Source organism: Anguilla rostrata, chromosome 6 (assembly GCF_018555375.3).
Source record: "Anguilla rostrata isolate EN2019 chromosome 6, ASM1855537v3, whole genome shotgun sequence".
Lineage (NCBI taxonomy): Eukaryota > Metazoa > Chordata > Actinopteri > Anguilliformes > Anguillidae > Anguilla > Anguilla rostrata.
The window spans coordinates 48,899,981-48,969,741 of NC_057938.1; the positions used below are offsets into that span (position 1 = coordinate 48,899,981).

The 69,761-nt window shown below is 44.9% G+C and overlaps 5 protein-coding genes across 8 annotated transcripts; 2 read left to right on the top strand and 3 right to left on the bottom strand.

The window, feature by feature from the left end:
• The first annotated feature begins 14,116 nt into the window (after positions 1-14,116).
• rpl7l1 (ribosomal protein L7-like 1) lies at positions 14,117-18,715 on the top strand. 2 transcript variants are annotated; one of them, XM_064340247.1, is made up of 7 exons: positions 14,117-14,255; positions 14,998-15,106; positions 15,297-15,460; positions 15,596-15,733; positions 16,223-16,332; positions 17,518-17,729; positions 18,001-18,715. In XM_064340247.1, exons 1-6 carry the CDS (start codon positions 14,212-14,214, stop codon positions 17,724-17,726), a joined length of 774 nt encoding a protein of 257 aa, XP_064196317.1. In that variant the 5' UTR covers positions 14,117-14,211; the 3' UTR covers positions 17,727-17,729; positions 18,001-18,715. The 2 variants fall into 2 exon arrangements, with proteins under 2 accessions (XP_064196317.1, XP_064196318.1); XM_064340248.1 differs by lacking the exon at positions 14,117-14,255 and adding an exon at positions 14,514-14,601.
• A 1,699-nt stretch (positions 18,716-20,414) lies between these two features.
• On the top strand, positions 20,415-39,402 carry slc5a6a (solute carrier family 5 member 6a). 3 transcript variants are annotated; one of them, XM_064340250.1, is made up of 17 exons: positions 20,415-20,904; positions 28,134-28,308; positions 29,474-29,951; positions 30,990-31,055; positions 31,567-31,618; positions 31,790-31,857; positions 32,035-32,189; positions 32,850-32,990; positions 33,641-33,770; positions 33,869-33,957; positions 34,415-34,527; positions 35,011-35,078; positions 35,417-35,503; positions 35,966-36,144; positions 37,086-37,189; positions 37,714-37,835; positions 38,257-39,402. In XM_064340250.1, exons 3-17 carry the CDS (start codon positions 29,604-29,606, stop codon positions 38,425-38,427), a joined length of 1,893 nt encoding a protein of 630 aa, XP_064196320.1. In that variant the 5' UTR covers positions 20,415-20,904; positions 28,134-28,308; positions 29,474-29,603; the 3' UTR covers positions 38,428-39,402. The 3 variants fall into 3 exon arrangements, with proteins under 3 accessions (XP_064196320.1, XP_064196321.1, XP_064196322.1); XM_064340251.1 differs by lacking the exon at positions 20,415-20,904 and adding an exon at positions 24,115-24,139; XM_064340252.1 differs by lacking the exons at positions 20,415-20,904; positions 28,134-28,308; positions 29,474-29,951 and adding an exon at positions 29,990-30,012.
• A 6,201-nt stretch (positions 39,403-45,603) lies between these two features.
• On the bottom strand, positions 45,604-48,682 carry LOC135257487 (transcription factor 24-like). Its single transcript, XM_064340253.1, has 3 exons — positions 48,364-48,682; positions 47,088-47,357; positions 45,604-46,402 (listed from the first exon to the last, which is right to left on the bottom strand). The coding sequence occupies exons 1-3, from the start codon at positions 48,490-48,492 to the stop codon at positions 46,250-46,252; spliced, it is 552 nt and encodes a 183-aa protein (XP_064196323.1). The 5' UTR covers positions 48,493-48,682; the 3' UTR covers positions 45,604-46,249.
• Positions 48,683-49,656: 974 nt separating this feature from the next.
• On the bottom strand, positions 49,657-57,165 carry ephx1 (epoxide hydrolase 1, microsomal (xenobiotic)). Its single transcript, XM_064340254.1, has 9 exons — positions 57,047-57,165; positions 55,228-55,421; positions 54,207-54,387; positions 53,789-54,007; positions 52,829-52,958; positions 52,090-52,304; positions 51,883-51,991; positions 51,185-51,307; positions 49,657-50,824 (listed from the first exon to the last, which is right to left on the bottom strand). The coding sequence occupies exons 2-9, from the start codon at positions 55,408-55,410 to the stop codon at positions 50,614-50,616; spliced, it is 1,371 nt and encodes a 456-aa protein (XP_064196324.1). The 5' UTR covers positions 55,411-55,421; positions 57,047-57,165; the 3' UTR covers positions 49,657-50,613.
• Positions 57,166-58,234: 1,069 nt separating this feature from the next.
• On the bottom strand, positions 58,235-60,257 carry srp9 (signal recognition particle 9). The gene is made up of 3 exons (XM_064340255.1): positions 60,080-60,257; positions 59,298-59,366; positions 58,235-58,869 (listed from the first exon to the last, which is right to left on the bottom strand). Exons 1-3 carry the CDS (start codon positions 60,149-60,151, stop codon positions 58,750-58,752), a joined length of 261 nt encoding a protein of 86 aa, XP_064196325.1. The 5' UTR covers positions 60,152-60,257; the 3' UTR covers positions 58,235-58,749.
• Positions 60,258-69,761: the final 9,504 nt, after the last annotated feature.

Below are 69,761 nucleotides of genomic sequence, written 5' to 3' on the forward strand. Positions count from 1 at the left end.
GAGGTACCAGTTACCAGAGGACATGCTACTGGTGAGGTACCAGTTACCAGAGGACATGGTACTGGTGAGGGACCAGTTACCAGAGGACATGCTACTGGTGAGGTACCAGTTACCAGAGGACATGCTACTGGTGAGGTACCAGTTACCAGAGGACATGGTACTGGTGAGGTACCAGTTACCAGAGGACATGCTACTGGTGAGGTACCAGTTACCAGAGGACATGCTACTGGTGAGGTACCAGTTACCAGAGGACATGCTACTGGTGAGGTACCAGTTACCAGAGGACATGCTACTGGTGAGGTACCAGTTACCAGACGACATGGTACTGGTCAGTTATAGGATACCAGAGGACATGGTTCTCATGAGTTACCAGAGGACATGGATCTGGTGAGTTACCAGTTACCAGACGACATGGTACTGGTCAGTTATAGGATACCAGAGGACATGGTTCTCGTGAGTTGCCGGTTACCAGAGGACATGGATCTGGTGAGTTACCAGTTACTAAAGGATATGGTACTGGTCAGTTACTGGTTACCAGAGGACATGGTTCTCATGAGTTACCAGAGGACATGGTACTGGTCAGTTATTGTATACCAGAGGACATGGTTCTCATGAGTTACCAGTTACCAGTGGACATGGTACTGGTCAGTTATTGTATACCACAGGACATGGTTCTCATGAGTTACCAGAGGACATGGTACTGGTCAGTTATTGTATACCACAGGACATGGTTCTCATGAGTTACCAGAGGACATGGTACTGGTCAGTTATTGTATACCACAGGACATGGTTCTCATGAGTTACCAGTTACTGGTTACCAGAGGACATGGTTCTCATGAGTTACCAGTTACCAGAGGACACGGATCTGGTGAGTTACCGGTTACCAGACCTGGGTCAAATACTTATTTGTTTTGGATTCAAATACTTTTCTACAGTTTACTGATCTTGTCTGGTGTATTGGAACCAATGAAATACTCTCAAAAAGTGCAAACCCCATATCATCTTGACAGACCCAGTTACACCAGGCAAGATCAACAGAGCACAGAAAAGTATATGAATCCAAAACAAATACATATTTGACCCAGGTCTGCTGGTTACCAGAGGACATGGTTCTGGTTGAGTTACCAGTTAACAGAGGACATGGCTCCAGCATCTAGCATCATCAGATTCCAAAACCAAAAGATTATTCACACATCCAATTAGCAGAGGTGCTCAACAGAAGGGTTCGCAAAAAAAGAAAAAAAAAAAGAAAACTCAGACACACCTTCACTGTGACAGCTTTCATTGTGACTGTTTTTTTTAACACGTTGTGTGTTGGAGCCTCTGGGTGTTTTGCAAGCTTCACTTCATGGTTTCCACAGTTACCAGAAGAGAAGAGGACTCTGACAGAGTCACTAGTGGAGGACGAGCCGCAGATTTGACAGCTGGACCAGAGTGACCAGAGGAGCACAGAGCTCTGATAGAGTTACTAGAGGAGGACATGGCTTTTGCCAGGAGTCATCAGAAGAAGATGACCGGGCTCTGTTAGAGTCCAGTGGCAGAAGGAGGAGGAGGAGGAGGAGGAGGAGGAGGCGAAGGAGGGACTCACTTGATTTAGGGCTCCTGGGAGGCGCTCATGTGGGGCTGGGGGCGTGTAGTCCTCTGGGTTGTGCTTCGGAGTGGGGTGGGGGGGGGGTGGGGGGGCGGGTTGCTACGGCGCAGTGTCCTCCCCTTCACTCAGCACCATCCTGCTGGGAGAGGGTGGAACGGGGGGGGCAGCCCTGGCCCTACGGACCACACACACACAGGGGAGGAATGGGTTAACCTGGCAGATCCACCCCCCTGCCCCCACCCCCCACAATCCCTCAGACAAAGGGGCCGCTTAATTAAGGAACAAATACGCATCTGCCATCCTGCTTCACAGTCTGATTAAGCATGACCCCCACCCCACCCACCCCGAGGAGCTGTACGCCACTGACCAAACGATCCGCACAAACATGGCGGCATGGTGCATCGTGGTCCAGTCCGCCTCATGCTTCTCCAGTTCGGAGATATCGCACGTGAAATTCAGTCATTCCTTTATTTCTTCTTAAATCACCCTGATCACATTGGTACGTTCTGGTATTTTGCTGTATGTTTCTTTTTTTTTTTTCCTGTTGTGCTGCAGTTCACACAATTTCACTGCCAATGATTTATATTCATTTGAAAATGTCTTTTTCTTTTTTTGTTACTTGCACAACGTCTGCTTATTTCAGTTAGGAGTATATGTTACGCAAGTTGTCAAAACAACAACTCTTACCTATAATTTGTTGATTGGATCGGCCTCTCCAAGCACACTAAAAATGATTTACTCAGTGGCAACTTGGTACCTTTGTTTTATTACACATTTTGCTTTCTTTGAGTACGGCACATATTTCTATTCCCATTTATTCCGCGCTGCTACACATCTATCTCCATATAAACAGGAAGATTATAACTTGCAGAAAAAAAAACCCCGGTACAAATTCTCTAAACATTCATCTCTGTAGCGAAGAGCAGCAGCAGCAGCATTGGAGATAGCAAACGAATTGTGGTACAGGGCTGGGGGTACAACTCTGATAGATCGCTATGAAATTTCTGTTTATTGCCCGTAGGTAATTTGTCAATTCCGCGTTACCTTTCCAGTGTCTATGTCAATTTCAATTGACCCGCTTTCCCATTGGGACAAAATGCACTCTATCCCACTGGCACGTAGAGGCCTAAATGATCAAATACTGGCTGAAGATGACCAAAAACAAAAATGTCATGATCGACAGTGTTGATTAGCCTTTAAATTTAATTGGTTCAGCACTTCAGCTAGAGCCGTACACAGAAAAACCGAAGTAATAACCCATTTTTATTTAAAAAACAAACATAAAAAAAACAGCGATGTTACAGTGATGAACAAACAGAAGTCGAATCAGCAAGTTGTTATGGGCGGCCCTGTGACTGGTGACTGACCTCTGTAACAGAGGGATGAACGGGGATGACTCGAAGGTGGTTTTCTGTGACACCGAAGAGGTGAGGTACGGAGAGAGAGAGAGAGAGAGAGAGAGAGACGCTGTACCTGCGATAATGGCCGTGGCTCAACCTCCATCAAACGACGCGCGGTACGGCTCTCTTACGGGCCTCCCGAAAAGCCGTCGGACCGCGGTTCAGATGAACTCCCGTTAAATCGCGATCGGCCGGGGCGGCAAGTGAAACCGATTCATCTCTCGCAATCGCCGGCGCGTTCTAAAGACCCCGCATTTACTGCTCACGCTCCAACCACGGGGCAGACAAACAAACAAACAAGCACCAAGCGAGCGTAAAAGAACTGGACCACTTTTCTTCAAAAACAACGACAACAACAAAAACTATCCGGACACATAAGGCACGTCCTTCCGTGTAATGCGGAACTACGGAATATCAAGCTGTATTGTTTTCACCAGGGGGGCCCAAACCCCTATTCTTTTTAAGAGGCTGAGAACCGTTAATGGGTGTCTCATGACAATCTATCGCCTGCGTTTCCTGCCTCGCGTTACATGTCAATACTGTGACCACTTCAAAGGGATTTCTGGTCAGGAGGAGGAAGTGCGTTGAAACCGCCCTTCTGCCAAGAGGATCTTGTTATTGTAACATGAGCGAACGAGGTGGCGTAAGGGGGGTGGGGGGGCTGAGGCAGATACGGGGAAAAAAATACGGCTCCTGCATTATCGGAGGCGGGTCGGACTCCGGCGCGCTTCGCCGTTGACGGCGTTACCGCGACGACGCAATCGCGCTGGTTTACCGGCTCTCCCCGAGGGAGCCCATCCCGTGGTCACCCTCCAGTCACAGGTGCTAATAGGTGACCCATTTACGTAATTAAGGGTTTTGATTGGGGGGGGGCTTGAGAGACGTAGGACCAGGAAGGGCCTTCTGATGTGATACGCTACGAATGGATGCAGTTCAAATTCGAACCCGATTCAAAGCAACAGCACTGCCGTTTTTTTTCCCAACTGCGCAGCTCGTACGCAGAACCGGAGGGTGGGAACCTGCTCCTAAAACCCTGCTTACACGCTGAAGTGCTGCTGCTTCCTCAGGTAGGTGGGGCGGGGGGGGCGGGCTCTGCAGTAAGAGGTGTGAAGGACTAAATAAACACGCTCGGTAAAGTCAACCGCTCCGAGCCTTCACGTACCTTTTAGTTGTTGACATAAGTAAGAACAGCTTTCAATAACGTTTTTTTATTGGTTTTTTTCCCCCCAAAGGGAAAGTTTAAAATGTCAGTTATCGACCCCTTGGGCTAACAAAATGGTACGGCAAGCCAAATAAAATCACAGAATTGCTAAATAAAATATTAATCTATTATTAACTGTCCAAAATACATGGATAACTAGAGAGAATGCACTCAGTAGTGTGCAGACCTCTGCCAAGGCACTACAGTCTCCCCCCTCACATGAATGTGCACAGAAAATGTCTTGGCAATCCAGTCGTAACTTTTTGAGATGTGTTATGGCTGATGGTGACGCTAGGGGGAAGGTCATGGGGTCACCAAAATCAATACGTTTCTTCCTCTTGGGAACACGAATGAGCGCAGCAAATTTCATGGCAATTCAGCAATTGCTTTGCCAGATACGTCAAACAAAATCTGTAAGTTTGGTCTGATGGTGGCGCTAGAGGAAAGGTTATGGGGTTACCAAAATCAATAGGTTTCTTCCTCTTGGGATCATAATTGTGCACAGTACATTTCATGGCAAAACAAAAAAAAATCACTTCTCCAGATAAGTTGGACAAACGAACAGATGGACAGACGTCATTACATAACCTCCTTGGCAAAGGTAATTACATCTAAAGGAAACTGCGAGTTTCGAGCAAGCACAGCTTGCGCGAAATTCCGCTAAGCCACAATTTCACCTCGAAAATTCCTTGACCGCGCAACAGTCAGTGAGTTGGCGGCGGACGCAAATCCGAGATTTATGGAGCATCATAAAATTCAACCGACAAACGCCGTCAAAATTCATTCATACTTTGTCGACGGGGGACCGAGCCCAAAACTGCATTAGCCGCTGGCAAAGTGAGCCCTAATGCAACGTGCTGGAATGCAAAGTGTCCGTTACGTAGCGCAGAACGAATGGACGGCGACCAAGATTCGCAGGCTCATCTGGGCCTGCAGCAACACCCGCGCGGGACGCAGTAAAAACCCAACGCTGGAACGCCGTCCCGGGTTCCGCGGATCCGCGCAAAAAAAAAAAAAAAGGAGCACGCATCGCCGGTTTTACTGCAATTTACGAGCTCGTTTACGAGCTCGAGGGGGCGCGGCGAGGGGGCGCGGCGAGGGGGCGCGGCTCGTGCGCTGGCGCGAGCGGAACCCGGCGTGCGGCTACCGGTGCGGCCGCGGTCTATTTCGGGTTACTTCGGGGACCGAACAAACGGAGGACTCTTTTTTTTTTTCTTTCAGAATCCACACTTGTTTTTTTCGGTTTATCCTCGTCCCCTTTCTCGTTGCCGGTGTTCCCCACACGTCGCTTATCTGGGGCCCTCGGAGGCCGTGACCATGGAGCTCCGTTCCAGGTGCAGGATTCTGAAGGTGAGAGGGCCATGAAGGCCGGCCGGGGCGGTGGTGGTGGTGGGGGGGGGGGGGGTGTCCCGCTAGCCACCCACTGGGCGTAGCCAAAGACCCTGCCCCCACTCCGCTGTGCCATGCCTCCCCCCTGAGTCACTTATCGGCGCTCAGGTAAAGCGCGGCGGTGAGCGCCAGGCCGCCATATTCCCGCCACTACAGCCGTGCCAACGCGATCTCTCCAGAGCTTCTCTGTGTTTTGGTTTTTTTTTTTTTTTTTTCCCACACCAAGGAAAACATCCAGACTGTATTTACAGGACCTTAAAATCAAAACCAAAAAAAAAAAAAAAAGAGAGAGAGAGGACCCAACCGACTGCACGGGCTTGAAAACAAACAAGAGGAGCCAGAGGGGAAAAAAGACGGGAGGAGTCACCGGACTCGGCCCCTCCAGCGAGGCCTCCGCGGCGGCGCGGCGCTAGCTGCAGCACCAGCTCCCGGGACATCGTGTACTGTATGGTCTATAAAGCAAACGGCCTCATCCCAGCGCCGCAGCTGCAGCGTCCGCGCAAAAAAAAAAAACTCTCCCAGCGTGCTCCTTTCAAAGGGATGTCTTTAACGAGCTGCACGCTCGCCCCACTGTCCACACCGAAAAAGCAGCTAATTCAGAACTAAGATGGCAAGCTTTAATGTGAAATCCCCTCTTGCGGCTTCTTCACAAGTCTGGCTCAAGGTAAACTTCAACAGAAACACAGAGGGCCTAGTTCACTATGACCTTCAGCAGCATGTGCAATACCTTTCGGCACAGGCAAGACTAATAGCACAACCAAATGACTGGTGCAAAACGAATAGCATCATCGGTCATGTTATTGGTCTTGCATGTGCTAAAACGTTTCACGTGTGCTAAAAGACTTAGTAAACCGGGCTCAGAATGTGCTGCAAAAGCGTCTCCCTCTCCTCAGCGCAGTAACACCTCAAAAGTGCACCGCTGTTGCACCCTGCACAGTGTTTCTGGCGGGTCCTTGGGTTGTGCATCAGGTTGAAGCGTTAGCATTAGCGCCTAGCGCAGCGATACACCGTCTCAGCCCAAGCAGTGTCTGTGCTGACTGGGGTTAAGGGTCAACGCACAGTTGGGCCCAGCTTCACCCAGGGAGGGAGGGGTTCGGTTGGCAGGTTCCATCCCCCCCTCCAAAATCTCACCGCACGTGTGACGTTGCTGTGGTCAAAATTCAATGAAAAACAGTTTTTAAATGTAATTAATAAACATTTCTTATTAATTAAAAAAAAATTTTTTTCAAGAGAATATTTGCACCAACTGTTTTTATTTCCTATTCTACATTGAGTAGAACCTCAACTCCAGATTAGTCATAGAAAACTTTGTTGCCTTGTACCATTTGTAAACTGTAAGATAACAAAATTACAGAGTTAATTTTTTTTGAAGTCCTCCATTTAAGACCTCACGTTGACCTCACAAAAAGGAACCAAACAGAAACAGTAACCAAATGTTTTCGCTTTAAACGAGCTAAATGACGCAACATCTTCATTCACTAAAAAGAGTGAGATTACTGAAACATCCTGAGAACAGCCTACACGTTGCTTTGGTTACTGTACGAAGACATTTTTCTCTGCTACATTGTCGAGGAGAGCAACCTTAAAATTTCCCTCATCTCCAGCCAGAACACTGCTTCTGCAGGCTGGTATTACTGTGATAATGTCAGTAAAGCGTATTGCAGATTATCTGCCAGATTAGAAATGATAGAACTGTATATTAAACTGTTTTATGCGGGTCCAGAAATGGAGATTTATTGTCAATATTAAATTTATGATATGTGCCTGCACATGGAAGCAATCCCAAAGCCAAAACCAATGTATCAAAAAGTTTATTTTCACGAGCACATAGAGCAAAAATTTATATTTCCCGATAGCTTCACTTCATCTTCTCAGCAGTACAGCCATCTAAGTGTAGTAAACTGAATCAGCACTTGCACAATCTTATTCAGTACAAGAACTTCATTGAATGTATACCGGAAATGGGTTGAACACTGTACTTTCCACCACCCACTTATTTCACAAGTTCATTTAATGTCAAAAGGAGATTTACTACAACCCAGCATGACACCAGCACAACGGTGACTAAATTAACACTGTGCCCAAAAGACCCACAACACTGGACCCCTATTTTTCCATTTTGTGACTTTCTGTTCGTAAACCTAGTGTGTGAACACGCACTGTTCGGCAAATAAGCTTACATGTGGCTAAGCTGTGGATTTTCCACATTTTCAACAGGTTGTGAAACGCGACTGAAAGGGTCCCGGCCATATTTGAGCCGTTAAATACCTGACCATGTTTTTTTTTTTTTTTTGTTTTTTTTAAAGTACTAAGTTTCTTATTTTTTTAGATTTCAAAATGCGCGTCACTCCGCGGCTAATGCGAGCGCGGACGCAGGAGAACATGCCCGAGCTCCGAGCTCCCTTTTGTTGCAGCACCGCAGCCTGAAACGTCACCCGTGGATAAGGAAGTTCAGGAAGTTCAAGATCTGAGGGAAGAGCTCGGGGGCTGGTGGGAGTAGCAGGCTTTAATGTGTTCAATAAGGCGACGGACCCCTCTAACCCCCCTCCCGCCCCCCCGCCCCCCCCGTCCCCCCGGCATCCACAGCAGAAAATGGCTGAAGGCTGAAACACCCAGCGCCTCGGTCCCCGCCCCCCCCCCCACCGCTTTCCACGCCGTTAACCTGTTCGGATTGCCTTAATGTAATCTGATTTCTGTGAATGCCGTGGTGACGGCTGTGAAAGGCAAGCGTGTCGCGGATCGCCCTCGCCGTGCTCATCGCCATGATCTAGTTTCAGTGAACGCTGCGATGGTTTAGCCGTGCGGACAGCCCAGCCGTGCCGCAGTTCGCCTTCGCGGTGCGTAAAGGTATCGGGGCACCCCCCCACCCCTCCCCCCCCGCCCCCCAACACACCCCCCCCACCCTTTGCTCCTCAGTCACTTTCAAGAACCCAAGATGCTCAGTGGGGTGGCATAGCTTCAGGTGCTAAACCAGATTTGCAGTATTAAAAAAAAAATTCCTGGAGCTCACGTGAGGTTTTTTTTTTTTTTTTTTAACGCGGAAACACGCGACGCGAGAAACTGGCAGCCAGCTACGGCCCCCGAGGAGAAGGCTTACTATGGTTTATTCGGCCGCTCGGTGACTTAAAACGGATCCGCCGCGATGGAGCGCACCGAAAAACCCGGCGGGGCGCGACGCCGCGGCCCTCCAGGGCGGGACGCGCGACGCGGCGTCATCGTCGCGCTCGCGTCCCCACCTCAAGCGAGGCCTGTCACACGCCACTCAAACTCCGCTTTGCCGGTCTGCAACGCCAGAACAGAAAAGTACAATTTGCTGATGATCCCTGATTAATTCCAAAACTTTTTATCGAGCCAATAACTACCCAAATGCTAGCACAAATGTTTCATTGCCACAACCAGGTAGCAACATTGCTGGGAACGTTTTGCGTTAGCTGGGTAACGATGTGCTCCTATTATGTAATGTAAAATAAATGTAATGTAATCCTCATATTATTTTCACCACTTTGCCTCACAACTTCTTCGTCACACTGGCCAGCTGCTGCATGCCCAGTGAGATAACCTGGTCCTGGGTCTGTTCAGCCTTCACCCACTAATCAAATTTTACCTGTGATAAAGTCATCATCATAAAGCTCTTCAGAGGCCAATCGACATTAAGGCAATGCAAAAATTACAGCTGACAAAACATGAAGGGGGAAGTGAAAGCAAGACTAAATTACAACTGACCAATGTTTTTTAACTTTGTAAAATAAATTATAGGTACAGTATGACTTACAAGTCTAAATAATATACTTATTAAAAAATAAAACGAAAAAAAAGATTAAAGATTTAAAAAACTCCTGCTATTAAACTTTATTTGTTAATCACCAAAGCTTGAAATTTTCCCTATGTCCCTCAATAGCAACCAAAGGAAAGCTTTAATTGCAAATCCAACCTACCTCTAAAGCTTTAAATACCCAGATTGCCAACAAGCTGTAACATTACACAAACACATGAGCCACTGGAAGGCCCGCAGAAAACTGCTGGTCTTTGAGCCAAAACTTTTGCAGCGGCAATGTGACCGTGTGCACTTTTGAACTTTCCTGCAAGACGTAAACACTTTTTCAACCTGCTCGAAATTACTCTAGGGGTGACTGTTAAAAGCACGCTATGGTTGAAAGCTCCTGCAAAAACCTAAGACTACAAAATAAAAATTAAGATTTGAGGGATAACGCACGGGATGGGGAAAAACACCTCAAACTCTCGCGCGCGAGGGGCTTCGAGTCCGTTTACTCCTTCGCTTGTCCCGATAAGAAATGGAGCGGGGGGCTCCGAGCTAGGGGTTAGCTCGCGCGCGCGCGCGCTTTCGTCGGCTCTTGCAGGCTCCCTCCCTCCCGCGCTCTCCCTGCCCCCACACATTCTCACAGTCTGCAGTACTGGCTTTTTTTCCAGGGAGAGGAGAATGTAGGTCAGCTCTCTGACGGCTGTATAGCGGCCCAGCAAAGCGCACTGCTACGAGCTGCGGAAGCACTGCTTCTCGCGCGGTCCCGCGCTACGCAGGCCAGGACAGCAGAGCTACGGCCGCGCTGCCCTGCTCTGCACATAGGAAAGCACATGCAAGCTATTCCCGTACACTCACTTGCATTGTTTTGAATTCATTTTTCATTTAAATCCCATTAAGTGCGCACAAAAAATGCACGGTCTGCTGTTCAGTTAGCGGAAAATACACTGTTGACGTGCAAAAGCAGGCCAACTGGCATAACCTCTTTTGACCTCAGGTGCACGCATAACACGACGTTATCAACGGGAAGTTCGTGATTGTGGCGGACTGGCACACAGCTTCAAGTGTGTATTTTTTTAAAAATGGAAAGTACTTTGTTCGTATAATAAGAAAACACTTATTTGCACATGAATGGAATTACAAACTTGGCACAGCAAGGAAAAATAAAAAAATATGCCATAAAATTACAGGGGTACACAGCACTGCTGTAATCATAGCCAGGCAATCAGAGAACCAAATACCACTCGCAACAGAAGTATGCACAAAAACCATAAATATATGACCTTGGGATTGAATAAAATGATAAAGATCTGTAAACACTGGGTCCCGACTAGAAATAAGGGACCTCCAGAAGCTCTATATTCTGTAACACTATAATATATTCTGTAATTCTGGAAACTGAAATAGATTCATATGTTTGTAGTTGAGTCACTGAAATTGGAACAGGCTGGTATGCCTTCATATGAAATTAGATTAAACAAAGTTTACAATGGGAGTGAACTGAAAGGAACTTCAAAATTGCATTTTTGAGAGGAGCAATCATTCATTCAAATTGAGAGGAAAAATATTTTTGATTTAAAAAATTACAGAACTGGACCTAACCCTCAAAAAACTAATGCTGTAGGCTATCACTTGTTAAGTTCTAAAACTGAGTACAGAGAAGGATGAATTGAGACGTATCAACATTTTAATGGTTTCATTACAAATTTTGGGCCAAGTGTTACCTGAGCCCCAAACCAGATGAAAAAACCAGTTCATCCTTCAACTGTAATACAAAACAATGCCCCAACTGCTGGACTAATACTCTCAAATTACTGCTCATAGAATTACCAAATGGTCACATAACCAAGCATTTTTACGTACAAATTGTGAAAACAAGTTGTTATGCTTTCAATTGCCACAATTCATTTAATTATTCTCTCACATAAATAATGTGCATAGGTACAAACTGCATTTAATTTGCTATAACATGTTATAACCCTACCATTTCTTACTCTTAATTTGTAAAGGAAAACAGTGCTATAGCAGTTGAATGCTTTTTATTTGATTTGAAAATGTAGCTCCCTTGTGTATCAGAAACACACCTTGCAAAAACATAAACATGAATCTGAGCTAACTGGAAGCAGCCATCTCCACAAAGCAAATTAACGCAATGATCTTAGAACTGCCACAATCCAACAACTTTCTCTGTGATTCAATTATTCTGAATCACAAATGAAAAAAATATATCCAACAAATTCATGATCACGACCCTGTGCTTGTTTGTACGTGTAGAGCCAACGCTACGCAGAACGAGCAAAACAAAGTTTTGAACAGAAATATTTACAGCGGGATTAGAAAAGTAGGCGTGCGTGCACCTTGTTGTTGGTAGAATGCATGGTGTTGCTAAGGTGTTGTGTGGCTAGCTGACAACCTCGCAAACGTGTTTGTATTAGCTAGACGGCATACCAAACACAAATATTACCACATACACTGCCCTTGTTATAATGACCTTTTCCATGTATGCATTCAAAATGGGGTGGCCGATCTAGGTAGTTCAGCTATTATTTTCCTTGTGTATTATGGATGACTAAGCGAAGACGTTCGTTAGCTCGCTAGTCTAGCTGAGTGGACTATCGTGATTTACTAGCTAGCTGCTTTGCTAGTGTATGAGGAAATGCTCTGATTTAACAACCTAAGTTAACCAGAAACAATTTGGAATGCAACTACCGCAGATGATTAGATAGTTAGCCAATAATACAGTGGCCTTGGATATTTCTAATAAATAGTTTAAACAGGTACAATCGTAACTTATTGTTATCTAGATATAAACCCGGACATAACTTCCACGTTCGCTCAAGATACGTTAGCAAAATAACGTATCTACCTAGCTAACGCAGCGTTAGCTAGCTGACCAACTGCAGTAACTTCACATATTGACATTAAAATGTTCGGCATAACTGTTAGACAATAGCGTAAAAAGTATTATCTTTCTAGATTAAAAAGGTAATTCAACTGATATGTAATAACACAAATAGTTGTGTGAGGCTTACCTGTTTTCGTGCTTCGCGTAGGATCCCTTTTTGACAATGTGCGAGACGATTATGCATGCATTCACATGCAAATATGTTTGACATGTAAGCCGTCTTGTTGGTATTCGATCAGTGGTTCTTGCAAATCTGTTGCCGGCTGTCACCCTAACTTACCTATCTACGCTTGCTGTATAAATAGACAGACAGTCAGCTAATTAGCGAAATCTTACGGTTATTTACGAGCTAGCTTTACAGACCAATTTACAGTGTTACGCTTCGCTAACTACATGTAGCTAGATAACACACTGTTACTGTTGTTAGCTCGCTCCCTCACTAGCTAGCAGTTAGCGAATTCAGAACCTGCTTCCCAAATTCCTTTTTGCTGCAGAGCTTCATTTGTCTCCATGCACTTTATCTCCTGCATAAAATAACGGTAGATACGGTATTGTTCATTTTCAATTTCCACGCTCTTTCATATTTGTCACTGGTGATACAGCTGTTGTTTATATATCTTTATTTCTCGCTCGGCTCTCTCCACTCCGCCATTTTCGTCCTCTGCACAAACAAACAGGGCAGCGCCGCGGCACCGCGCACGCACAGCGACGCTCGGCAGAGTGAAGGGGCGCGCTCGCCTCAGGAAGATGCGTGAATGACTGCAAACAAAACTTCAAACAAACGAGGCGAATATTTGTTAATATTTTCTGAAATAAAAAAAATGCACATATATAACGCAATATTAAAACAGTATTTGAAGAATAATTTAGTGTATTTGTTTAATATGCGCTGGACCGATATCTGATATTTCCCGTTTCTTAAATCTGCAGTAAATGTTAGTATGCAAAAAAAAAAAAAAAAAACACTGAGAAGCGTTTACTGTAATGCAAAAGACCGAATATCCCAACATTCTGGCTCGCAGTATTGTCTCAAAATAATTTTACAAAATAAGGTTAAGATGTTTTAAAAAAACAAATCACCGTTCTGGTGACACACATCAAGAGAGTATGTGTCTACTGGTATATGTGAATCGTCGGCTACAGTGTTTGCAGATTTGCATGCTGGAGTATAAAGTTGAAATAATTCCAGTGTAGTCTCTTAAATTGACTGGTACACGCTTGTGTTCTCGTTCTTCGCTGTGGTGGTTCAAAGTACTCACATTAAAGGGGTAACTCGTGGCTATGTTCTCAATTTCAGTAGTATTTATTACAATAGATGCCGTGTGAGACTTTCGTCATCCTGACATAGCCTTCTCAGAATATTCGTTTGAACAGAAATGCCCAACAAGGAGTTCAATAGCAGCAATACATTTACTGACCCATCAAGTATTGTTGATATCACATAATGACCAGCGCCAGAAAATATCTCATATCTGCCTTATTATTTTCTCTCTCTTGCCCACACATGGCTCTATCACGCTCCCTGGTGTTGTGCAAAATGATGTTCCGTTCGCTTTTTTGGAGATTACTGGTAGCTCTGAGGAACACACCGACGACCCTCAATAAATAAGAAGCATGAATATGTTACAAGATCTGTATATTAACGACCGCTTAAAATACGGTATATTATAATTCTCTGACCGGAATCTTCAGAAGAGTATCTTAGTCTAATGGGAAAATCTTGTATTACCAATGCAGATTTTAAAACGAATTATTAGGAGTAAATAACTCGTCTTCAATTTGTTCTCTTTTATTTTGGAAGTGCAGTTGCAAAATAAAGTGTAAAATATTTTAGTGCAAACCAATTTTGTTTACGCATACCCTGTCACATGCAGTGAAAACACGATCTACCACTGCATTTCACTTCGTACTCCAGCTCTGTAGATGGCAATGGGGTGCACATGAGAGCACCAAGATGACATCATTTTCATGCGACATAAACACGTCTCGAAGGTAAAGATGGCAGAGTCTGAGTAAGTGATCCATTTACTTTATGTTTCATCTCAATCCATCCCGTAGTTTAGAAGCGGTATATTTAACAAATCCAAGTTGTATATCATCGTTTGTCTGAATATAGTTTCTGAGGTACAATATTTTCTCAATTGCATCAAAGTATAGAATATAAGGAGCCCTGGTGTACAGAACTGTTTCACGTGTGGTAACTGCAACCTAGCCATCAGTTGGTATGCCTCAAAAAGCCGTTTTGTATACTGTACGTTGGGTCAAAGTAGTAATAACCGTAGACGTGCTCATTAAACGCGTTGTTTATAGCTGCGAGTAACTTTTCGTTGATCTAATATTGATGCAGGTCATCATCAGGTAACGTATAGGCTACTTTTAGCTAATGCAATAAGGTAGCGTACTTATTTACCCTGCGTCTAAGTGAAGCTAAATTATCTATTTTTTCGCACAGATTACTGGAAAATGGTCATTTCTGGAAATGATTTTGCATAGCTACTTAAGTATCCAGTTGCCGAACTTATTTAGCGAGCTAGCTAGCCAACCACGTAAGTGTTAACTTCATGCCAATAAATTGATGTATGCAAGTTAACGTTAGATGTCAAACTCTTTAAACTCCTTGTCGGAACAAACAAGTACACACCCATGTCGAATGTCAAGAGACATGGAACCCTGACACCCATCATTGGCATGTAGTTGGAATGGGTTGTATTGCACATACTACAGTTTTCACTTGAAGTTGTTTTGTACATTTAGGGCGAAGAAAGTGATCAAGCTGGTTCCAGAAAATCTCTTGAAGAAGAGGAAGGCGTATCAAGCTATCAAAGCCACACAGGCCAAGCTAGCTTTACTTGAAAAAAGAAAGGTAAGTCAGTCTGAAACAACATCATGCTACAGTATCAAATTTTCACTGTTTATAAATGAACCTGTAACTTAGAAAATGGCATTTCTGCTCACTGAAAACTCCTAGCAATAAATTGGCCTGAATTAAGTGGGTCTGTCTGACCATGGCAAATGCAGCTACCCTGAACACTGTGTGTGTGTGTGTTTTACAGGTACAGAAAGGCCGACCTTTGAAGTTCAAGCGTTTGGAAGAGTTCCTGAGAAACAGCAAGCGGAAACACCGCGATGAGACGCGCTTGAGGAGAAATGCCCACAGGCCACCGCCGGCACTGCCGCCCGCCAAGAACCGCCTGGCCTTCGCCGTCCGAATCCGGGAGTAAGAATCCGGGTCCCGGGCCTCGCGGCGCCCTCTTGGGGTGCTCGGGCCTAGTCTCGCTTGGGACGAGTTGACTGGTGTCCGTCGCGTGTGCGCCTGTTTTAAAGTGCTTATGTTGTCGTTCCTTTTGCGCAGGATCAAAGGCGTCAGCCTCAAGGTCATGAAGGTCATTCAGATGTTGCGACTGCGGAAGATCTTCAGCGGATCCTTCGTCAGGATCAACAAGTGCTCCATGGAAATGCTGAGGACTGTGGAGCCGTACGTGGCCTGGGGGTAAGTGGACCTGCTCCTTTTCTGCGACAGGTGGGCCTCTTCTTTCCGTAAGGAGCGCTTGACTCTGGGCTGCTGGGAGGCTCGTCCCGTTAAGACGCTTCTCCAGTGTCGTTCATGGTCAGGCACACCGTTTTCACGTAGATGCAGCGTGAAGCTGAGCGGAGAGCAGTCATCGTCTAGCGGAATTAATTTTATTGTAAAACTGGGCGCATTTTCAACATCGCCGCTTACATGAGAAGCTCCTCCTGCTTGTCCCTGGATGTTCCTGCTTTTCTACGCTTGTGGTACTGTCCTAGTAGGTAGTCTAATGGTGGGTTCCTGTCTGTTTCCTGCATACATACCCACGTGACTTTTTGCTGTGAAGGGAGCAGAACAGTGCGTCCATGATGTTTGATGAAAATCATTCTCCCAAAGATGAGAAGTTCAGTTTGCACAGTATTAATGTGCTGTCTGTTCTGATGTTTGACATTGTTTTTCTGTCCTCAACAGGTTCCCAAATCTAAAGTCAGTGCGTGAGCTGATCCTCAAGAGAGGACAGGCTAAGATTAACAAGCGAAAGGTTCCTCTAACTGACAACGCTGTCATTGAACAGCACTTGGGTAAGAACACATTCACTTGCATATAACACAGTCTTGCATATTGACGTCTGTAATGTAACAGTGACACCATTAAAATTTAAAATGTACACATAGAACTACTGTCATCAAAGGAAAAATGTATGCCAGTCTTATGTGGTGAGAAGTTTTGTGTCTGTTGATGATGAGCTGCGAAGCCAGGCTTGGGATATAATTACTTTCCCTTTTAATTGTCCTGCAGATTGTCACAACAGAGTGCAAACTGGCTGTATTTCAGACAGATTATAAAAGGCAGAAGACAGCAGTCCATGCAGACCGCTCAGTCTTGCCAGCCAGTCGACCATTTGTAATTTAAAGCATGTGTTGTTGTTCTGACTGCCAGGGTGCTATTGTCATAATGTCAACTGTCATTCTTGGAATTCATTCTTGATTTATTTTCGGACACCCGTGATAGTTAAGGGTTTTTATGGTAGCATGACATAGGATTTGAGATACTAAAAGAGTGGGTGCGGGCTCATATCCGAGCGAAGTTGATGACGGCAAATCGCAATATATAAATGTTTAATGTGAACTGCAACACAACTGTCAATCATACAACTTGTACTTCGGTTTGGTGGAGGACATGTCTAGCCAGAATGTCTTTGTACCAGTGATTTGCTGCTAAGTGGTTTTATTAACTGATGATAATTTCACACTGTTGGAATGGCAGCCTGTTGAGTGTGCAGTTAATGGAAACATTTAGGTAATGCAACAGACAAATTTATATATAATTCTGGAGGCAGTTTTGTCAAAAATTGTTATACCTTTCATTGTGTTTTAGGAAGAGGTTAATGGCTCTAGTTTTTAAAAAATGTGCATGTTCTCTGCTCTGGTTGGTAAAGGGCAATTATCACTTTCAGCTGCAAGACTGAAGGAAAAAACAGGTGGTGAACATGCAGTGGTGACATTTGGTGGGGTGTGCTGCAGAATATTTAGTTACTCATTACTATTATGGCAACACGTTCCTCAGTGGAACGGTTTTCTGAAGAGCTCATCTCCGTCTCATCGCGTTGAATATTTAACAACAGTAGCAGTTGAGACGGTTTAAACACTGAACGCCGTCACACTCTTGTATAACATACAGACGGGTGTGAGGAAGGAAGGCCGGATTAGTGGAAGGTGACGGCTAGAAAGTGTTGGGTTGAGTCGTGACTTAATCTGCCCTCCTAGGTAAGCACGGGATTATCTGCCTGGAAGACTTGATCCATGAAATCTACTCCGTCGGGAAGAACTTCCGCGTGGCCAACAACTTCCTGTGGCCATTCCCGCTGTCGGTGGCCCGGCACGCGTCGAGGGACAAGGCCGGGTTGCTACGGGAGATCGGCGAGCCTGGCGCCAGAGGTGCAGACATCAACAGAGTCGTCAGGCAGCTCAACTGATTGGTGAGTGTGGACGTTCTTTAGCCAATAAGGAGAGAGGGTACTTTGAGATCTTTAATCCTTTGAACAGTAGGTTTTTTGGAATGTATTTTTTATTGTCTAGAAAAATTCTAGAACTCCATTGCTTTAACTTACCAGAAGTGATTATTACATCAGCATTAGAATGTTCAGTTAGGAGCATTCTAATCACATATTGGTAAACCTCAAAGGGTTAACTGGTGATGGAAATGTGTTGTAATCAGATGGTGAAATATTTTTTTTCTCGTCATTCTAGAGCATTGCAAAGACTTGTCTCCACCTGATGTACAGCCGCACTCACCCACAGACATATTCCATGACTGAGGAGAAGAATCCTCAGATTTCAACGGGACCCTGTCTTGCCTTGTGGAACGGAAACGGGTTTTTTGTCATTCAAGAGCATCACAGGTTCCTGTCCACCTGATGTACAGACAATATTTAGCCACCGATTTATGCTGTGACCAGCTGAGCAGAATTTACTTCAGATTTCACCTGGTCTTGCTTTGTTGGAAGGAAAGGACATAATTTGTATAGCCGTCAAATCCACAAAGGAAAAAAATTCCACATGGACGAAGGCTGATTTTCCTCACCAATGTTTGAAAGCAGTGCATCCAAAATTCCCCCATGAAAGAGAAAACTTGAAGATTGGAACAATATTGGAGCTGGGCTTGCTGTAAAGGATTGCACCCTATCCCAATGGCAACTGAGCTAATTGAGATGTTGCACCACAGCATGTAAAGCTTGAAAACGAATGCATCAAATTAGCGTGTGCTTTACCCTGTCAGATGATGGTAAACGTGTCTTCATTCTTGTGCTGATTTGTGTTGCCATCTCAGTGACCAGTGTATGTGTATGTGCTTTTCAATAAGTGCATATCCAAAGCACTATCTTTTTCAGAAAGACTATGGAAACATTTGACACCTACACTGCCCTGTCTATTTGGATATTCAATAAACTTACCTTCTTGTTTATTTTGTTACCATTGTGGTTATATATTTATGATTGTATGTCTAGTACCAGTCAACTTTGACCGGTATACGTCTTCCTGTTTTTTGGGGTCTTTGTTAATTGTTCTTTTAATCTTTAATCTTTCAGCACAATGTTGCTTTAAGAAGCAACCACTGGTTTCATAAACAGCCTCGCTGAACAAGTAGGTCCTGTACGTACAGAGAAATTGTGGATTTGCCATAGTAACCGTAGGTTTAAATTCACCTCCTCCTGTTTAAGCCTTCTTGTAATTTTTTCATTAAGATGCTCTTGACTTTTGTCCGCAGCACATTTTTCAGATGTGTGACAAAATAAAAATCACACATTTAATCAAGATTCCTGTAAGATTAGTAGGAAATCCCATTATGCAGGGTGCAGAGGACTTGAGGTAATTTGTGATTGGTCAATACCCTGTCCAATCAGGCTCTTCTGTGTGAGACTCTTAAAGGGGGTGGGAGGAGCTTTCTATTTATGTAACATGTTAGCTATAATTCTTTTCTGCATGGTATGCCAGTGGCTGCTTTGTGTGTCACATTCATTTTAGTGAGGAGATGAGTCATACTGCCTAACTGAAGCCTTTTCAGTGAGGTATGATGCAGCTAAAAGCAACCACAACTGCTGCTTTGAGTGGAAGAAGCAAAATGATGAAACCGTCCTGAAGGTTTCCTCAGCCTTGAGCAATTTTGTGATGCGGTTTCCGCAGCACCACTGCAGAATTTGTCTTCACTGGAAATGTTTACCAGAATTTGCTTTATCTTGCAAGAACCCAGCATCATATGGCCCTGATTGACTGCATAGAGCGTTTATGCCTACGGCCAGGTCTGTGGCACAGATAGTGTTCACTTCAAATGACTGCTAATTGTATCGGAATGGAAAATACTAATTCCCGTTTTCTGTTTTCAAACACTGCAAAGGATTGTGACCTTAAGGATGGTCAGCCACCACAACTCAGTTGTTCTTCCAAAATGACTGGGCATTTAATTAACAGGAGTATGTGGCACTTCAGTGCTTAAGCTCACAGCTTATTTATAGTGTGTACTAAATAAGAAGTTCTATCGTTGATTAGTGTTTACAGAATGAAGTTCTATTGGTAGAGCACAACCTTCCTCTACCAGTTTTGTTATGGAACCAGCTCTTATACAAATTAATTCAGAAGGGGAAACACAAGTTTAGCCCTCGCAGGGAACTTGGCCAGCAAAATATGTTACTCCTGGCTGCGTAAACACTAATTTTGGACATAAAATTATACCCTATTTCAACAAATGTCATTATAGACATGGATGTCTACTCTTGAGGAAATAAGGATGACAACAAGGCAGGACAGCCTTTCTTGAATTGGACGTCTAGAAGGCCAAATGTGCTCTACAGGGTTGATGAGCAGCTTCCGTAACATTTGTGAACACGATAATTATCTGTAAGGCTACTGGAAGTGAATTATGGAAGCCTGTTTTTCTGGTCAAACAGTGGTGTCTGTTTGGACTCGCTGCAACTTTTGTGGTGCAAGACCTGTCAGTTATTTCAAAAGATAGCCCCCCCCCACCCCCACCCCCCTTAGTACACACTTCTACACAGTGCACACAATTACTCTTTGTCCAGTAGATATAGAGAACATGACACTTAGTAGACGGTCTTATCCAATGGCTCTCTTTTCAACTCTGGAGGAGTGGGCACGAACAGGATCATTTCTTGTTGGTTTTTTGGAGGAAACACTGACAGTACCACTCAGTATAGTGCAACACGATAATATTGACATTGCTCATATTCTTAAATCTTAGAAATAGCTGCCATTTTTTGTATTTGTAGGCCAAAATGAACATGGCATGTGACAGCTTTTGTATTCACCTATGATCAGGTCAGATACCTGGCGTCTGTATGCCGAATAATTCAAAGACCACTTCGACTGTCAATTAGACGACGGAAGGCACATTATACTTGCCCGTGCTCAAATCTTGAAGTCCGTTCACTTTAGGAGCATCATTAACATCATTAGCACTGAACCTGATCATAGCTAGAAGATGATGTAAATCCACTGCGACGGAACAGATTCAGCACATGTTTCTAGCCAAGCAGGCGCGCTGTCAAGGAGAAGGGGCGGTCTTTCCAGGCTACAGTAGCTTTTCTCTCTGTCTTTCCCGTATCCCAGATAGACGCAACATGAACTGCACAGTAGGAGGTAAGGTTATTAATTCGGCTGGTCGCCAGATACGGTTAAAATACAGCTAGTGTATTTGTAATAAATATTAACAGCACATCGAGCAATGTAGAGTAGACTTGTGGTTTGCTAGCTAGCTAACTGATTTTGAAGGCATTAGCTTGCGCTAGCGTGCTTGGTAACGTTAGGCAGCACCACTACCGTAGCAAGGTAGCCCATAATCGTCACGCGGTATGCCTTAACCATAAATCCGTGTCGTGGTGATGTGTGTTCTGGGATTTAGGCTGTTTGCCATAAAGCGACATTGACGGGAGCTAGACCCGTTCTGTAATCTCACGATCTAGACCGGTACTGGAAATCTTTGTGTTGTCATATATTTCCGACCTTGGTTGCTGTTGCTACCGGCTACAGGCAATTATGACTGCTAGCACGTGCTGAAATCTAACATTAGTGCATGATTTATTTTTTGTACTATTAAAGTTTGCTTACTGGAGAGGCACAGTAGCTTTTATAAATATTTAAATGTTTGAAGGCAAATAAGGACAAGTGATATGGTTTAGGCTACTTGCTTTGCATCTGTGCTTTTTTCCCCAACATTGGCAGTTTACCATGCCTTTTTGCCCAACACTGCCTGATTGACATTTTGGCGAATGAAATCATCGACAGTTACTTAATAATACAAATCTACCTGAGCTAGCATGCAATTTAGATACTACTTCATCATTTACATAGATTCTAGACATGCTCTCAAATGAGCCAGCCAGTTCAGTTAGGACTGAAGTCTTTCGCTAATTTATTACATGTAAGTCAGAATGCATAAATGCTTTTAATATATTTAAAGGAGTATATTTAATATTTAAAGGAGTAAATCTGGTCAGTGTTTTTAATCAAATTTCGGCCTGAGTGAAAAACATTTACTGTGGAGTGGCAAAACATTGCAGGACTACACTTATCTGAAAACAGTAATGAAAATAACTCATTGACTGTTTAGTACTGGCATGGTTACTAAAGTTCTAATCAAATGTTAAACATTAAACCGTCAAAACTTTCTGTCAATGTGCTGTTTTATTGGCTGAAGAACATGTTGCAAGTTTGTTAATAAAATGTCACAGTCAGCAATAATATAAAATTGTGGCTGCAAGTTTATAAGACTGTTCAGATTGAATTTGTAGCGTATAGGCTACTTGTATTTTGTATTGTGGATGACAAAATACCAAAACCTACCAAACAACACATTTTAAAGAGGGCTTAAGTATTTTTAACAAACATTGACCTTTGAAAGTGTGGGTCGATGCTTTCCTTGGGGTCACCCCCCCACCCCCACCCCCACCCCCACCCCACACACACACAAACACACACACAGTGTGTCTCAGTCCACTAGACTATTCAAGTCTGGAGATTGTAACTATTTAACACCATCATCCAAGTAAGTGTGACTTTATGCAAAGTAAGTACGGTAGTATACATTTATAATTGTATGTTCAGTTCTAAGAGTCTGGAATCCAAATGGAATATTTTGAAGGAAAATGTTTTAACACCCAACAACACCAATTCATATGTGAAAATAAAGAGCGGAGTATGTCATAATGGCTAAGGATCTGGTCTTGTAACCTAAAGGTCGCAGGTTCGATTCCCCGGTAGAACACTGCCATTGTACCCTTGAGCAAGGTACTTAACCTGCATTGCTCCAGTATATATCCAGCTGTATATTTGAATACAACGTAAGTCGCTCTAGATAAGAGCGTCTGCTAGATGCCTGTAATGTAAAGACTTAACTGAAGGACCAAATTATAGATTTGGTCCTGTTCAGCAGGGCACGGGTTTGGCTTAATGCTTTACATTGTGGAATTAGTTTGCTTTTTATAGATACTTATTTCTTTGCTATCTCTACCAGATGGTTAAGGTAAGGCTGGCATTAGAAGGTCACAAATTTGTCAGCACCCCCTGCTTTTTTTCCTGATAACATACAATTTTCTCAGTTGCTAGGCAACCACAGTCCTTCCACCATTTTCACATTTACATGTGAATGTAGGATTGATCCAGGAAATGGGTTTGTGTACCCACTTTTTTTTTGACAAATGAAATGCAAGGTTTTACCTTGCCTTGGGGGGTGGGCGGCGCTTGTTAGAAATTAAGGAAGGACATTCAATGTAAGGCGTTATCTGTTTAAAGAGATATAAAGTAATATGAAGCTGAACATAAATGGTAATGTTATTTAAGAGGTCTCCATATATTTTAGATGCCGCAAAGCCTGACATTACCCAGTAAGGGCCACATTCTTTCTCTCATATTTTTTGCATAGAATCATTTACCCTTAAGTAATACGAAAATGCACTTAATGACTAAGTAGGAGTATACAGCAGGTCCAGCCTATACGGAAAATTCATTTGAGTATGAATGGCGTTTTTATACCGCAGAAATGGAATTTTGTTTTACAGTGTAAAGAAGTCGGTGACTGTAGACAGCGTCACATTATGGTCACTGGAACCACACACTGTACAGAGGTGTTGACTCTCGCATTTCGAATAAATGCCAAAGCGACCTTTCCTCTTTTACTGTGTAAACCTTAAGCTGTGTGTTCAGAGATCCGTAGTGTGATCCGCTTGTGTGTGGAAAGGGATTTGATTATGATAGCCTATAATAATACGACGTAGGCTACATTTGATTGTTAATGCACTGTTAATGCAGAAACTGCACCATCTAGCCTAGAAATCACTACTTTGAGTGAGGGCTGTGTCATTAGCTGGTTGTGAGCAGCAACGCTCAGTGGGAGGGCAGCATTAAAAACGTTATTTATTTATTTATTTTTTTACTTACAGACCTCTGAACCTGTGTAAATTTTACCCGTGTATTAAAACTATTGAATATTTCGTAATACAATCTGAGGTAATTTTGTTGGGATGAGTTTGTACATCACGTTCCACTGATTGTTCCCCTCTGACAGTACATTTCGAGGCTTTGTTGTGTGTAGGTATGGATTATCAGCAGACGTGGCGTTGTTGGCCTCCTGTCGCCGCGCAGTTTGTTCAGACACGCCGGCCGGTATGATCGGCGCGGACGCACGCTGCGATGGCTTGCCTTGTGCTATGGCACTGTCGCGGTAGGATTTATAAAAAGGCGAGACACAAGAAATCCTTTCCAAATTAATCTGCAGCGACGGGGAGCACTGTGTGTTTACAACCTTTTGCGCCAGTTGGCACAGGACTCGAAGGACCTATGTAGCCACGGTTGCTGATGAAGCAAGTGTTTGTGGGAGGTTCGAGAAACATTCCTTAACTTGCGTTAAATTGGGTCTAGCTAGCTAACCTGTCATCCTCTGGCTAACACGAGATGCTCTCTGTGCTACGCAGGGTTTCTCATTCATAACGTGCTTGCGGAGATGGCCCACGTCTGATTAGCAGGGGGAGCTTAGTCAGTGTTTACATCTTAGCGTAAGCTAACAGATTGCTCGTTCGTACGCATTAGCTTTTTTCACTGACCAGATGATCGCCGTCCCTCCCTTGCCGTTCTGATTCGTGTGCATAGAGAGAGACTGTGTACTGTAGCACATCGCTGCCGGCTTTCAAGTCCAAGCGCTTATTGAATTTTGTGGACCGTGGGCTGGCTGGTGCTTCAGCTGGCGTGACTCATAATAAGTATGGTTTAATGGGCTGCATCTGAGCCTGTTCTCAGCTCCATCAGAAAGGCTTATGAAAATTAAAGCGACTTGCTGTCATGGCGTGCTTCCAGCGCTTGATCACCAGCAAACTTGTGATCGCAGACAAATTCGACGTCTCCGAATTAGAACGTTTGTGTCCGTGCCGTTTTCTCATCGTGAGAAAAAAATGGACAGTTATGGAGAAGTACTGTTGTATTTTCACCCTCTACACCTGGGGTCAGTTGAAATTTATCCAAGAGTGATTTGATCCCTGCATCAAATTATTCCATGTAAATGTAATACTTCCATGAATTTGTTTTTGAAAATGGTATGTCCCAGTGTCCTTAAGAAATATATCTAGTTCCTTTAGAGGATTGCTCTTCCAATGTACATAGTACTTGGTACACCTGTGCACTAGACCAATTGCTGGGTAATTGGCAGCACACTGAACACAAACAGAGGTGAACCACAGAAAATCAGCCAAACCTTGGAAACAGCCTTTCCTCTTCCTGTGACAGGTGACAGGGTTAGGGTTAGGTGACAGGTGACAGACCTTGCTCCTCACTAGTGACGTGTGCTAACTGGATAAATAATTTATAAGCACATCTGCAAACTGGGATGCTTTAAGGTGCCTGTAACCTTTTCAGTTTGTAAGTGCATGTGCCCCTTTGGGATAAAGTTCATGTAGAGCCGTGTGTGACCGTGAAGTGTTCCATCTCTGTGTACAGTAGGTTAGAGGCCTAGACACAGCTCCTAAGCAATCAGACAACACACTGGTGACCTTGTGCTACTCCTACATTCTTCTACAGATAAGAGTATTAACCGTGGAACGGCTCATCTGCACCAAAAACCCACTCAAGTTGTTTCAGGAGTTATTAATAGCTTTTTTTTACAATCCCTCCTCAAATATGCAACCCTCTGTGCCAATGACAATGGAGAGAAAATGGTCTCTCCCAAGGTCAGCTCTGATTAAGTCTGACATGAAGAATTCCACAGAGAATGTTTTAATGTGACCGTGTCATTGCTTGAATATCAGATGCGGACAGTTCTATAATTTCTAAATTAGATGAGGCCGAACAAAAAAAAATAAATGAGTCAAAAAGGGCATCTGATCGATTTAATTTGGTGAATTTGGAGGCGCTTTTGACTGTGAGTTGCTAAATAACCTGCTGGCTAAATCCCTGCTTCTGAGAGTGATGGGCTGTTATTGGATTGGTCTGCAGGATGCCGCGGCGCTAGGATAACAGCCGATTTAATGGGCCAATACTGTGACGCAACATGCATGCTCCAGAGGGGCGACACATTTCATGCACTACTGATGCTGTTAATGAAGTGACAAAATTAGCCTAATCATAGTCATCCACGCTACAGTTGAGCTTTTGAAGTCCCCTGATGGATTTGTCAATGAACCAGTGACCGCGGTGCGGGTCACGCAGCATACTACAGGAGAGCTAGCACCCTTTGGCGGAGATGCGCATCTCAGTGAGTGCAACTCGTAACCTGTAGGAACCTAGTGAGTAGACAGGGGGTGTTTTTCCAACAACAACAAGAAGCCTGGCCAACATGAACCTTAGTTCTGGGCTGCCTTACCCTGTTCCTAGTGATTCACCCTTCTGTAGGTTTTCATTTCAATTCTTATTGGACAGACTGAATTTAACTAATTAGCAGCTCAACAAGACCTCTAGCTGTTGAATGAGGTGTGCTTTGTTAGGGTTGCAGTGAAAAACAGCAGGACTCTAGATCTTCAGGTACAGGGTTGGGCAGCCCTACCATAGTTGATATATTTTGTAAGTTATGTAACATTTATGAAACTTATACTTGGTGACTAAGGATGATGCTTCCAAAGTGGGTGTAATGCTATAGTCAAATGCACATTCCCTCAGCTTTTGATGTGAACCAAGCTGTCTTTAAAAAGGCATAGCCCCTAATGTCTGGGTATTTGCAGTGTTAGGTTCAGTGATTTTAAAATGCAGGGGAAAAATTGTCAAATAAAAGGTTTTTTTTTTTTAAGATCATTTCGTAGTGTAGTGCATCCAACTTTTTTGTCTTTCTTCTTGGGCGCTGAAAGACATGCGACAGGTTGTAGATAAAGTCCCGCCCCACTCCCACCCCCCCCCCCCCCCCCCCCCCACCGTGGTGGTCATGGCCTGAGGGATGGGTCCTCCGGCCACTTCCTCTGATAACAGAAATGTGTCGTGCCTCCTGAATGAGTTTACACCTGTGTGAATGAGGCGTGTCCACAAGGTCACGCTTTTCTTCCGCATGAAACGAATTAGCATGGCGCTCCTTGAACTTTCCCCTGTTTTTAACTGATAGCGACCGGCCGCTCTGATAGGCCGCTAACGCGTTCGACACGTGCGGCTTGCAGCGGTTTGGGAAAGTCTCTGTCAGGTCTCTCGCGGTTGTTAACAGGAGCGTTTCGTCACATTTCGGTTATCTGAGTGCAGCGGGGGCAGTCTTGCTTCTTATTGTACGTGCTAAAAGCAGGCACGTATTCTGTTTAATTTTGCATGTCTCAACAGGTAAAGATGACGATTTGCAGTAAATGGAAATTTAAGGCAGTAGTGCTTGGTGAGACAGATGAGGTGGTCTCACGGAATTGCATTTGTTTGTCTTACTTCGTGTGTCAAGGTGTGTTTTTGTTTTACTGTGTACAGGCATTATGTCAGACAAAACATAAATGTGACGCCAGGCAGGGCATGCAGAGCAGTGATTGGTAGGGGTGTGTGTGTGTTTGAGAAAAAGAGAGAGACAGTATGATCCCTTGTAGTCCTTCTACCGTTTGATACTTTGGTTCACAATGTGAGAGGAACTGTCTTATTCCCTTCTCCCTGCACTTTTGTTTGATATGATTGAGTAGAAATAGCTGGTTTATTCCGGTTGAAGCCAGTTGACTTCAGTGGGCTTGAGTGTGGAAAGAGAATTTTTAAAATCTACTTATTTTAAAGTCTGGACTAAACGGGAGGTCTAAAATAAAGCACAAAGAACAACGCCTCCTCTCCCTCTCAGTCATTGCCTCCCTGACGCGCTCACAGAGTCCTGTGACCACTGGCTGCTGGAGGGGTAATTGAATAAGTGTCTGCACATTTCTCACAAGGCTGTCCCTCTGTAACCTTATGGGCCCTCGGTGGCCAATGAGGAGCCAGGAGATCCAGTGAAAATCAAGTTGATTGGCTCATTTTTGGAGAGTCGGTGATTTTCTGCTGAATAAGGCATTGTGGAGATTGTAGTCTTAAGTACAGAGGAGTAAAGAGTTGCTAAGCTTTAACTTTGTAGTTCACGAAGTTGACGAGGACCCGATTTAAAAAGAGCTTATTTTAATGACCGAGATACTATTTTACGACTACTTTACGATTGTAACTCCTAGTGACAAGTGGCGAGAATAATATTAGCCTAAGTAATATCAGTCATGCAGTGAAAAACTGCATTAAAAACTCAATGTGCATTTGATATAATTTATCCACTCATCTTTGCTCAAGCTGGTGATTGATTTTTTTTTTTCGCCCAATGGTAATTAAAATTTTAAGCTCATTGAAGTGAACAAGTCATTTTAAGTAATTTTTAAAAGATGTGCTTGAAAATAACTTTTATGAGAAACTTATTCTTTTTACAGCTTCTGCAGTGCCATTGGAGAAATAACCTTCTCATTGGTTCCTGGCTGGTTCCCCTCCCTCCACATGGCACCGATGATTGGTCTTTGAAAGGAAGCCACTCCCACGGGGATTATAAGATATCTCCGGTCGTCTGGGAGACAGCCTGCCCAGTCTGTCAGATCAAGACTTGAGAATGTAAGTACTTCTCTTTGGAAGGGGATTTCTCTTTCCTTCTGTCTGATGTCACAGTAGCCTTTTTAAAATTTTTAAATTAAAAAATGCCTGCAAAGTTAGGCAAAGTTGTGTTACATTAGCATAGTTCAAAACTGAATGTTATAAAGTGCTTCTAATTCAACCTGGCTCCTTCTTCTGAACTGAATGAATGGTAGTTTTTATTTAGCTGAAAGACAGACATTCACCATGCATTTTAAAGAGACACTTTGTCTTGGCTTGTTTTATTTTGGGGTGGGGTCTGGTTTTTTTTTATTTTTCATTGAATACGCTATGAGGAATTTGTGTATCAGATTTCTCACTGACTGGCTATTTATTGTGTAATTCAGGAGTTGACGGGGGGGAGGGGTGAAGGGGGTTACTTGGTCCTACCGCATACTGCAGTAATATGTTGGCAAGTCCCTCCGTGGCATTTGGAAAATGACTTCTTCACTACAGGCAGCGTCTGAAGATATAATACTCGTTTGATTAAGCTCGGTCTCTCACCCGCGCGGCCAATCCATCGTGTTTAAAGAGCCTGAGGACGGCTCTCTCCGGCGCGGGGTGTAACCTAGACGCTCGAGCGGTTTCGGGAACCCCCCCGGTGATTTATCGGGGCGTATGAGCAGGGTAATGGGATATCGCCGGAGTAACCACGGTAATGGCAAGCCAGCGAGTGCCAGGAGGACAGGTTTCACGAGCGGGGGTCCTCAGTCCTGCCCCTGAAGACCCCCAGGACCCAGCAGGGTGTGCTGGTTTTTGGTTTTATTTGCTCAGTTTTACCCTTGTTGTTGTTCTTCTTCTGTTTCTTCTTTATTTATTTATTTAATGTTTTGTGACACAAAATGAGGGTAGGGCCCTCATTTGCTATGGTGTCAAGGTGTAATAGAACCAAAAACGAATACGAAAATAAGAAATTAGAGGAGAAAGAGAAAACATAATAATAATTGTTCTTTGTATGACTTGGCGCTGATTTAATAACTAAACCCAGCAGGCCCTGTGGCCCCGTGGCCCTCTGGGATGGGAGTTGAGGAGTCCTGTTCTCATGCGGTAGTGGGAACATAAACACTGAGCTGTAGCACTGTGTAGCCTGAGACGCACTGCAGGGGGGACAGCGTGAGCAGGTCGTCTCTCCTCCTCTTCCTCGCAGAGCGAGCCGCACCTGCCCAGAGCGTGGAGGCGCAGCGGGTTTTTGGCGGGCGAGCACTGGCGGAGCGTTGCCCCGATCGTAGCGGTCGCCCCCTCGCCGCGGCGGCAGCGGCAGCGGCAGCAGCGCCGCCATGGCGGACGTGGTGCAGATGCACTTCACCACGGTGGACTACGTGATCTTCGTCATCCTGCTGGTGGCCTCGACGGGCATCGGGCTCTTCTACGCCTTCTCCGGCGGGCGCCAGCGCACCACGCGCGAGTTCCTGCTGGCCGACCGGAGCATGAGCTGCCTGCCCGTCTCCCTCTCGCTGCTCGCCACCTTCCAGTCGGCCGTGGCCATCCTGGGGGCGCCCTCGGAGATCTACGCCCACGGGACGCAGTACTGGTTCCTGGGCTGCTCCTACTTCCTGGGGCTGCTCATCCCCGCGCACATCTTCATTCCTGTTTTCTACCGGCTACAGCTGTCCAGCGCCTACCAGGTAAGTCCCGCCCCCGATCTGTCACCATAGAAACTGGTTACAGCTGTCCAGCGCCTACCAGGTAAACCCCACCCGTTAAGTTACCGTGAGAACTGGTTACAGCTCCAGTGCCTACCAGGTAAGCCCCACCCTGTTCTGTTACCCTAGAAAACTGGGTACAGCTTTCTACTTCTTACCCGATAGGCCCCACCCCCGTTCTGTTACCGTGGGAAACTGTTACAGCTCCAGGCCCTACCAGGTAAACCCCAATGCCATTCTGTTGCCATGGGAACTGATTACGGCTGTCTAGTGCCTACCAGGTATGCCCCTGCCCCATTATGTTACCGTGGGAAACCATTACAGATCACTATTACCAGCCAGATATGTCCACTGCCCTGTTCTGTTGCCATGGAAGTGGGCAGCAAATATGAAGTCATATAGATTTTTGGAGAGAGAAGGGGATGTGTTTTTTTTTTTTTGTTGTTTCTTGGTGAACACATTTTTTTGTTTAAAAAAATCTCATAAAACCTGTCCGCTTAAGATTTTTATGATAAATAACATATCTTGTTTTTCATCTAATGCAAAATGATTGGCCTACTTCACACGTTGCTGTGTATCACAGTTTAAGACCAGTTCCACTACATTTTCATTTTTAAATATGTTCACAAAGATTTCCCTGCTTGTTGATGTGCAGCCCTCTCGGAAAAAGTTCAGCAAATTTTCATAATAAGAACTGGCAACATTCTCTCCCCACCTCTTCCCTTCCCTCGTTCCCACGTTCTTTATAGTGAAGGACTTTATAGTGACCTTATGGTTGTCCAATGTTTGCTGTTATGCTTTTTTTATTTTATTTTATTTATTTTTTTAAATCCGTGTATACCTTTGCTGTGTCATTTGCAATGAGCATTGAGCTGGAGGAAAATTTCCATTTTATTTTATATTTAAAGGACAATAAAGTTTTCTGTTCTATTCTATTCCATTCCCACGTTCCCTCCTTTCTCATGTTCTTTTTGTTCCCTCTTTCTCTCTCTCTCTCTCTCTCTCTCTGTCTCTCTGCAGTATCTGGAGCTGCGCTTCAACAAGACCGTCCGCGTCTGCGGGACCGTGACCTTCATCTTTCAGATGGTGAGCGCTCTTCGCGTAACCGTCGTTGCGTCTGTTTGCGCGACGGTCGGCGAGAAGGGGTCTCTTTGCGAGCGGGGAAGAAACGCGGCACACGCGATATTTATTTTTTGTATTATTACTTGGCCCGGCGGTAATTAAATCTGCGCTGTCGGTGCCCGAGGAATCGTTGGCGTGAGCTCGTTACGTCTCTGTCATTTAGCGGGATGCTCTTGACTGCTGGACGTCAGCGCCACTCCCGGGAACACAGGAGTACGATATCACCGGGCGAGAAGGCCCGTTTATTAGCAATGAGCGTGAAGCTATCCGCACAAACCAGCGATTAGCTGAACAAGGGAAACATAATATGTCCCTTAAATACACACTGCGGAGGGTAGAGGGCGGTGCTGGGTTTTGGGAGGCGATGAATCTGTGCGGGTGTGTTGGGTGTGGTCTTTGCTGCTGGGACGGCCCGCTGTCTAACCTGTGAGCGTGACCCCCTCTGTGACCCCGCCCCCTCCCCCCCCCCCCACAGGTGATCTACATGGGCGTGGTCCTGTACGCTCCAGCCCTGGCCCTCAATGCAGGTAAGGGAAGCCCCCCCCCCGCCGAACCCGGGAGTGCTGTGGGCCCCCGATCCGACACGTCACATGCATTCTAATGGAGTCCAGTCAAAATGATGGCAGGCAGTCCTGTACATGAATGAAGGAGAGGTTTGGGAACCGCTATAATAGAGTTTTTTTTTGGTTTTCTTGTAGTTACAGGATTTGACCTCTGGGGGGCCGTGCTGGCCATGGGACTTGTGTGTACCCTCTATACAACACTGGTAAGCTGTTACTGTCGGTGTGTACTGCCTTTGCCTTGTGAGTTAGGAAGCGCAACAGCGGAACATTTCGTGTTCTCCGCTGCCGACTGCATTGATGCCGGAGTGATGCGGGGACAGGAGGAAACTCCGTCTCCCAGCATGCCGTGCGGCTGATGAGGAAATGTGCCCTGCCGACAGGGGGGGCTGAAGGCCGTGATCTGGACGGACGTCTTCCAGACGATAGTGATGTTCGCGGGACAGCTGGCTGTCATCGTGGTGGGGACGCACCAGGCGGGGGGCATCAGCGAGGTGTGGAGGAAGGCCCAGAACGGGAGCCGAATCGCGGGCTTGGAGTGAGTGCTCGACTGCTCTCTCGGGCCATGGAACCTCATTACGTTACATTAAATCACATCACATCTGAGAGGCTCTCTTATCCTGAGCTGCAGGAAGTACAAGCACAAAATTAAGTGTTCTCAGTAGAGCAACAGGAACTGTTGAGAAGGATATTTAACAGTTAGAGCAAGGGTGTAAAACTCCAGTCCTGAACCAGTGTCTGCTGGTTCTTGTGCTTTCCTATCAATCAGCAGCCAATGTTGGCCGTGGAAACAAGGTCTGTGGACCGTTTAGCCAATCAGTGACTTAAATGAAGCACTTAAGTGCTGAAGTGTTCCAGAAACCAACAGGCACACCAACCTCCAGGCCTGGATTCTTGACAGCACCCGTGAGTTGTAGCCAGTGACTGTGCAACAGGATGAACAGTAGAACTTAAAAGTGTTGATATAACCAACTGTCATGCCAGCTTGCCTGGAAATAAAGATAAGATATAAAGACAAGATAAGCCAGAGGAGGAAAGTGCGAAGGCTGATAAAGGTGGTTTGAGACCGGTCTGGCCAAGATAATGCTCCTGCTCTGTTATTTTACAGTAGGGTTTCTGGATGTATGTCAGGTTTAGGGAGGAGACTGGTGTGATCGTTCTGTTCCCCCCCCCGTCCCCCGTCCCCCCTCTACTGCAGCCTGAACCCTGACCCGCTGGAGAGGCACACCTTCTGGACGCTGGGCGTTGGGGGGGTGTTCCTGATGCTGGCCCTGTACGGGGTCAACCAGGCGCAGGTGCAGAGATACCTGAGCTCCCGAACGGAGAGGGAGGCCGTCATGTGCGTAAGCCCCGCCCCCCTCGCCCCCCCGGGCCTGTCCCATTCACACAGCCTGCGCTCAAATTTTAATCGGGCCACGTTGAGAGGAGCAGGTGCTCAAAGTGAGAAAAGGACACACCAGCCTAACCTAGAAGAACTGTTTCACTGCACCCAGCCATTACACAGAAAGAATATACTTTACCAAAATGAATAAAAATGAATGACAGCAGAAATAATAATACAAATATACTTAATCAAATCGAACGGGCGGATTGGGCACTTGGTGTAAAAGGGACAGGTGCACCCCCCCCCCCACACACACAGGCCTGAACTTCAATTTGGTTACAAGAGTTTAGAAATGAGCTTCACCAGAAGTGGCCGTTGTGTTGTGTTGTCATGGTTACCAGTAAATCAGGTTTTGCAGCCACTCCCACCTCCCCGCTCTAGGAATGCATTTGAACTTGCAGGGTGTGCGCACGTGTGCGTTTAGCTTTTTCAGTTTCCGTTGTCGTAGTCGACGGGACGGTATCCTGCTCGAGGAATCGCTGAGCCCATAGATTCTCTGTCCGTTTGTGTGAGAGCGGCCTCCTCCTGAGAGCACCTTCCTGGCAGTGTTTACGGCCCTGGTCCCCCCCCCCACCCCCCTGTCCCCCCCCCCCCTGGCGGTGCAGGTCCTGCTACGTGGTGTTCCCCTGCCAGCAGATCGTCCTCACCCTGGGGTGCCTGATGGGGCTGGTGATGTACGCGCGCTACGGCGAGGACAGTCCGCTGGACAAGGGCTACGTGACGGCCAACGACCAGGCGAGTGCGCGTTCCCTCCCGCGACGCAGTGCGACAGGGGGGCGGGTCCTCGCCCCTCAGCGCTCGGGTGGTGGCTAAGCCGGTGCCTGTCTCCGCAGATGGTGCTGTATTTCGTGATGGACGTCCTGCGGGACCTTCCCGGTCTGCCGGGGCTGTTCGTGGCGTGCCTGTTCAGCGGCGCTCTCAGGTACGGTGACACCCCCCCACCCCCGCCCCCGCCTACTCGCTCCCCCCCTCCCCTCAGTCCGTAAGAGTGAAACCATCCACTTATCAGGAGTCCGTCGTCGAAAGAGGAAAGCAACAATGCTACTGTCACAAAACCAGATGCACCACAGCTGTCTTAACAGTGATGAATGCGTAGCACTGGGGTGTCAAACTAAAGTGCTGGAGGCCCACAATTCCTGTGGGTTTTTTGTGGTTTCCTCACAGTCTGCAGCCAATTTAGGCCTCAGAAACTGTGTGTGTGTGTGTGTGTGTGTGTGAGTGTGTGTGTGTGTGTGTGTGGCCTGTTTAGCTCATCAGCGAATGAAAGTGAAGCGGCCACGTGATTGGCCTGCCTGGTTTAGAACGTGCCCGCCCAGGCGGAGAGACTTCGGGCAGCTGTAGGTGATAGAACCGCGCCGTGTTCCTCTGTCGTCCTGCAGCACCATCTCCTCGGCCTTCAACTCCCTGGCGACGGTAACCATGGAGGACCTGATTAAGCCCTACTTTCCTGCGATGACGGAGGCCAGGGCCACGCTCCTGTCTAAGGGCCTCGGTGAGTAGCGGGGCATCCAGGGGCCCCGCAGGGTCACATAGGGCTGCAGGCTTCAGCTCAATAGTCACAGGTTCATTCTCTCTCTCTGTCAGTTTACTCTCTCACTTTAAAATGTATTTTATTCCTAAGACCTATTTCTGTATTATCAAATTAAAAGCATTGATTATATAGCATTTGAACAGCGAAAAGAAAATGGTGAAAATTGCAAACAGACAGAAACGGCATTATTAATAATACAAAATCTCTCTGTCTCCCATCCCTCCTTCCCCCTCGCTTTCTCACACTCTCTTACACTCTCTCCCTCTCTCTCACTTGCTGTCTTGCATTCTCTCGCTTTCACTCTCTCTCTCCCTCTCTTGCTCTCTTACTCTCGCTCTCTCACTGGTGTTCTCCCTCCCACCTTCTCTATCTCCCTCTCGTTCTCACTCTCCCTCCTCTCTCACTCTCCCTCCCTCTCTCCCTCCCTCCCTCCCTCCCTCTCAGCGTTGGCCTATGGCCTTGTGTGTCTGGCTATGGCGTACCTTGCGTCTCTGATGGGGTCAGTGCTGCAGGTAAGGACACGGTTGGCAGCTTTGTCCCTTGCCTCCTCCTGGAGTGCTTCAGTGGAGGAATTTGCCTCTCATTACCCTTTTGGGCTCTTGACAATTCTCACTCTCCTCAGCCCATGATTTTCGACATTCAGTCCTTCACCGTTTATCATATTCAAACATGCAGTTCTCTTCAGTTTTCCATGGTCAAGATGTATGTGAAGACTACTGGAAATGTCCAGCTCATGTAGCGAGAGCTCTTGTTGGTGTGCACTGCAGTGTGTTTTATAGCAGTGATAAAGCCGGACGGAGCACTAACACTTTTACCCCCTCTCTCTGTCCTAATCCCCCCCCCCCCCCAGGCGGCACTCAGCATTTTCGGGATGGTGGGCGGTCCGCTTCTCGGCCTGTTCTGTCTCGGAATGTTCTTTCCGTGGGCCAACTCCATCGTAAGTGTCTGACCGTCCGTCCGCTCGTCCGTCCGTCCGTCCGTCTGTCTGTCTGTCTGTGCAACGGTCAGGGGTCAGTCAGTCTTCCACCTAACAATCTGAATGACATCAAATGTGTGTAGTGCAGCATAATTTTAATGCTCCCAGACAGTAATTTATTTAGGGAAATTTTTTTGGGGGGGGGGAGAAAATTTAATTTGAAGGAAACTGAGGAACAGACAGTGTAGGTGGTTTAAATGCACGTTTATCTGTAAAAAAAAAAAACAGCTCTGAGCGGTGAAACTGTGCAGGTACGTTATTTTTAGCCCTTTGATTGACGTGTCATTACCCTGCACCTGTGCGTATGTCTGGAGGCATGGAAGTTCTGCTCCTCCCACAAGGCTGGGTAATAGAGACAGCAGATGGGGGGGGGGGGCGGAGCTAGAGGCTGTCAGTCAGGGTTCTGTCACTCTGTTCCCCCAGGGTGCTCTGGTGGGATTGGCTGCCGGTCTGGTCATGGCCTTCTGGATCGGCATCGGGAGCTTCCTCACGCGCGTCGGCCCCCCCGCCCCCCGGCCCCCCTCGTTCAACGTAACCACGGGCAACATGACCACCGAGGTCATGACGACTCTCGTCAGTGCCGTCACCACCGGCAGGCCCAGGCAAGCAGGGAGTTTGTCCTTTTTTTTTTTTTAGGGGAAACGTTTTTGCCCTTGTAGCAGACGAAGGCATAATTAAAGCCACCCAATTATCGTGAGTTTGTCAGATTAGGGGGTCTGCAAGTCTGTTCCTGGAGAGCCACAGGGTTTTGTTTTCGCCTTAAAAGTCAGCAGGCATTTCAGACCCACGAAAACGAGTGAGATGAGTTACATTACATTACATTACATTACAGGCATTTGGCAGACGCTCTTATCCAGTGTGACATACAACAAAGTGTATACCCATAACCAGGAACAAGTGTGTTGAAAACCCCAGAGGGAAGTACAGTTCCAAGTGCAGGGAACGACTGTGTAGTTGAACTTGGACCCTGTAGGTAAATCTGATTAACACAACAAAAACAGCAACAAAGCAGTCTATGCAAATTAAAACAAGCAGTTAACTATTATCACTCAATGAGGATCCATCAGGTGCTGAGAGAATGAATACCCAGAGACTGTGAGGCTCTCCGGGACCAGGGTTACACATCGCTGAGTGAGATATTAGGATTTCATCCAAGCATCTTTATAAAAAAAAACAAAAACAAAAAAACACTCAAATTCGTCTCCTACGTGGTGTTGCTGTTGGTCTTGAGTATTGGCTTTCCAGTTGATATCTGGCCTTTGCTCTAAGTGGTGTCTGCAGTCGAGACGAGGCCCTGTCTCTAAGCAGTCTCTCTAGAGGCAGTGCAGTCTCTAAGCAGTCTCTCTAGAGGCAGTGCAGTCTCTAAGCAGTCTCTCTAGAGGCAGTGCAGTCTCTAAGCAGTCTCTCTAGAGGCAGTGCAGTCTCTAAGCAGTCTCTCTAGAGGCAGTGCAGTCTCTAAGCAGTCTCTCTAGAGGCAGTGCAGTCTCTAAGCAGTGTCTCTAGACGCAGTGCAGTCTCTAAGTGGTCTCTCTCCCTTCTGCAGGCCTACGGGGCTGCAGGCTCTCTACTCGCTGTCCTACATGTGGTACAGCGCTCACAACTCCACCACCGTGGTGGTGGTGGGACTGATCGTAAGCTTCCTGACAGGTAGGGGGCGCCACAACACCGACAACCTGCACACCCTCATTCAGAAATACAACTGGAACCGACCTGCTACACTCCACGCTCAACACCTTCAGCACATTCATACACAGTGGACACTGGGTGTGCTTCTGCTCAACCTCAGAGTGGGTCGGCTCTTAGTTTCAGTCATGAGTTTTACAAATAAGTGAATAATAATTATGTTGGGTATATTCTGTGGTCTAGTTGCCTTTAATTTGTCATTGACATTGGCGAACGAACCATTCTCTCTCTTTGAACTGTGAGGCTAAGCCACATTACAGCTGGGTTGACTTACTCTCTAGTGCCCCCAGTGGTTGTCCTGTTAGTGTGTAAAAACAGGGCCTGCTGGCCTGTGCCGGAACAGGGACCTCTGACACGGGCAAAGACGCCCGGTCTCCGTGGATCTCTCTGCCGCCTGTCATTTCATTTGACCTCGGCTCCGGTAACGGTTACCAGGCAAGGAGTGCTCAAAAGCTGCGTTCTGATTGGTGGTCTGGTGGCTTGCCCAGGTCCAATGAAGGAGAAGGATGTGACTCCGGGCACCGTGTACCCTGTGCTGGGGAAGCTGCTGTTCTTCCTGCCCGAGCGCTACAGGGAGAAGCTGTGCTGCGTCACCCCTCTGGGGCAAAAGGCAAGTAGCGCAGTCTCACTGCGCCGGGGGGGGGGGTGAGGGGAAGAGGTCTGTACAATCTAACCACACTGAGGGAAACATTTCTAATGCCTTAAAGCAGCGTTAGATTTTTTGAAGTTTGATTTTTCTACATTCTCAGCTCTTTGTGTTTAATTCCAGGCCTTATTGCAGGTTGCCTGATTCATGACGATCGGTAATTTGGTCACTTGTGCATTTTTGTTGATCCCTCTGGCTTTGCGGTCGGTGTGAAGATTCGAGCCCTCAGCCACACAAGGAGGTTGAGGGTGGATATTGATTTGTGTATGGTCAGGATTGTATGTGAGGAGGCCAGTGGTGTGATAATGGGTGTGTGTGTGTGTGCGTGTGTGTGTGTGTGTGTGTGTGTGTGTGTGTGTGCTCGCACGTGCGTATATCCGCGCAGGTCAAGACGCTGGACACGCAGCCGTATAAGATGGCGCAGAAGGAGAGCAACGGCTTGGCCCTCCCGAGAGAGGACAAGACTGAGGATGAGCAGGAGCTGGAGGAGGAAGGGGAGGTGACCCAGCCGCCGCCCTGTCGCTTATCCCACATGCTTCAGGAGACGGCGTTGTGATATCGCCACACACACACACACACACATGAACACACACACACATCATACACACACGCATATTCTCGGACTGAACCCGTCCGTTCCCCTCCAGGTGGTACTAAACCACAGACGGACACGTTTCCCTCACAGCAAAAAAGCCTGAGGCCTTTTGCTCTGACCACTTCGTCCAGAGTCTGTGTGCATGTGCGCTACCCGTGCACGGTGTGCTCGTGCATGACGAGTGGGGGTCATATGTGACCCCCCCCCCCTCCCCGTTTCCCCTCAAACCCACTCACAGCACTGGTCTGCGGTTTTGTGGCCGTTTGCACTGAAAGAAGTCGCACAAAATCTCGCAGTTCAGCCGGTGTGTGGTGAAGGAGGTGTGAGCTGCCAAAAAAATAAAAACTCTAGCAGTAGAGGTGGAACTTTGGTACGATAAACTTTACTGTAGAAGAAGCCATCATGTTTAGAGCCAAGGGCCTGCCGCCGGACAGATTTAGGACCCTGGACTTAATTAACTGAGCGCTTGTAGTCCTTTTGTTTGTTGCTCGGTGTCTTTGAACTTTCATCTGTCACTCTGACAATGGCGGCCATTTTGATTTGTTAGACGCACAACTCAGTGTTGGATCTCCACTGTGATCGAGTTCACAAGTTCCGTTTTTATATGTTGCAGCCAAGGGGCGATTCGGACCTTCGATGTAATTGTGTCTTTGTATTCTTTTTTTTTTTTCTTTGTAGAGAAGAAAGTTAAATGCGGTACACAGTTGTAGCAAAATGATAATCTGAAGACTGAGGTTCTGTGTGTTCTCTAGGAAACGTGGTTGAATGCACTGAGCGTCAGTTCAGTTAACAATGGTACGGTTGGTGTTTTGATTCCAAAGAATGTTCGTATTCATTTGCTTTACTTTAGACTGTGATGTCATTCTGTTCCAAGCTGCTATGAGTCACCCCGATGATGTGTCATACGCTGTGCCATGATGTACAAGAAAAAAACAACACTTTTCTGCCTGTCTGCCACAGAACACTGATAATGATTGACATTTCAGTCTAGTGTTCTAGTGATGTGACATACTTGTGATTTCTGTAGTTACCCCGTACGGTCAGTCAGGGGTATTATTTTTCCGTTATAATGAGGGAATGCCACTAAATGTCCCCCGTGGGATTGTGGGTGAGTTTTAACGGTCGTTCGTGAGTTTTGTGGATGAGCTTTGTGAAGGACCCTCTGCGATGCATCTCACCCCATCGTGTCAGAAAGTGCCTCCTCCTCATAATCCTGAATGTGTTTGTTTTCTCTCGAGCCTCTGGTTTCTGTTCTGGCAAGAAGGCGTTTCAGAATTTCCAGAATCTCCGTTTTTATGTTCAGTGCTTGTCTGCTTTTTAGCAATGGAGGGACATAGAAGATTATTCTGTATGTGGCAAAGATTTATGTCTTGTGTGGATTGAGGGCCCTCTTTTTGCTCTCCTCTTTATTTGAAAGTATTTTAGTGTAGAATGGCCTCTAGAGATGATGCCTTGTAAGATTATTTTTTTTAAACGATAATCTTAATCTGATAGTTTCATTCTTGCTCATTTGTAAAATAAATAGACGATGAACTATTAATAATATTCATGTTAGTATGACCATATTCCTTGTGAATTTTGGCTGGACAGCTTATTACAGACAGTGAGAGACAACCCACCATTAACAGGAACCAACAAGCTGGTGATGACCGTCCCCTTAAGTGCTACAGTGCATTTCCTCTGATCTGATCAAGAGTTCGAAAATTAGACCAGATCTATGAAAAGCATTTTATTTAGTTTGTGAAATTGAAGCACTGTATAATAAAAGAAAAGGACAGGACAGTAATTGTGTTTAGTCTCATGTAAGTGATTGTTTTTATTAGCTGTGTAATACAAAGTATTGCCTTATTGGTGATTTTTAAACATGATGGAGAACCGTCGTTAAATATATTGGTACATGTTGTTAGTTAGACCATGGATGAAAAGGACTCAAAATCAACGATGGAAATACTGTGTTATTGCCATGTGTTTTATGTTTTTGTTGTATTGAAAATGGCTGTACTTTTTTCTTTTTTTAAGCGATTATTATTTTCTGAAATATTAAGACTTGTCTTCGAGTGTAGAGGATATGTTGTGGGACACAGATTATTTTGTGTTTTTTTTTTTTTCAGAGTCCAGGTAAAGGTTTGTGTTCCTCATGTGCAAACCTCAGTTCAAACCATATGTCATGTTCATTTTGGATCACTGTGGACATTTCCTGGGTCAGCCTGCTGTTGTGTTATGTCTGTTGTGCTGTTGCTGAGTCCTTGCCAGGGGAATTGTGGGTGTATCTGTGGTGCAGTCTGGGTATTTGAGTTTCTGTGCCCTTTGCTCTTCGTGTCTTGCAGTGCTTTTTAAATGGGGTTGTTCTTGAAGTCTCAACGTCAGTGCTTCTGGCTTTATTTTGTGTCTTGTTGAAGACCAGGGAATATACACTGAATGGTCTTTATTCTCATCCCCAAAGAACATTTTTCCATCATCTCATTTTCTTCTTTAAAAAAGAAACAACAACTGAAAAATAACATTTATATGGACTAGCGCTGGTTAGCCTTTTTTATTATCTTGTGACAGAGTCATATATAAACTTTATATTTTCTTAAAGAAAGAGAAGTGCTTTTATGCTGGAAGATCGCACCGCTTCTTATTTTTTCTTCTCCAGCCTGAAATTACTTGAAGTGTGTAAGTGTAATACTGCCATTTTAAAATGAGTTCAGTCCCTTTGGCCATGACGTCGTTCTTTTCCGATGAGACGACGTCCGTGTAATACTCTAAGATGACAGGGCTGCCAGAACTCGACCCTGGAGATTTACAGTGCTTAGCTGGTTTCCATTCAAAACCACAAAAAGAGTTAAGGACCTGTCAATTGACCTCCAAGCAGGAATTGGCCTTTTTATGGCGAACTGCCCCGTAAGCACATGTTACGTGTATGCCTGTAGCATGTTAATTCAGACACTCGCAAATCTGTCAGGTCGGTTCTCAGGGAACTAATTTGATGTGGCCTGCGGTTGTTGTTCAGAAAGAGACCGCCGCATTCGCTCTGTTTCGATTTGACTTATTGACCGATTGACAGACAGAGACAACTATCACACTGGAGTCCTGGATGTTGAAAGCCGCGGACCACTGGATTCTGAAACCGCCGTCTGTTCGAGGGAAGGCAGTGAGCCAATTGTGCAGAGTCGCGAAAATGAGCGAAGGGGAAAATCACGGAGGGCAGATTTTTTTAAACGTGTTTGTTCCCGTCACCTTGATTTGATTGGGGAAAAGGGCTGGAAGAAAACCAGCGGCGGCAGTAGATCTCTGGAACTGAGCATGGCAGCCCTGCGACACACTGCATATTCCTGCGTGTGAAACGGAAGCACAAGTTAAATATTCTACATGGGCATTTTTTCGATATTCAGGTGAAAAACCGGGCTGAGGGTGGTGGTGCACGATCAGAAGGAAATTTTAAGACGAGACAAACGCGTCTGAATGTTAGATTTGAAAATGCAATAACTTTGGCTAGATGGTTCTATGTAAGGTTTTCAAGAGAAGGGGTAGAAATATGTGTTGGTATAAATAACAATGGGATTTTAAACTAAGAGACAATTTGGTCTACTGTGAGACAGAGATTAAGAATGAAAAGGAGAGAGAGACTTGCGTGTATACTGATCAAGCACACGATTGGGTTGTATTAATTGCCTGACCATCTCCTTGTATGCATTCCAAAATCCATGTTGGTTTGAGGGCTCTCGCCCGGAGAAGCCCCTCAAGCCGTGCCTTGGTGTCATCCCTTCTGTTTGGTATGTTCGCATGGACGTTTCTCAGCCGGTGTGACCCCGGATGTGCTGCTCTCACCTGTGCAGCACATCGCCGTGTATTGCTGTCCATTGACATCCCTCAAAGGTCTTGCACAAAAAAAACTGCATTCATTCACGGAAACCTGAATGCTATGTGAGTTTGTGAACACAAACAAATCCGGTGGAAGGGGCACATTTTTTGCCCTGCTTTGTGTGTGTGTGTGTGTGAGTTTTTTTATTTTGTATTTTTTAAATTTTTGTTTCCATTGAGAAAAAAAAAAAAAAAAAAAAAAAGCAATGACATTCATTCAACCTTTGAAAATAAATTGTAGATTGAAACCGTTGCTGAAATGTCAATTAATACAGTACTAGGTTCTGAACAATAAAGATGTTTGATTGTCTCTGATGTCCTGTTGTCCAGATTTTCTGGGTAGTTTTAAGTCACCTGTGTCATGTAAAGGAAGGAGGTGTTTGCAGAGGAAGCCCCATCTCACCTTGCTGTGAGCTCCTATCCCAGGGTGTGATTTTCCCTCTGGCCAGCAGAGGGCCACCATACATAAGCAGGATGCATTCCTGTCTCCCGGATTCAACCTTGACACTTCCTTGTTTCTGAACCACATGCGTTACTAACTACCTACTTTTGTCCCAGTTTGGAACATCCACTCAAATTTTGTGTGGGGGGTGTGCAGGCTGCGGGGTGGGGGGGCTTCGAATGTAGTATTTCTGATAAACGGTGAAGACCATGTATAGTAATGCCTTCGTGCTATTGGCTTCAGTCTTGGGAGAGGATGACGGTCATCTCCCCCTCATTCTGGTCCGTTGTTCCATCCCTGCCTCCTCCCTGCCTTCCATCCCTGTCTCCTCCCGGTGGAAGGGTGTTATCGTCGTGTTCCGGAAGCTTCCATCTGGAAGGTCACGCCGACTCCACGCCGCCGGGGTCGTCCGCCTTGGTGGCAAACCCCCCCCCGTTTAGAAAGCCGAAGCCAATCGCAAACTTCGCGAGCAATGCTAACCGAATTCTCTATGTCTTCAATGTGAAAGTCTGCCACAGCCCACTGATTGCAGGGATATGAGGGGGTGGCTCTTCTACCTGCTCCAGCCCAGCTTTCCCGCCATCGCCGAGCGTTTCTCTGTCTGTGTTAGGGGCCTATGCGGGTACAGCTGGCCACGTTGACTTTGTACTCTCCGCCCACTGCCAAGCACGTCCGTCTCGAATGTACGTCCAATCGTATGTCTCCTGTGGATGCTGCTCTCTGCCTCCCCTCCCGTGCCAGTGTGTGATTGGGTTATCAGATCCACCGTTTAGAAAGCCAAAGCCAATCGCAAGCTTCGTGTGCAACGGTAGCCGAATTATCTTAACGTCTTCAATGCGAAAGTCTGAGGGAGCGGCTTGGTAAGGACTCCCCGTTTCACAAACATCTCAAACTATCCTCCCAAAACTATACTCTTTCCATCTACTTTTTTTCTGCCTCCCTCTCTCCCCCCCCCCTCCCCCCTCAGCTATCCGAACCCTCTCCTCCACACTGTCCCAGTCTTTCTGGTGAGGAGCACAGCCAGAACTGCACATAAATCCACCAGGCGATCGGCGAGCTGCGGATATAATGAGCCTCGATACTGAAACTATTTTAATTATCTTTAAAAAAAAATGGAGGAGAGAGGCAGTTTCTGGCACAATCGCCCATAAAAGCCCATTTTGGAGTTCCAGGGAGTCTCTGAATTAATGCTGCTGCTTCTCTCTCCTTAAATGTTCAGCAGAACGTGTACCTGGGAGGTCAGCCTTTGTAGATTAACAGCAGATGGAAAAAAAAAAAAAAACCATGCGGATGTACTGGACTGTACAAGCCCAGTTAGTTCCTACATGTGTATAAATCTACGGCTTAGCCAAATGGCCTTCTCTTGGAGGAATTGTGGGTATTGGGAAGAGGTCAGTTGAATTAATGAATTGGTGCCCAAGAGCAGGACCTGATGCTGGTGTCCGTGTTTTTTGTGGAGGAGAGGTGGGCCAGAGGTACACTACGTGGCCAACAGTATGTGGACACCTGAAGTCCAGCATCTCATCCAAAATGGGCATTAATGTGGAGTTGGTCCACCCTTTGCTGCTATAACAGCCTCCACTCTTCTGGGAAGGCTTTATACACTGATTAGGCGATTAGGCCTGGCTCTCAGTTGGCTTTCCAGTTGATCCCAATGGTGTTGGATGGGGTTGAGGTCAGGGCTCTGTGCAGGCCAGTCAAGTTCTTCCACACTGATCTCGACAAAACCATTTCTATATGGACCTCACTGTGTGCCTGGGGGCATTGTCATGCTGAAACAGGAAAGGGCCTTCCCCAAACTATTGCCACAAAGTTGGAAGCACAGAATCATCCATAATGTCATTCCATTAGGATTTGCCTTCACTGAAACTAAGGGGCCTAGCCCAAACCATGAAAAATTGCCCCAGACCAAGGGGTGTCCACATACATAGAGTGTAAACATAATTACGTAAATTGGTAATAGCTCTAATTTAAACACACAGATGCCTCTGGTTTTCCAATGGCCATTTTAGAGGCTTGGAATAATACTAGTGTGTTTCCAGAAGCCATGTGAAATCCTAAGTGCTAGTCTCACTGATTATCTTTTTTTTATTTTAAAAGCCTGTTTCAGCTGTGTTTGTGACTACTAAAATCCCTCCGGATGAATATATCCTCTGTTGGCTGGATGCAGTTTCTGCTAACCATGAAATTCGTTGTGAATTAAGTCATTTTTAGCTCGGCCTTTCACTGTGTAACCCTTGCCTTAGTAGCAACGCTCTCTCTCAGGCCCATCTTAGTCATTAAAAACCAGAGAAAAGGGGGTTATCAGGCAGCCGGACAGATTTATAGAGTTAGCCTTGAACGCTGCTCTGTAACCCGTGGACTGGAGCCCATGTTGCACAAGCTGGAGACAAATAGCAGCCGTGGGGTCCTTCGGCTTTGCCCAGTGCAGCCAGCCGGGCTGTCTCTCACACTGCCTGTTCATTAGTGCACGTCTCATCAATACAGTGGCTAACCTGAAGCCGTGATGTCGTTTTTCAGGAAACATAGTCGACCTGCTGTAGCCTGCTGGACCTTATGTGTGTTTCAATTTGTTGACCGACGATGCCTCCACCAAATATTCAAATGTAGGCTATAGAAACGAGCTTACTTTCTGAATGAACTCCAGCTGGAACAGCATTTGCTGGGGGTTGTATAGTTGTTTGGAAATGTGGAGAGTCATATAGAACATTTTTTGGCGGTGTATGAGACCATAAAATAAAGTTGATTGCGGTCATCACTTACCTGCATGCAACCCTTTACACACACATTTTCTCAGTCACAAATTAAACATCAAATTCCAAAGGTTATACATAAAAATTCATTTATTAAAAAAAAAAAACCAAATGGCCCTTTCAACATCTTTTTAAACAGCTGAAAAAAACTGCCTGAATACAAAGTCCTCGTATCTTTAAACATCGAAGAAGCGCTATTTAGATAGCTCAGAACTGTTACTGAAGTGATATGAAGGCTTGGCTGCATTCAGGATTGCTAAGAGTTCTCAAAACAAGTCCTCCTTAGTCAGTTAATCTGCACATCCACCCACACCCACTCAACTACACAACGGCACAACCTCAAAACAAAAAATAAGAGACATGGAAGAAAATAAAAATGTTTATAATGGTGTTTCTTTTCTATTTCATCTGTCACTTGATCCAAGAAATAAACATTGTTATGGTGAGTGGATCACAGAATTAAGGCAAAGAAAATATATTTAAGTGGGATCTAAATACTAAAGTTTGATTTGTGTTCTCTTGTGCTTTAATCAACATTTTATTGCTGCCGGAAAAGGGTTGAACAAATAGCGGAACTCTTAATACAATATTTACTATTATTCAAAGCTGCAAAAATGCTTTTAATTTCAGTAGTTCAATGTATTCGTTATGATCTTATTCCTTTGATATTTCTAAAAGGCAGTACCGTATATTACATTGTGCCAAGTCTCATTAGCAGAGCGCGCTCTTATTTTCTCATCGTTCATTTTTGACCGCTCCACTCCGTGTGGCCCTCACCGTCAGGGGCCGGTGGGTTGGCATCGTCCTCTCCGGAGGGTGCGTTCTGATTGGCCGGCGCTCCTGACAGCAGCTCTCCCACGCTTCCGCAGTACAGCAAGGACCGCATCGGCCATTTCTACGGGACAGAGCGGAGTTCAGTTATCTCTGCTTCCCTTGTACATGCACAGTCTGCACAGTCTATATGCAATCAATAAGCAAATCAATTTTGGGGGTTTTTTTCTACACAGAGAAATCTTTGGTGTGCACTAAAAATATGCAAGCGTTGAAGTGGAAAAAAGGGAAAACAAAGAAAACTACGGTTGTAATATTTATTAGGCAGAACATTTTAGCCGTCTGATAACTGGAGAAAAACAGAGAGAGAGATAGAGGCACAATAGCAAGATAGCACAGTCGTGAGCACAATTTAATTAACAATGGCCCAATGACAGGAAACGCTAAAGTAAACTTGTTTTACCTGGTTGCTTGGGTTGGAATTGATTGCTGATTTTAAGATTAAACAAAAAAAAACCAGCATACCTTGAGATCTTGTAAGATCACGTACCTTAATGTGTCTCCCCATTACATCGTGGATACTCAAATCTGGACCTCAAATCTAAATTTGGCCCTGATTTTCTCTCCCCCAGAGTAGTTAACTGAACAATTAGTGCGGCTGATTGGCCAGACTGTCTTCACACCTGACTCTCAGGTAAAGGGAGGATGGAAAAACAGTAGTTCCAAGGCCTCGAGGACTGTGACTTGAGTGACGGGGCATTACATCGTTGCTATGAGACGGAACAGAATGGGACGGTGACCTGACTGACCTTGACTGGGTGCAAGTAGCCCCCTGCCCTGCAGAGAGGGGGTCGCTCGGTGGGGGACTCCCCCTGGTCCAGGGTCTGGGTGAGGTGGGCGATGTAGTTGGTGGCCAGGACCAGGACGTCCAGCTTGGAGAGCTTGGTGTTGGGGGGCACCGAGGGGAGGGCGGCCTGCAGGCTGTGGAAGGCCTGCCGAAGGTTTCGGACCCTGCTCCTCTCCCGCGCCGCGTTGGCGGGGTACACCTGCGGCTTCGGGCCGCCCGAGCCGGACCGCACCTGTGAGGTACGGGTGAGGACCAGGGACGGTTGCTTTCTGATACTCCCCTGTGAGTCAGAGTCACTTCAGCCTGTATCTCTAGAGCAGGAGTGTCCAGTGTTATCCAAAAAAGGGTCGGTATGGGTGCAGGTTTTTGTTTTAGCCCAACACTGTGACACCCTATCATCTAGTCAACTAATCACAGCCTTCAATCAAGACCTTGATAAGTAGAATCAGGTGTCTTAGTGCTAGGCTAAAACAAAAACTTACACCAATTTCCATTTTTGGATAACATTTGACACCCTTTTTCTAGAGAGTGAGGTCACATGCATAACCAACAAGTAATGTATTTATTATCAGTGAAATTACAGTGGGGAAGGAATAAATTAAGAACATGGAATACTTTAGGGAGGTGTGGAAACTGTCCGGGACATTTGTGATTCATAAATGAAGACCGTGCCATTTTAAAAATTTAAGGTCAAAGACTGAGTTAGATAAGCTAGGGAAACTAAAATAAGAAGAATTTTTTAAATCTCCATTCGGTACTGCCAAAAATACAAGCTGAGTTTAATCTCCCCTGTCTGTGTTAAGAGGGTGGAAGTCGAAGTTGAACTGAATGGTATAATATTGAAAAAGGAATCGTCAATTTTCTCGCCATTAAAACGATAAGAAATATTCAAGCTAAGGAAAATAATATATTTACATTTATAAATGTATTTATATTTACATTTAAGTATCTGTCATGATCATCCCCGCAATTTACGGTCCCGTTTAGAGAGCTGGATATTTATCAGCGCAAAGCAGATTAATTTGCTGAAAAGTCCAACTCCCCCTCCTAACAAAACCTGCAATGTCTGCACTATAAGCCTGTTCCCTAACCATTATATAATGTGTATGTCGATGTATGTCACTTATGTGAAGCTTTGTGAAGTTCCTCATCCTCACAGGTGTAAAGCCCCTGTTAATTCCCTTCCTCTTCTCGCCTTTCTGTGCCACTGGTGGCGCGAGTTTCGGCCGCGAACTCACCCCCTTCCTGGAATCCCGGCACGCGGACGGCCCGCCACCGAGCTGCGGGCCCCTCGCGCCGAACCGGCTCTCCCCCTCCGCGCCGCTCTGGCCCGCCGAGGGGCTGTCGCCCAGCCGACTCTCCGCCATGAGGCTCCAGGGGACCCCCGCAGCCGAGCCCAGTAGGAAAGGGAACCGGCGACGATGTCGGGGCGGCTGGCTCTCGGACGGCGTGCGAGGCGAGCGTGCCGCCCCGCCCCGCCCCCGACGGCGAGAGGGAGACGTGAGCCTCTTCCCCCTGGCCCGCGATGCAGCCGCGGCGCTCCCTCCCTCGCCTTATCTGGTGAGGTAATGAGTGGATCTTCAAGCGGCGCTTATCTCCCGCTGCCGCCCCCCCCCTCCCGACATCCCCCCCCCGCCCCCACTCCCCCGGCCCGAGCCCTGCCAAGGGAGCAGCCTCGGGGGAGCAGCTGACCGTCCCGGGGCAGGACGCGGGGCTTGAGAACAGCCTAGCGCCCTCCTCGGCTGGGGGCCGGAACCTGGAGCCGCCCGCACGGCGTTTCCTTTTTCCGAACCCCTATCCCCTATTTTTACTCTTTTCCAAGTTTGGAAAGTCAAATTGTATTTGCTGGTCTGTTTGCTGCATTTCTGCAGCATCCTCCCACACCAGCACTTGTATATTCTACCATTCCCCCAGTCAGTCCCACCAATGAGCTCACTGTCTTTCTGATTTGGGGTTACTTCTTTTGGGATATTTTTTATGGAAGCACTGATCCTGGATAGGGCGGCACGGTGGTGCAGTGGGTAGCACTGTCGCCTCACAGCAAGAAGGTACTGGGTTCTGTGTTGAGTTATCATGTTCTCTCCGTGTCCGCGTGGGTTTCCTCCGGGTGCTCCGGTTTCCTCCCGAAGTCCAAAGACAGGTTAGCCTAATTGAAGACGCTAAACTGTCCGTAGGTATGAGTGTGTGAGTGAATGGTGTGTGTGCCCTGTGATAGATTGGCGTCCTGTCCAGGGTGTATTCCTGTCTGTCGCCCAATGTACGCCGATATAGGCTCCAGCACCCCCTGCGACCCCGACCAGGAATAAGTGGGAATAGACAATGGATGGATGGATGATCTTGGATATGGATTTATGCAAGACTGATTCTGGATCAACACAATTACACCTTTTAAACACATGAACGTATCAAATCGCAACTTTTGGTAACACGCCAATAACAGACTGGCTTTCATAATTCTCAAAACCATTCTCCTGGCACAATAGGTGTAGTACCGTAAAATAAAAATGTATAAGAAAAACATGACAAGTGCATCAGGAAAGTAACTAAAATATTTATTCATCTATTTTTTGTTCTTGAACACTTTTGTAGATTTCTGATGGAAACTATTATAAGGCACATAATGCGTGTATGTACGTATGTATGTAGAAGATAGATAACACATTAATAAGACAGATAAGATATTAATAGGCACTGCAATGCAGAGACATGCAAGGTCCCCGGTTGGAGCAAATTTCCAGGGAACCCAGCATAAACTAAAATGATTTATTCGCCCTCCAATCCTGTGAAATTACTCAAGAATTAAAATGTTAAATGGAATCACACATCATTGAAAGCAGTGTTCAAATCTATTTCATAAAACTACCATAAATGGAAAAAAAATATCCTTCGCTCCATTTAAATTCTCTAATGGATTAAAAACTGGCAGCTAAATCTCTTCACTGTCTCGCAGTTTTCGATTGGTCCATTTGTTACTTGCTCACTGCACAGCACAAGGAAACAAGAGAGGCTGCAAGAACTTGGAATTACTGGGATCCCCCTGACATTTTAGTGAAAATTCACTATTTTCTAATATCGTGTTTTTTATTTGTTTTGCTTCGGATTTAACACCTAAATGGTAGGTAGAAGTAACATAAAACAATATTACAGGACTTTTACAGCTGTAAGGCTCAATATCTGAAAATGTATACCATCCTACAATTCTAAGCTCTTTAACCCTTTGAGGTGTGAGATCATAAAATACGTGATCAGAATGTTCATAACCGAACGTTCTGATGCTGATGTCACAATCACTACTGGTAGTTGAAAGGAATGAAATTCCAGAACACTGACTTTTAATTAAAAAAAAAAAAAAAAACATTCCAAAAAACATACTCTTCAAAGGTTTAATGATCATTCGAAAACCCTGCCGTTGCGCAGGGCGTATGTATGCGCGCGCGTGCAAAACGAGCTGCGCAGACGCCGCGCGCAGACGCCACGCTGGGGAAGAATCACTTCCTTTTCCTCTTCTCCAGCTTCCTGATGAAGTTCTGGATGTCCTCGGCCATCAGCTGGGGCTCCTCCATGGCGGCGAAGTGGCCTCCTCGGGCCATGGGGGTGTAGGACTTGAGCTTGCGGTACATCTGCTTCACCCACGGCTTCGGGGTGTGCATCAGCTCGTTGGGGAAGGCGGCGTAGCCCGTGGGGACGTAAACTGGGATCCTGACAGGGTGGGGGGGGGGGACATCATTATTTCTGGGGCTCCCAAAAAAAAAAAATGCTGTATAGTGCATTTCTGTATGTTTCGCTATCCTACAGGTTTTCAACCGGTGTCCTAAAATTTCTCTATCAGGACATGAACTACTGCAAATGTCCTATCGGGTTGGTTGTTATCAAGTGCATGTGTACCATACATATTTATTATATAATTTGTGTAGTCATGTTTGTATTTATGGGTCTGTGTGTGTGATACATATCTGTAACTATTTTCCTTTCTTTAACTGGAAATCCTGAGCCTTGTACTCTTTACATAAGGCATTATGAACTGTTTCACGTGTTTATCGCCATTATTCAGATACTCACTTTGAGTGTTTCTGGTTCAAGCCTTCACCAAAGTTCTCCTTGTAGAAACGCATGGATGAAATGATGGACCCCGTTGTCCAGTAAATCATCACGTTGGTCAAAAGGTCGTCAAGGGAAAAATTCCTGCCAACGCAATTTAGAAATTAATAAATTAATCAATCAAGTAACTGGATACAAAGGCCATGCAAGATACTACTAGTACTTTATATTTTTATTGAAACTAATTTTATTTTTCTACTGCCCAACAATTCTAATTGCATGTTATTTAGCAAAATCACATTTGTTGTGCTTTGTATCCGGTCTTTGATGACTTCCATTGTGAAAAATCCAGTACAAAAAAGGATCTGATTATGTGATTGACTTAAGTGAAAAAAGACAGAGAAAATGGCACACTCCTGACTCTACTGCCACACAATTTATTTGTGAGACTGACTTTTCAGCATTTCCTCAAAGGATTATAATCCATTGTGCTGGCATGTCTAACTTTGGGTGTTCTTGCAAACAATACTTGATTGATTTTAAAATGAATGACGGATGGTAAAATGTGTGCTTTACATAAGTATAATATTTTAGGGGCAAAAACTGTTTTTTGCCATCCCTAGCTTTTTCTGGAGATCCAAGGTTTTTTTTTTGCATGAAATTTACATTAAATATTCTGCAATATGCTGCAATACGGAGCTTCTCTACTGACTCAATACCTTTCCAGTCCTCCGTCTTCAAGGTTCCGGAACTCTGGATTGGTCCAGGTGGAGAACTTCTCCAGGATGTACGCAGCAAGGCCAACAGGGCTGTCATTCAGCCCACGACCTACAGGGGGCAGACATACGGGCAGCCTCATGACAGTCGTGAAGACTGAAGTGGCCTTCGTTAGGATCGACTCCTCCTCCTCCTCCTCTTCCTCTTACCTATGGTGTCCGGCTTGGTGGCCTGGATGTGCATGTAGCCCGTCTCCATCAGCGACTCCACTATCAACTTCTGCTTGACGGGGAAGAGGCGGCTCAGGTCGTGCTCCGTGAACCCGAACAGCTTGGGGAAGCGCCGGCCCAACAGCATGGACATCGCCATGCCAACGCCAAACTTGGGTGGCGGGGCGAAGTTGATGTGCAGGCCTTTGACGGTTCTGGGGTCACGCGTGAGGGAGAGATTTTACGTTCGGCATTCGTTCACAAGAGCAGGGGCTCTCGAAAGCTATCGCTCCTGAACCATCCTAAGCAGATATGCATTATACGTTGGAAAACTCATTTACAATACGCAGAATCACTCCAAGAAAACACCAGTTGAAAGCTCCATTTTAGAAAAATGCAGCATGGCTAAAAATCAACTCAATGAATGAAGCAAAAATACGGCAAAAAGTTATACTAAAGTCACATCCGTGCATCCATGCTCATAATCTCGAAGTAAAGTGAGAGGATGAGGTATCATGACATCCAATATGGGTGGCATTACCATCACAGTATCGCTCTGAACCAATCATTGTGTTTCGTTGTGAAGAGAATGTAGTGTGAAGAAACCTTTTGATTGTTTTTTAAAAGCTGCTGGTTGACAGTTAATTTTAGCTCCACCCATTTTGATGTCCTGATGCCTCACTGTCCAATCACTAGCTGAATAGTGATTCAGATCAACTGGTTCTGGCGGGCTTCATACTTGGGCTCCAGCTGGGCCATATTGGTGGTGACGAGCCAGCCCCAGTCACCCCCGTGTGCATAGAACTGAGTGAAGCCCAGCCTCTTCATCAGCTTGTGGAACACTCGGGCAGCACACACAGAGTTGAAACCTGACCAATCACAACACAGGCTGATTATAATGGACAGAGGCCCTGATCGCCATGGCGATATGATGATCGCTCTGGAATATGTGGCAAACAGGACGGAACAGTCAGGATCCCCATTCAAATTAAGTCCTGACCGAAGACCCTTGACATTTCAGTGATGTTTCGAGGATTTATCACAGATTTTATGTATCGCCAAAGTGCTCAAATTCATTTGAAGAAGCAAATTGTATGTTGGAGGAGGAAGTACTTTGAGATGCATTTCTTTCAGAATAATGTGTGACTGTGTGGGCATGCTTAAGAAAGTGCATGTCAGTCACCATAGGACTGTTGTGGTGAGCTAGAGAGTCTCTTTTCAATGGCTGCACACTGACATGTTAAATTAATATCAGGATAGTGAGACAGCAATCATGCTTCCTGCACTTCACTTGCAATGCATTAAAAAAAAACAATTAAGTACAAAGACCGGTTAATATTTGATAACTGAATGATTAACAGCATGCTAAACTATACAGCATACATAGAAAAATATACCGATGTTTGTAAACGTAAATACTGTACATTTAGCAATATATTAAATGTTGCAATATATTCAGCAGTATAGACATAAAATTCATGAAATACATGAAAGTCAACATTACTAATGAGATTGTCTTAAATGTGGCAATATGGGTAACAAGAGTGCCCCCCACGTGAAGTGTGTGTACCTACAACAGGATATGACATCACACAAGCATCCAGACACTGGTAAAAAAAAAACCACAATGAACGACTCCATGCACTCAGTGGAATGGCGATCAGTGGCACTTTCCCTCCGCTGGCCCCCCCCGCCTCACCTTTCTTTCGGGGTGCCTCGGAGAAGCCGTAGCCCGGTATGGAGGGGCAGATGACCTCAAACGCGAAGTCGTCCGGGTTCCTGGGCTCCGTCAGCAGGGGCAGGATCCCGTAGAATTCGTAGAAGGAGCCGGGCCAGCCGTGCACCATGAGCAGGGGCACGCCGCTGGTCCCTTCCGGAAGGTTCCGAGGACGCACGTGTATGTAGTGCACGTCGATCCCTGGTTTACGAGAAAGCGCAACAATGAATGGAGATGCTTCGCCCGACTGGAAGTGTATGAAGTGATGTAGCCATGTGTGGGTAAGCTGGGTAACTGAAACATTTGCTATCTCTCCATGCAAACTGAAAGGCGTTTGGCTCAAGAGAAAGTTTCTAAAGTATTACTTACCAAAACCAATTGCTAGGAAACCAAACCTCACCTTCGATTTTAGTTTTGAAGTGCGGGTATCTGTTGAGTTTCTCCACCTGCTTTTTCCAGTCAAAGTCATTCCTCCAGTATGACACGACTTTCTGCAGATATTTGGCGTTGAAGCCATAGTTGAACTGGCTGTCTTCTAGGCAGGGGAAAGGCCTTGTGTGATCCAGTCTCTTGTGCAGATCCTGACAGAGCATAGAAGGCAAGCTATGATTTAAACACAAAAACTGCTGTCAGTATGAATGTAATTAATGCTTCTCCTGGAATGGCCCAACAAAATTCATCCTTACTGTGGTTTTCCCAAATGACATGTGACTAATTGATGGGCTACGCCAATGTTAGCAGTTGACCATATGGCCAATTCAGCCCTGCCATGCGTTTGCCACAGTTAGCCAAGAACCTATATTGGGGGAAACTGATTTGGACCTTTGTAATGTGAACATTAGTCACTGCCTGACGGGCTACAGTTGGGAAACTGTAGGGTGGCAATAATGGGCAACATCGACTCCTATCGATTGCACATACATTAGGAATAGTTCATCATGGCACACACAGCAATGCGGTGGAGTCGGCATCCCATCATGGTGACCATGGCCAGCCATATCCAACACTTGAATGACTAGGTCACCCATTCGCTGGGTAGTGTGATCTAAAATATTTGATACTGTGTTATGGAGTTAACTGGCACAGCCAAGACACACCAACGCTCAGAACACCAACCCTTGACATGTGATTTACCGCTAATCTTACCCGTGAGGTCAAAACACATACACGCCTTTGTGTAGGAGCTTGTGCAAATCCAGAAGCCTCTTTAACCCACTCTCTCTGGGCAGTGGGTGCCCACCCTCCCACAGGGTTCAAATTCACTCTGGCTTTCGGGAAGGAGGTTGCGGGGCTGTGATTGATGGGGGGGCGGGCGGGGAAGGATGAATCCGGTTTCGTTCGCAGGGAGGGGGGTGGGGGGTGAGTTCCCCTTGGCTCCCCTGTAACCGTGCCTACCCACACCACCCCCGTTGTGATCTCACCTCTATCTCCTCACTGGAGGTCTCCACCTTGAAGGGGTGAATGGTGTCATCTTCAGGGGTGTCCGGGGGCTCTCCCTCGCCCCACCAGCCATCCTCCGTCTTCAGGACCTCCTGCCTCCTTCTCAGCAGCAGGACGTAGACGACTGCCCCAAGGACAAGGGCCACCAACACCTCTGTAATCATACTGTACAACCCTGGAGAGGACCAGAGGAAGAGAGACAGGACAATGCAAGTTCATCACCGCAGGGGTGGCAGTTAGGCCCATATAATGATACAGCAACATCTGGTGTGTTTCTCTCTCAAATAATATCAGTTGGTTTGTGAGAAATCATGCCCGTGTGTTTCCGTAAGTCACATATACGGAGTCAGGTTTGAACAACGGTTGATCTACGTTCATAGCTGTGAGAAATGCCTGTTTTTGATGTGACATTTCAAAAATAGAGAAAACAATATAATGTGAGCCTGAGATCAAATCCAAAAAACGATCCAATGATATAGGCATAAAATAAGACTATAAGTATTGTTTTAATTAAGTTTAAAACAATACTTTATGAGGAGTTCATGTTCCCATAAGCTCTCCAGAGCAGATGTAGCAATGGAGCATTCACTGGCCGGAGTTTCACAGGGAATGCGAAAAACAGAACATAGTGCTATTATTGTTGCACAACATTCCAGCACTGGGAAAGGATTAGGCAAAGAATTGAGTACACAAGGGCTCATAGACAAAACTCATTTAGGCTAAGATGCATGACAAAGCTTTATTTCACCTGACCTCAAATACCATTGAACGTTTAAATGCAAATTAAATACTGTAAAAAAAATTTCAAAAAAACTTCAGTACTTTGATAAAACGGTACGCGCACCAAATTCTGCTGAATGGATGGCACAGCAAAACATTGGGGCACGTAGTACGTCATCATTGCACCACTAAAAACACATTCAGAAGGTACAACATAACATTCCGGTATCAATATAAAGGAAGATAGCAACGTACAAGAACCGCATTTCGCATTATGTTTCTTTTGTAAACGAAAGCAGCGCGTCATATTTGGACGTTGATTTATGAGAGTCATACAGTCTTTTTTGGTGGCAAACGATATGACGCGCAAATATTTTCACACAAAGTCTCTCTTCTGCTCTGATTATTCATTTAACACCAAAAATAATTTTACCTAAATTCATTGGTGTCAAAAATGTTAACCAGTACTGACATAACAATGCGATTTCGTAACTGCAGGGCTATGGTGCATGCAGTATTCATGCTTTGATAACTTGATTATATGCTTTGATCGTTGCACATCAGAATGCCATAAACTGCTAGTATCAGCTCAGCATTCGTCTATCAAAAGGTTCTTAATACAAGTTCAACAAAATTGGAACCCAACACGGATAAAGTGCGCTCAAAACAATCGCTTCCTTTTTTACTTTGCACTTGGAAGTTTTCTTGAGTTTTTCAGGTGAAGCTTCACTACATCATTGCCTTCCTAAAAAGTGTCCGGCTGCGACATACAACAGTTTAAAATTTTACCCCAGAATCTATTCCCAAGTGAAAGGCTACATTAAATGTACTGGCTAGCTAGCCTAACAGAGGACACTGATCATCAACATTCGATGCAGAATTTATGTTGACACATAGCCTAGAGATATACTACTTTAGGATTAGGTTTGTATGCAAAAATAAATCACACAATAAAGAAATAATGCAAACGCTGTCTTCTACCATAAAAGACGTTAAATTCAGCAATTGCTACTTTCATTATTCAAAAAGTTTCTACTGGATTGTGACAATGAATATACGGTGAAAACCCTCTGGCCCTACCTGCTGTATTGCAGCCGCGCACTCTGCAGTGCTAGCATGCTTCTCTCGCAGCTTCTAATGTAATGAAATGGAGGGTAGTGCCTTATGGGAAATGTATTTCTTTTTTCGGTCCCCGATTCATTGCAGAAGCAACTGCTATTTAGAGTATATCCTGGGAAACATATTGTAGCATAAATTTCTGTAAAATCTAAAAATAATCTTAATTACATTTATCAATAGAACTTTCTTGGAATTTATGTGTATTTTTTTACATTCTAAACAAAGTGGATATTAACAGGACATTCGCTGCTTTTAAAAATGTATTTAAAATATACATTTTAAATTATTTGAATAGCATTAAAGTGGTTCAGAATAAGAATGCTATATGGACTACAGCTCAATATGCTGGGCTTATTTTTTTTATTAATTACTCCTTACTATTTAAAGCTTGAAACGTTTTGTCAGTTTGATTTGGTCATGAATACAATTATCGTATTTTGTTTTATGCAATACTATTTTGTTAATTTAAAAAGTACTAATTCTTTGATTCACAACAAACATAGTCAATCATTTTAAGCATGCTGGTGAATCATACCGGAATGTTACATGATCAAACAACAGCGTCCTTTCATGCACCAACAATTTGCTGAAAAAGTTGAATAGATATAGATATGCAGAACCAAAACATGTTTGTAGGTTTCTACAGCATAATACAGAAAGCTAATCCTAGATGAATACTTGTGGCACTATTTTTCTCTCCAAACCACACATTAGTCACACATCCAGGCAATCACATACATTTTTATATGTGAATAAACTCTTGTTTTCCATCAGTGTCAGCATGAGTACAGACAGGAGCCTTCAGGTTTATGTCATTTCTGAGAGCACTCAGTCGGCGGGAATGAATTCTGCACAGTAAAACACAATGTACAATATGAAACTTTACCTTATGTTAACCGCTAATTTATGAATCCAATCAGCAAGTCAACTACGATTCAGATACAATATCAACCCTTTAGACTCAGACACAAAATATAATGTATTTTCAATGTTTGAAAGCTCTTTGCCTGAATTTAGGAACAGGTGTGCAAGTGAATTTGTTTAGGCAGTTAATCCCAGGGTTCAAATCAGCATGCCCTTGATGACAGAGTATACAAGTTCAAAAGGCCTCCAGCACTTTAGTATGCAATTTGTATAAAATAATGAAACTTTACTGGTTTATGTATACATTTATTGAATGCCACGTTACAATTTGAACAACCGAGAAAAACAAGGCTGTAGCTCCATTATGAAAATGATCGGTAGAGGAAATCTGAAGATCCCACTTCATTAGGGTTCTTGTGAAACAATCATGAAATACATCTCCATGAAAAAGAAAAAAAAAAGAAACTAAAACAGCTAAAGAAACCACAACCTTGTCAAAAAACTGACATCTTGTCGCTCAAATCACATTTTAGTCCACCTTAAAACCAAAAAATAAATAACTATCCATCTATAGGAAGCACAAGCAGCTCGCTCTTCAGAAGGAGCAGGGTGCCGCTCTCCATTTTAGCCTTTTCACACAATTATTTTCCCCTCCCCGCCCCACCCCTCCCACCCCATCCCACACACACATCTTCCTCTTCATCATTCAGTCTTCCGTGCTGCCTCCGCTTTTTTCCCTTGCGTGTGAAAGGCACACCACCGTCCATCCAGCCCCAAAGTTCATGAATGCAACTGAGGAATCAGTCCGTTTCCATGGCAACGCTACGTGATTCCTTGGAAACCATGAATCTCATCAACTTGCCGTGCAGCTTCTCAATCTTCTTGACATCCTGGGCCTGGTCGGTCTTATACTGCAAACACTGAAAATATAGTGAAATACACTCAACGACTGAGGTATGAAAATGAAATGGGACAAATGAATTCTGCTGGTAATATCTGCCACACCCTCTCCATTGCCCAACCAGTCATCAGTCTACACTAAATACAATATAATCAAGTTCAATGTAGAAGACTACAGTGCCATTTAACTCAATTCATGAGTGTGCACAGCAGGTATAGGTAGACTACAGGTGCCCTATGGACTAGAGGCCTTGCAATTTGATTGATGGGTTGGGGGAATACTGTGTCAACTAAGAGCAAGTACTAATTGGAATGGCCACTTACCCACACTAAAAGTATGTTTTCAAGTGCTAAGTATTTAATTCCTGCAAACATGGACAGACACGAACTGTGGCTTTGCGGAATTCTGAAAGGTAGGCTATTCATTAGAAATCACTCAACTACTCACCACTGCGTCGTCTGTGACTTTCATACAAAGGTTCCCGTCACAATGGCGATACTTCAGTACAACTCTAACCTGTAAGAATTACAAAGAATATTTTCAGATGAGGACTCAACTTGCACCATTGTCTGAGTAACGTTCGTTGTACATGGACAGAGGTCAAGTCTCTACAATGAATCACTCCCAACATAGGCGAACACTAAATGTGGGATGGGACCTTTTTAGTATAAAGTGAATGAGAGTGAATGGATTCCAATACAAATAAGACAGAACACGAACGTTGAAATCAGAGTCACTACATCCAACACGGTCCAGTTAAAACGTGCAATCAGGCAACAATCAATCTAGCTAGTAACAGACTACACATCTTCTCCAAAAGTGTTACGCACATTTAGACACAAATATCACCTAGCCAAGGACCAGGCGACAAGCATTTCACGTTAGGTAGAAAGATAGCCAATTCAGGTTAGGACACACTTCAAGCTAGAGTTCACTGCCCATATAGCTAGCGAGCTAAGAAACAGCTAGCCAGTCGCGACTTTGAATTAAAACTAGCATTACCATTAGACATGTCATTTGCATGGGACAAGCTATTATGCCCACTTAAACACGATCTATTGTTTAAAAACTACTCATTTCGCTAGCTAGTCTATGTCTACTAGGCATCTATCTGCAATTTAAGAAGCTCGCTAGCTAACGCGCCTGCCCAGATAGTATGCTAACGTTAGCTCGTCATACAATAAATCGCATGTAGGTAGCTAGCTTGGTTTCATAAAGACGTATAATACCTTCATTGGGTCTGTCAAATACAGTTTTTCGGCGGCTCTGGCGAACTCTTCCCATATTTGATAATAAGGCATAGCTAACTAAAAATGAAATCTTACTAAAGGAGAAAACAAACTGCAACTTTCATTCGAATTTGTAGTAACACATCAGCAATGTCGGGGGGAGGGAAAAAAAGATGGACGAAATTTATTCTAAAAGCACTTTAGGGATTGGATGAAACTCAACTAGCCCAATCAGCGTGTTCGTTACTACTTTGCGCATTGGAGTTATGCAACACCTCAAGACATCAGCCGACGTCTCTTTCCGATTTTACCCTGATTTTTACCGCAACAAGACCATATGCATTTTGGTCACACTTCCTGGATTTTGACTGGATATCCTCATTAGGGTCCAATTTTGGTCCTGTAATGGATAGCAGCCCAGCTGAGAATAGTGGTTAAACTGGCAATCCACGGGTCAGAACATTTCAGAGTAAAGGAAATGAATCAAAGGAAAAAAGGCTCAGGCAACAGATGCCTGAAACACATTTGACGCGTTAAGTCTTTAACAAAAGTTTAACAGAAGACGAAGACAAACGTTTCAGCGATAGCTTTCTTCAGTGTGACGCTGAAACACTGAAACGCTTGTATTCGTCTTCTATTGAAACTCGAAGCGTGTTTGAGGAATCTTTTGGTGTGCGGAGCCTTCTTTTTTCTTTGATTCATAATTTTTTTTTTTTAAATTTAGCATTTAAGATGAAAGGAAATGCATTGGATAGGAATGTCCACCCTGGTTTTACATAATTTGTTTGCGTGTTTTTTTCATTCATGTGTCTACTCTGTATTCGTATTGGTCCACTGACCTGTTCCACAGTTTAGAGTGTACAGACATAAAACATTTTCAGTACCAATATTAAAATTACTTTTAAAGGATCCCCTTTCAAAGACCTTGAGAGAATCTAGTCAAACTGACAAGGTATTCCGTTTTAAATTACACTGACAAAAATATCCGATGTCAGCAAGGATTGGATGTGCGCTGTAATAATATCTTTTACAGCTATTTAGATGGAATCCAGCAGGTGGCACCAAGGGAATTAAAATGGATTTGACAATCGCATTTAAGGCTGAATGTCAATTCCGGTTGCTCTTTTTTATAATTCGGTGACAGTCCATCTCTATTTCCACACCATGTGATCTTGAATAAATCGAGGATGACGACTGAATTTCAATTCCGTTTGGAATTAATGCGTACCACTGCAAGCGTAAAGGCATAAAGAGCCCTTGGGTATTTCAGTTGATAGTAAAGCAGGGTATAGTCGCTCGTTATGCTTTTTGTAATGATCCAAGCCATTGCATGCCAAAAGTATCACTCAGCCGTCCATAGTAACCATGACATCACCGTTGCATTTTTGGACTGTGACCTATACATATTAAATCAACTGGGTGACAGTGACAGGGATGTCGGATGTCTCCCCCCGCCACGTATCTAACATAGAAAACTGCCACCTGTGCCAGAGTTTCAGACCCCCAATCCTGACCTCTATCAGCACAGACTCTGCCACACTTGTGTGACACCACCCTGAGCAGTTTGGGTTAAGTAGGTGAAGATTTGACATACAACACCACTAAACGTCTTCCAAATAAACAGACAATCCAAATAAGTGGAAGCTGTTGAACATTGAATTGCCAGGGTACCTTCAAATCTATTAGCATTTTTCATAATTCACATTTTAGGTTTCAGTTTTAATTGGGAAGCTTGTTTTGTTTAATCGTTTCATGTAAATAAATAAATGTACAATTGTGTTGGTTGTGAAAAGTTTAATTTATATAATATAAAATATGTGCACAACATTCCTGACTGGGCACATTGTCCTAACAATTGATTATTTTGATTGGTAAATCAATATATCAAACACACAACAAAATGTTCATTTTTAAATTGACTTTTATAAAGTACATTTTGCTTTGAAAGATTTGATTCTCAAACTGTTAGAGTTTGTGGGTTCACTTGCATTTCCTAAATTGATCAGTCTAATAAATAATATCCTCATACTGCAAATAGGCTCTATCTGTCAGTTTGTCTCTAGTTGATGTGCACACCTGTTGTGAGGATTTAAAAGTCTGGTATGTAAGTCTGAGAACACCCTTTCACCAATGAAGCAACTATAATTTTGGATTATAAACCCACACTTTTCAGAAACATTGAATTATTATTATTATTTTGTGAATTTATTTGGTGAAATTATATTGATTTTCAGGTGTCTATTTCTAAATCAAATATAAATTGATAACTTTGAGGGTGAAATGGGATACAATTCAATGAGGCCAATAATCCTATTTAAAATATAGATAACACATATGCCTGTAATGAAACATTCACCCATCAACAATACTAATCCAGCAGGAACAATCACAACAACCAGAAACGCCACTCAAAAGGAGGAACACAGAACAGGGTGATTCCTTTTAACGTCACGTTTCCAGAATTAACGAGTACCAACAACCCAATGCAAAGTAGCTAGTCAAAATGTCCTCCCAGCAACTTGTCATCAAGCCACTCATCTGCGGGGCTCTCACTCAGAAGTTTAAAATGTAACTTAGATTTATTTATTCATTCATTTATTTTACAGAAAGAAGCAAGTCGTTTAAAAAAAATAGAAGAATAGCTGTGATAGTGTAGTCAAATTCAATGGAGTCCACTTCCAGCATACTTTTCTAAAATCGGCTACTGCGAAAACATAATCCCATATGATATACGTAGTTCATCTTTCAAGTCAACCACATGGCTGAACGATTTGGTTACTCTGAAGATAGTTATTGGGAGGTATAATATGTCTACCCATGTGACACGTCTGAATCCAATGCTTTCAATAATCAAACTGGACATAATAAAATATGTGATAATCAGCAGCCACATCGGGGCGCATTTTCATCAATTGCCCCAACATTGCGATTTATTCCCATGAAGCGTTGATTACATTGCACTGCCAACTGCTACATGATGGGGGTGTGGCTGTAGGAGCTCTGTACGTCTCCAGCGTGCCTCACGTAGCTGTGAAAAGCTTTGCGTCAGTACTGTGTCTCGAGACGGGGATCCCGGCGACACGCTGCCGCTTGTAGAAGCGATTGGAGGTTCAGCACGGAGAAAAGCACCGAGTTGTGTTTTCTTTTCTTTCTTTGGCTAAATTAGCATAAACTGTAGCGGGATGCTATAGAACATGTAGGAAAACGCTTATTTATTTTTTTATTTTTATTTTTTTTACTTTATTGGATCCCCTTTCACCCTGCGGTTTTCCATTTATTTGTGCTGTTTATTCGGTAACTAATCAAGTACGAACTTTCTGAAAACTTAAATAAAGAACAGAATACTCCTCACATAAGCGAACCTTCAAACGAATTCGTTGCTTTTTTTATCCTGGGAAAATATCACCATGAGGTAAGGATTTTAGCTGGCTATGTAAGATTGGTCTGTGCTACCCGAAGAAAGCGTGCGACAAATTGGATTTTATTTTTTCGCTTTCTGAATGAATATAAGTTTCAAGTTTTGAAACCGTTGGGCCATATTACTGGCAGTTTAATTGCATGCACGGATGACTGGTTAACTAATTATCCGCTATTTACTGAGCGTCAGTAGCCTACGATGTGATATTGCATTGTAGCTAAATAATTGAAATGCAGGTCAGCAAAGTTAATATGGGCATTGTTTGAAACTGATTTGTCCGCATGAGTCTCAAAGTTCTATTCGGGTATAGTTCCTGGTGGAACGCGGCTAAGAGTATTGAGTGCATTGCGTCAAGCGCCTTGGGAATATTGCAATCTAGCTCTAGCTAGCTATTTGTCTCCTCGTGCGGTCTTGCTTACCTATTTGTCTTGTTTTTAGATTTGAGTGCTACCGCAGATATGATTGTCGTCAACGTTGCGAATTTTATTTAGTTAGGCATGTAATCTTAAAAACGGACACGACTGATTTCACGTTTGGAACACGAGGATGTATTCAACTGCACAGGCTAGCTGGCGAACATTTTCCATTTGTTGCAATGCAGTGGAAGTCCGTGGAATCAATAATCCCAAGTAAAAACGAATGTAGCCTAAAGCCAAGAATATAACCCATCTGTAATCAAGCGATTATCTTTTCTAGCTAATTGTCGTGGACATAGTTACTGGCAAGAAGATAATTAACAGTCCTTATGCAGCTAATTAGGTGCCTAAAATTTTCTTCCCTTTTTTGGAATCTTGCTTTGGAAGTGGTTGTATAGCTACGTGCTGTGAGTTTTAATTCCACAAGCAAATTCGTCTCCCACGATTTAGTGTCGAATCTAAACGGCATCTAAAACGGAGCCCTTGTTTATCTGGATTTTATTCGCGAATGAAATCGGCGCCTTAATCCTGGATATTGAGATACGGTCTGATGTTTGCAGGCGTACGTCTGAACTCGAATTTGATCACACTAAAAAGACTTAGCCTTTCAACGTATTTTGGATCGAGCGTCACCAAAATATGAAAATTAATGTAATTGCTACGCGAAAGTATTGGCTATTTCTTGCATGGCTAATGTCACCTCAGACCTAAATTGCTCTTGCCTTGCCCGCTACAAATTAAACCAATGGTAGATGGTATCTGTTTAATGGAAGTGACTTAGTGTACCTTATATGTCAGTAGACTTTTTTTCCATGGCAGATATCAACTTGTCCTTACAGCTGACGTGAAAAACCATGTTCCAAGTTAAAAATGGCAGTCGAATCCTGGTGTTAAAGCGAGGGGTGACTGAAAATTGTTAGATAAGAGTCGTTGTGTAAAGATAAGAGCTTTCCGTGAACTTGACAAATTATGGATTGAATGAAACGCAAAAAAACAAACGAAAAAAAAAAACCTGCACGTCCGTTTTGCACATTTACCATGGCTAAATAGTTGCCCGGTGTTTCTGAGCTGAAATGAACAGCAGTACGGTGACTGCTCTGAATGAGTGGGTGTATCGCAAGCTGTTGCAGCAACACGGCTTGTTTAACCGTTTCTCCCTGCTTTTATATACGGTGTTAAATTGCCTTTCTGCCGCTGTTTTGACCCTGCGCACTCATATGGCAGTTTGGGCCCACGCTGGGTACCTGCATGTGGCGGAGTCTTATTGCTGATTCAGACCAGGTGGATTTCTCAGTGGGAATGGAGTTTTATGGTGTTGTAATTTACTTTCATTTTCCTGCGGTGGCAGGTGTTCTCCGTCTTGCTGGAAGGTTAGTGATCAAAGGAGGGTTACCCCCTTGCGAGGCGATGGGATCGTTTGCGCCGCTTTCTTAGAGTCATGAGTTCGGACATTGGGAACATTGTAAACATTGGGGGTGGGGTGGTGAGGGGGGGTTGTGGGCGCTTGTCTTCTGAGGAAAGGCCTAAAAAGAGACAGCTGTTGGCATCTCTCTGCCAGAGTGAACTTTGGCTCGCAGTGCCTTTTGGTTGGAGGGCTTCAGTTCCCTTTGCACAGGGCTCAAGAAGCAGCGCTAGTTCTGAAATGCTAACGTGCGAAACTCCACCATGCCCCCCCCCGTAAATGGGACGCGGCTTTTGAGGCGCTTCTGGTTCGTTTCCCCAGAGGCTGGTGATGCGGCTCGGGGAGGGGGCCGCGGGGCGGGATTCCCTGCCAGGACAGGTGCGGGGGTGGCGTGACCGGCGGGGTCAGGCTGCCGGGACTGTCCCTCAGAGCCATTTGCTGGGATGTGTCAGGGAGCCACTGTCGCGTCTTCTCACCCAGCTTCTCCTGGATCAGACGTGTGGTCTCTCTCATTGAGAAAACCAGTGGTCTATTGCTCACCCTTTGCTTCTAAGCATTGAACTGCCCATAAAGTACAGCACCCTGTCCCTGTCTGTGAGCCCAAAAAACGGCTAGCCTACCCTGCCTGCATCGGCTGCGGAATGCTGCCCCTCTGGAACACTCGCTCAGCTGCAACACAATGTTTCTACTGTGCACCCGCAAAAAAAAAAAAAACCCAGGGCTGCAACAACAGTCTGTTTTCTCACGTTAATCAGCTTGGCTAAAATGAATATGTTTACATTCCGCTACCTCAACCTGACACAGATTTCTGGCAGACTCTGTGACTGTGTTTCTTATTTACTTGAGTTCTGGGTGGACGGGATTATAACTGAATAGCGTGCTAATTCGTAACAAGTGCAGAGGACACTCCTGCGGGCTGTGTAGAAGGCTGTACCCTGTTGACTGTGAGTAGTGTGGTGCATTCGACTGAAGGAAAGGTGAATTCTAGAAATGCAGTAGCATTTGCATGCTTTGGGGAAAGAGTGCATTCTGTCATCACTGGGCTGTCCGAACCTGTTCCTGGAGATCTGCTGTCCTGAAGATTTCCATTTCAGCCCTAGTTTGGCACACCTGATTCTGCTGAACTGTAGCTCAAAGATATCTTTTGTTGTTGAATGAGGTGTGTATTTGTTAGGGTTGGAGTGAAAATCTACAGGACGGTAGATCACCGGGAACAGGGTTGGGCAGCCCTGTGTTATGAGTTTTCTGAGTCTGCATCGTCCAGTGAAAGATGTCCAGGGTCACAGGTCACGGCCCCCAGCTGGCCCTTTTCCCTTTCGAAGGAGCTGATTGGATCACTGGGAAAGAGGGGAGGTCGCCAAACCTCTCTTGCTCTCTCTCCTTTGTTGTGGCTTTGGCCTCTACAGAGAGACATTTCTGGAGTTTGCTGACTAATCTGTACCGCTGGGATCTTTTTCCCTGCAACACCCCCCCCCCCATCCCTGCCCCTCCCCCATGAGGAATCCCTGTTTAATTTGTGGAAAATGAACACGGTGATGTGTGATGTGTGTCAGTGGAGGAGAGTTAGAAATGAAACTGTGGGCTGTAAGGTCACTGAGTAACTCTGCTTGGTGCGGGAACAGCCAACTGACATTATTTAAAAGCACAACGGCTGCATTTACGAACCCTTCTAATTCTGTACCACACTGTAGCACTGTGGGCCACATACTCTGGGGTTAGATAGGAGTTCTACTTCCTGCCGGTTCTGCCAGTTGCTCTTGCTGTACCGTTTCTCCCAAAAGTAGAAGCATGCGCTACTGACCCACAATCCTACTGCCCAAACTGCAGTAGATCAGAATGTCCCCAATGGCATTTGACATTGAGCAAAAGCAGCTGAAAAGATGAGAACAAATTGTATTTCATACATATTGTATAAGTCTGTGTGATAGATATTTCACATCAGAATGTTACAGAGAGTATGAACTTTCTTCCGCATTTGTAGATTCTATAAGTCCTGTGTGGTGTATGTGAACCATGGATCATAACTTTCGCATGTTGGTCTTGTATGCCGAGCTGTTATTTTGTTTGAGTGTCCTAAACCCAAATTTTATTGACCGCATTATCCTGTGGTGTTTTTACGGTTGGGAGAATGTTCTAGTCCCTAATCGGCCAGCCAGCCAGGCAGCTGTTGAATGCTCTGCTCTGGTGGTGTTTGCCACTGATTTCTATTGTCCCATATCGGCTTGTGAGCTCGGTTTTGTGTGTGTCTGGGGCTGCCTGTGTGAGATAAACAAAACAAGTTGTTAAATTGGACCAAATCAGGACTGCTCAGCCCTGCTCCTGGAGATCTGCTGCCCTCTCCGTTCTCTTTTCAACCCCAGTTTGGCACACCTGATTCTGCTAATTGGCAGCTCAGCGAGATTCTCTAGGCTGTTGAATGAGGTGTCCTCTGTCAGGGCCGGAGTGAAAACCGACAGGATGGTACATCTCCAGCAACAGGGCTGGGCGGCCTTGCTCTAAATGCTAAAAAGCCCAAAAAGCCCTTGCTTTCTCCTGAAGTGCAACGGGGAATTGGTGTTGGGTCTCAGGCCTGTTCCTCATGACCTGGGACAGTGTCAAATGGGTGTCTGCATTTTGCTTCCATCTACAATTCTGTACCTAAGCAGGTTTACAGCTACAGAAAGTGCTCAAAATTGTTCCTCTCCCTCTCTCTATTGGGTTTTCTTTGCAGTTGGGTTATATTGCGTCAAAATGGCTTTATTGTCAGTTGCATTATATAATAGGTTTGTTAGTTAAATTATAGGTTAGGCCGAATTACCAGGTTGTGTTATCATAATCACTAGTTCCATGAGATCTGCTGGGTGAAATTTGTGTTTTTGTGCTTTACAAAATACAGCCTAAGACTAATTTTAATAGGCGTGATAAACATGCAAATTCTTTATAGCCTCTTCCTGTGTGTGCAGCTTTGATAAGTGTCCCCCGTGGTTTTCGATTTTAATGTTACGGCCAGGTTTTCAACCGTTACACTGCAACTGTCAACCTTGAGACGGTGTAATGGTATGGGGCTGGACTTTTAACTCCCAAGCTTGTGGATTTAATTCCCAGCTGGGACACTGCTGTGGTACCCTTGAGATATGTAGGCTACATGCTTCAGTACAACATCTAGCTGTATAAATGTATTGTTAAAAAAAATTGATGTTGGAGAAAAGTAATCGCTGATGGTATGACTTGTTGAGGACGGCTATCATGTTAAGTTATTTATAGTTATTTTATGTAATTCATAATCCTTGGTTCTGCAGTTCACTTTGAGTCTGTGTTTTACCTTATGTGTAAAGGCTCTGTGGGTATTTAAGTGCCACAGGAATGATGTTGCATTTCTATCATCTGACGCATCATGAGCTATATCTGACACCACCACCGGAGTCAGACCTGTGACAGTATCCAGCGATATCTCACTTTGCCCTCCCTCTCACTTTGTACTCTTCCTGTTTGGAAGCGAGTCTTGATCAGCTCTAGAAAATTACCCAGAGATCCTTGGCGTGGGGGGATTTTACTTGTAAACGCGTTGAGCTTTAATCGGCGTTACCGAGCTTCCGTTTCCTCCGAATCGTTGGGTAAATATTCCAGGGGTTTGGCTCCAGCCGTGCTTTTGGTCTGTTTGAACAGTTCGGCGAAGGGAGCCAAGCGCGCTTGCGAAGAGCTGTTTTGCAGCCGTGTTGTTTTCCTAAGCTGAGCGTGTGCCGGCTATTTTCAGCGCTCTGAGAACAATAGCGGGGCCGTCGCTTTTTACAGAACGGATCGATACATATCGCGGGCGACGTGACAAACACGAATTAAGAGAGCGCTTACAAGTGTGGTAGGTCTTAGACGGTGGATGTTCCATTTGTAGAAGACGCCACTTTAGAGAAAGGAAATCAGCTTTGTCTGTGCAGTACACAGGCTGTGGTGTTTTTAATGTGTCCAGTGGGCCCGCGGTCTTGCTTCCCATCACGGGTAGGGTATCTTTAGGATTGGCGGCGAGTCCATTATGCGAGAGGCGAAGCATGAATTATTCACACGGCGGGCCCGCGATGATTCGGTAGACCTTCCGAATGTTTGTTTGCTTCTCGGGGGGGTTAAAAATAGAGGCCGCTGAGTTCCGTAACCTGTCTTCACATTTCAGGACTGTCGTTCTGGAATGTTTGCGGCGACCTTGGAGGCGAGCCGTCGTCTGCCCCTCGGGTTGGGTGCCTTGCTCGCCCCCGTTCGTGTCAGGCCGGTTTCGCGTTCACCCCTGTGAACCCCTGAAGCGGGGCTCAGCTCTGGCACCCGGCTGACATTTGGGGTTTTGGATTTTTAAAATGGCCGTTATTCGTTGGTCATCTGTCTTCGGCCTAGGCTGTGATGTCAGAAGACATTACTTACAGGCAGTTAGCGATGCTCTATCCGAGCGACTTACACAACTTTACATAGCATTTTACATTGTAT

Coding starts and splice junctions, on each gene's coding strand:
- srp9 (XM_064340255.1), bottom strand. CDS start 60,151: ATGCCTTATTATCAAATATGGGAAGAGTTCGCCAGAGCCGCCGAAAAA. Junction 59,367..60,079: donor ATTTGACAGACCCAATGAAG/GTATTATACGTC, acceptor TAATTCTTACAG/GTTAGAGTTGTACTGAAGTA. Junction 58,870..59,297: donor AAGTCACAGACGACGCAGTG/GTGAGTAGTTGA, acceptor CTATATTTTCAG/TGTTTGCAGTATAAGACCGA.
- ephx1 (XM_064340254.1), bottom strand. CDS start 55,410: ATGATTACAGAGGTGTTGGTGGCCCTTGTCCTTGGGGCAGTCGTCTAC. Junction 54,008..54,206: donor CTTCAAAACTAAAATCGAAG/GTGAGGTTTGGT, acceptor CTCGTAAACCAG/GGATCGACGTGCACTACATA. Junction 50,825..51,184: donor TTGAACCAGAAACACTCAAA/GTGAGTATCTGA, acceptor CCACCCTGTCAG/GATCCCAGTTTACGTCCCCA.
- LOC135257487 (XM_064340253.1), bottom strand. CDS start 48,492: ATGGCGGAGAGTCGGCTGGGCGACAGCCCCTCGGCGGGCCAGAGCGGC. Junction 47,358..48,363: donor GCCGGGATTCCAGGAAGGGG/GTGAGTTCGCGG, acceptor CGTACCTCACAG/GTGCGGTCCGGCTCGGGCGG. Junction 46,403..47,087: donor GCTACTTGCACCCAGTCAAG/GTCAGTCAGGTC, acceptor TCTGTCCCGTAG/AAATGGCCGATGCGGTCCTT.
- slc5a6a (XM_064340250.1), top strand. CDS start 29,604: ATGGCGGACGTGGTGCAGATGCACTTCACCACGGTGGACTACGTGATC. Junction 32,190..32,849: donor AGCCGAATCGCGGGCTTGGA/GTGAGTGCTCGA, acceptor CCTCTACTGCAG/CCTGAACCCTGACCCGCTGG. Junction 37,190..37,713: donor GATCGTAAGCTTCCTGACAG/GTAGGGGGCGCC, acceptor TGGCTTGCCCAG/GTCCAATGAAGGAGAAGGAT.
- rpl7l1 (XM_064340247.1), top strand. CDS start 14,212: ATGCGACATAAACACGTCTCGAAGGTAAAGATGGCAGAGTCTGA. Junction 15,734..16,222: donor GAGCCGTACGTGGCCTGGGG/GTAAGTGGACCT, acceptor TGTCCTCAACAG/GTTCCCAAATCTAAAGTCAG. Junction 16,333..17,517: donor TGTCATTGAACAGCACTTGG/GTAAGAACACAT, acceptor CTGCCCTCCTAG/GTAAGCACGGGATTATCTGC.